Here is a 52,742-nt window from a genome sequence, read left to right as displayed (position 1 = left end):
CGGAACTTTTTCATTGCTCGTGACACGCCAACGTCACACGACTGTAAACGCGGATGCGGGTGGTAGAGAATTTCAACCCAGTTTTGTCCTATTCTGTCATTCATTATGCATAAAAGGCCACCATTTCGGATAAAGGGCCGGCGACCCGCACTTTCTTTACACAAACGTAACGAAAAATGTAACCAAATGTAACCCATTCACTGATTTTGTGACAGCATTCATGCGCGTGACAGGCCGTTTCTGAGAATGACTGACAGTTTGGTAGCTATTGTGGTGAAAAGTGCGCTCCTCCCCATTTTCCTTTGCTAATGGCCTTTTAGTTCCCATGTAAGGCCGTGCTGCTAAAAGGTTCAGTAACCCACACTTGCTTATTCGTAACTTGAATTGTTTATGTATAAAAATTAAAAGGTTCGATATTAACATTTTGTAAAGACGGCTAAACTTTAAGCACTATCCTGCAAGCTTTTGCCGTAAGCTTCGCTTCGCCTTAAAAGGTTTTCACGTAGGAATTTCAGTGTGTCATCTGCTATGCCAACTGCTAATATGTATGAGTTATTAAGTATTTTCCCGTGAAAGAGTAATATTAAATAATACGTTGATTAAATGCTGGGTAAATTAAATAACCTGTTTTTCTATGGAGTTACTTTATATTCTGCTTATAACGTATGAGTAGGAATTAAGATTAATTACTTATACCTACTTACATATTTTTTTATTGTAAAACGTAGAGACATTCGTCATATAAATTATTAAGTACTGGTTTTTATAACCATCTAGTTAAACCAGATATGGTAATAAGTTGGAAAGGTCAGTTTTTGCCAATATTACTAATACATATTACAATATCCAAGCGTTTATTTATTTATCTTGTCTGCATGCATTCTTGCTGGACCATGGACCTTAAACAGGTGGCCGGCGGTAGTGGATGGATGAGGAAGGCCGAGGACTGAGTGTTGTGGCGCTGCTTGCAAGAGGCCTATTCTATTCTATTCTCTGTGGGGGTAACAGTACCTGCACCTGGCTCTCTCGAATGGAACCTTTGTGCATATCCCCAAGGTCTAAACTGCCTTCCTAAGCTTGGACCATTTCCCACCACGCTGGTCCACTGCGGGTTGGTGGGTTCACATATCTAGATGTGCTAAATCTAGATATGCAGGTTTCCTCACGATGTTTTCCTTCACCGTAAGAGCGATGGTATACATTGTACTTAAATTCAGAAAAGAACTCATTGGTACATTTCAGCGCCGGGATTCGAACCCGCATCTCTGGCGTGAGAAGCGGGCACTTACCCGACTGAGCTACCACCGCTCATTGCGAGAGGCCTATGTCCAGCAGTTTACTACTACGGGCTGATGATGATGATGAAGATGAAGAAGATTAGCTGCCATCTGCATGCACTTTTTTTTCAGTGTTATGATAATGATAGTCCCAATGTATTAGGGGTGGACCAGACTGATCAATAGGTGAGGACCATGGCATATTTAGTGAAAAAGATAAAAGACCAAAGTCGAGTCAAGACAACAAAACACAAAATCGTTATTTTCATAATAACTGGCACATTTTTATCTGAGTTCCAAGGAGATGTGATGCCCTGCCACGTGCTTGGTCAGAAGGTCGCACTTGAGTCTCAGCCGGGTGTGGTCTGACGTCACCCGGTACCGTCTCAGCAGGTGAGCCAGTGTTGTCTTCATCGCCATTATTGCGTAGGTTTTACCTGAAATTTTCTTTTAATTTTAATATTTGTGTACCTTATAGTATTTAAGGGTGTATAAGTGAAGCTACTAGTTAAACTATCATAATTATCATCAGCCTATAGCAGTCCACTGCTGGACGTAGGGCTCTCCTAAAACATGCCACTGGATGCGATCTGCATATTAAAGTAAAATTAACAGTGCATCAGAATACTACTAACTCAATACGTAAGTAATTTGTTCAATTTCTTAATTATATTTTTGAAAAAAAATCGGTCGGATTGTGCTAGCATTATGTGAGTGGAATTTGATCATTGCTCAGCAGATCGTGTAGTTGTCTGGGGAAAAGGGATTTATGCTGACTCATTAAATTTGCTGTCCTTGTTTTTTGTAACGAAATATGGGACAAAGAGTTTTATCAAACCCTCACCAATACAGCTTCGTCGTCCCACGCCGAAGTTGGCGTACGCGGCGGGGTGTTTGGGCACCCCGTCTGGCTCCAGCCAGCGCGAGGGTCTGAACTCATGAGCGTCCGCGCCCCAGCACGGGTGCCGGTTCAGCCCCCACAGGGACAGCACGAAGCTGCTGCCGGCCGGGATTGTGTAGTTGTCTGGGGATGAGGTAAACGGAATACGTCAAAAAAATAATTAAGTATCAAATCCGGTTCATAAATGGCGGACATATCGGTGGACATATAATATACAGGATGTTGCAAAAAGGCTAAGTATGGAAAATATTATTTTATTTTCATGAATTTTCATAACTCCCTGTATAAAAAACTAAAATTGATAAATACCTGCAGACAAATCGCGAACTTCCTCCTTTTTAACCGACTTCAAAAAAGGAGGGGGTTCTCAATTCAAAAAAAAAACCGACTTCATAAAACCACTAAAATGTAAGAAATAATTTAAGGTTTACACAAATTATATGTGACAGTACAAATATACCTAAGCAGGAATTGTTCTTTTTTGAAGTTGGTGCCATATTTCTTCAGATTACTTTGTCACCGCACCAACTTCAAAAAAGAACAATTCCTGCTTAGGTATATTTGTACTGTCACATATAATTTGTGTAAATTATTGCAAATAAACTAAAAACTATAAAATAAAATAATACCTAATTTAAAAAAATTAAAAACCGACTTCAAAAAACCACTAAAATGTAAGAAATAATTTAAGGTTTACACAAATTATATGTGACAGTCATGGAAGTACAAAAAAAGAACGAAGAAGAAGTACGAAGTCTTTTTTTCTACTTCCATGGTGACAGTACAAATATACCTAAGCAGGAACTGTTCTTTTTTGAAGTTGGTGCCATATTTCTTCAGATTACTTTGTCACCGCACCAACATAAAAAAGAACAGTTCCTGCTTAGGTATATTTGTACTGTCACATATAATTTGTGTAAACCTTAAATTATTTCTTACATTTTAGTGGTTTTTTGAAGTCGGTTTTTTTTTCAGAGTCAGTTAAAAAGGCGTTAGTTTTAATAGATGTTCATCACATAGGTACCTACAAAATGATCTTCAAAACTAGCGAGCTAAATTCTTACTTAGTGGATTCTACGACTTATTTTAGTCTGTAAGACAAAGGTCTTCAACAATAATTGGAACTTCTCGCTCTCTGAGCAGATCTATTAATCCTTACCAGACCTCCGTGTTTCGACATGGTCAAGCTATTCTATTCTATTCTATTCTGGTAGGAGGTGAAGTTCCTGTACGTGACTCTCTCGAGTGGAACCTTTGTGTAATGGTCAAGCTACTTTCAACAAACAAAGCTCACCAAACGCCACATCCTGGTGTACATCCCTGGCCAGCGCGGCCCCCGCAAGCTGCAAATTTAGGCCCTAACCCTATAGTCTGTTTTATTATTATTATTATTATTATTATTTATACTTCGGCTCCAAATTTGTACCCTGCGGGCCGTTGCGGGCTGTTGTCGTTTAGAGAATGCGTTTTTCACGTTCGCTTATGTCTGTTGAGTAAAGTTGGTTTCCCTTTGCAGTCGTCAAATATCTATGGGATTTCGAATGTCCAAAACGCATTCTCTCAACGGCCATACTATAACCCTATACAAACAAATCTTACCAAACGCCACATCCTGGTGTACATCCCTGGCCAGCGCGGCGCCGGCGGGCAGCAGCCGGCCCGCCTCCTTCACCACCGCCTCCAGGTGTACCAGCGAGCCTAGGTCACACTTGCTGACGTCACGGTCTGAGCGGCCCCCACAGGGTGCGAATTTTGACCCTAACCCATTTCACTAATGTTACTAGAGTAAGTACAGTTATTGTACTTCAATGCCCTAACCTTATACTTACAAACTAAGCTTAACAAACGTCACTTCCTAAGGCGACGCCCCTGGCCATCGCGGCCAGGGTACAAATTTAGACCCTTACCCTATATATACAGGGTGTTACAAAAAGGGTATATTAAGCCGAAAGGGGGTGACTCATGGGGTCATTCTAAACAAATTTTGTTCTACGAGTTTTGGAAATTCGCAAAAAAAAGTTCTCAATGTATAGTAAAAAAGTCACGTGACCTATTGTATACCCTTTTTGCCACATCCTATATAAACAAAGCTTACCAAATACCACATCGTGGTGCACATCCCTGGCCAGCGCGGCGCCGGCGGGCAGCAGGCGGCCCGCCTCCTTCACCACCGCCTCCAGGTGTACCAGCGAGCCCAGGTCACACTTGCTGACGTCACGGTCAGAGTCGCCGAACACTCGCTGTAGTCTGCGGAAGAGGAGATGTGATAAGTCGTGCGTAGGTGAATAAAGAGCAGTGTTGGTGTAACGGATAAGACGCTTGACTTTCATTCTTGAGGCCGTGGGTTCATTTAGCCATGTACCAATGCATTCTTTAGAAATAAGTAATTTATATAAGTATGTAGTTACGGTGAAGGAAAACATCGTGAGGAAACCTGAACATCTAGATTTCTAGATGTGCAGGTACCCTAAGTTCATTTTGCTCATTCCAAAACGGCGATACGGCTTGCAAAAGCGGGTGACTCGCTTGCGAATCATTTCTGACTACCCCTTCGGGGATTACAGTCGTGAGCATGTTATGTATGCTTTGCCTAGATCAATCGGCGTAAAGCATGGAAGTAATAAATAAGCTACTTCAAAATGCATTCTCTTAAACATAGACGAGACTACCATGACCTTAGTTGCTGAGTGGTACTATGTCTGAGCCCAACTTATTGATGGAAATTAATTTCACAGTGCCTAAACATAATCAAAGAAAGTGTAAGGAAACAAAAACATTAACTCCTTCTTTCTCTCGAACCCAACTTGGTAAATTTTCCCCGATAAACCGGTTTGAAAGGTGCTACAATGAGTTAGAATCGAAATATAACTTAGATATTTATAATGACTCCCCTATTGTTTGGAAGAAGACTGCTGCAACCATAATTATCACCATTAATTTTCAAATAATAACTTATGCAACATAATTTTTCAAATTTGATTTAATTTTATTTTAGACATTCTTAATAATTATTATAAATCGATTTTATTTGTATATATTCTTAATTTATTTTTAATTCCATGTGTGATTCATTTAAGCAATTTAGGTTTGTAAATATAGTATATTATAATTCTATTGTACATGGCTTTAAATATTGTATATTATTTTAGTTTAGATTTTGCATGTTAACAATAATTTTATTTAAATTTTAAATTACTGTTTACGTTAGTCCTTTTGAATGCTGTTGCACGCCTATAATTGGTGCATAGATAGAATAACAATACCTTTAATTATGTCTTGATAATGTATGATCATATGTGCTGTTGGTGTGTCTATGTTTGTAAAATAAATAAGTACTTAACTTATTACTTCCATGGCTTTAAGTAATGAAATTGCAACCGAAGCAATGTAGCTCTTAAAATGTGGAAAATGAAGTGAGCCGTACGATTGCGATATAAGTTATAAGAAATAATAAAAGTCAAAATAATTATGTAATGAGACCATGACGTGATGTAACCTAAAACAAAAAAATCCATAAATAACCTATCTCGAATCCTAATAAATCTAGTTATGCATAATAAATCCAGTTATGCAAATAACATAATTTGGATGACTTTTATTGCGTTTTACGGGTTTTACCTGATAAGAACAATCGTTTAATTTATTTTATGTTGGTGTTAATAAAATTTATATCTTTTTTACCCACTAATTAGTAACAAAAAAGAGGAGTGTCGTGTTTTTGTAAATGAAATTGATTTTGAGGAAATAATTAACTTACTGAGGCTTAATTGATACGAGTTAATTATTGTTAAATATTTGTTTTCCGTTATAATTGATCAAATTGTTGTAAAGCCTTTAATTATGAGAAGAGTCGATTATGGGATCAATAAAAAAAATGCTCAGTATGTCGGATGCATTGACCTGCCATCAGGCAGATCTCGATAAAATTCCACCTTATCCTGATGCTATGGTATAGTCCATAACACGTCGTTCAATTTGTTCAGCATGACCCTCCGAGTCACTCCGTTTCGGCTTCCCTCAAACCTTTTACCACCCTTTAGACAGATACCTTGTTCCACCTTATACAGAATGATGCAAACGTGGTATAGTCACCCAACACGGGGTTCAACAAAATTTGTTTAGAATGTCCCCCCGAGTCACTGCCTTTCGGCTTCCCAGACCCTTTTTCAACATCCTATACAAAGACATTTGCCAACTTACTCCTCATAAACCTGCTCCTGAACCGCAGGGTAGCTGCCCAGCAGGATCAGACAGAAGTGCAGGGCCGTGGCCACGGTGTCATAGCCCGCCACAATCATGGTGTTCACCTCTTCAAGCACCTGCTGGTCTGAGAGCAGTCCTGATGAGTTGTAGTCTAGCAGGAGGTCCAGGAACGACTGCTGTCTGCTGCCTGGAAGGGTAATTTGGTTGTCATCATCATCATCAGTCTACTTATAAGTATTTATTATTAAAAGCAGAAAATATCTGTTTTACTTTTATTCACTCACATTCACGTATTGCACGTGTATGCCTTCCTCATTTATTCCATAAGTCTTTCATCCAACCAAAGGTTGCCAGGAAGAGATCGCTTTTAGCGATAAGGCCGCCTATTGAGAGGTGTCTATTCTATTATGTCCATTCTATTATAACAGGCCAACTATACTATACTCTCAACTAATACTACCCTACAACCGTATTCAGTAAGTATATAGGTATATTAACTCAAAGCTCAGTAAAATGATGAGTGTTTTACTTTCAAAAACAGATCCTAGAACTTTAGGGATTACTTACTAAAATACCTAAGTATATCACATAGATCCGATAGAAATTTAAATTGATTTCAACTCTTACCAACATTTTTAATTTCATCCTTCGGCGAATTAAACTTTGAAGCTTTCCGTTTCTGAAGTACCTGAAAATCATTAAATAAAATTAATCACTTTTCTAAAATTCACTTATAAATCGTCAAAGGGTAAAAAAACAGATATTATAGACCTTTCGTTACTGAGTTATGTTTTCAGTATTCCTCCTTCAGCTATTGCACGTAACCCTCCACAGTTGAATACTATTGAATTTATATACTTCTATATTTCTCTATTATTTCGTAGGTAAGAACTGAATAATGAATAATGAATTTGGTTTTTTACGTTTGAGAACCTAGCGTCAACTCGTCTTTTTATTGTCTCCCACGGGTTTAAAATAAACCGGTAACTAAGTTCCTACCTAAGAGCTACGTCTGTAATAAAACTGTTAAGTACACTAACAAGCAATGGAAAAGTTCCACTAAGAAAATGTAATTTAAGTAGGTAAATTAGAATATGATAAATAAATTATTAACGTTTTCAGTTAGTATGTATTATGTATGTGTCTTAGACAAGTACTGGTATATGTATATTATCATAATATATCATATTCTCATGCGCTTTTAAATGTACTTTCTGCAATATTGCAGACTTGTCCGATATTGTCACTGGAATTTCACTTCCCGTGAGTGCATAAAGTTTAAAAACAAAACCATCCTCACATCATAGGAAGCAGTCTTCAACACCTTCGCCGCCCGATCCTCCTCCCGCTTCATCGCTGACCAGCCGTACACCCACTCCCAGTGGTACCAGACCCTCTGCACGCGGTGGATCAGCAGGTTCAGCATCGTGTCAGCCGCTGACACGAACTGCTGGTCGATGATTGAGCTTCTCGTGTCTTCGGGGAGGCCCATTACTGTGTCTGGGTGGGAATAGGGGGCATGAAATTAGATGTTTGGAGCAGAGGAAGGAAGTCATGAAAATAGATAAGTTAAGATAAAATACTCTTTATTGCGCACAAGCAGTTTTTGCGCACATTCACATTATGCCTACATAGAACGGAAAATAAATAGAACAATCGGCGGCCTTATTATTAAAATTAATCTCTTCCAGTCCACCACATAGATAGAGAAAAGGAAGGTAAAATGGGTAACATGTGAAAACAAATAGTTTCTGAGTTGGAATAGGGATTATCAACGTGGTGAAAGGTTCTACCGCATTTATCGACGCGGTATCAGCATATACCGGTCAACCCTAAGTCATACATTGCTAAATAGGCTAGTCCCCTATTGAATGAGGAAAATCAATGGATGATGATGTCATTAACCTACCTACCTTGACATTATATTTTTTGGAATATCATATTTTTTGGTTATTTAATTCAGTTATCCTGATTTTCGACCGGTTCTAATTTTTTTTTCGAAACTAGACACTTATTAACAGCCTTGAAAAAAACTAAACAGGTACAATCAGAAGGAATTTGACCTTACTCTAAAATTATTAGCATTTTTGCTAATTGTGCTTTCACCATTAAGATGTAGGTATGTTGCAAAAGAGGTATAAGTATAGCAAGTAAAGTATGTAGTACATAGGTAGTTACTAATTATTTTAACCTGTGTTGTTACAAATCAATATTTTGATTTGATTTGAAGTGAATATATAACTACTGTTCTAGAGAAAAATGTTTACTATCCGTATTAAAAAAATCACCTGACCACCACAGATATAATTGAAAAGCAATAATTTTTACCAAATATTCCAAATGTCCCTAAGTTAAATATTTTTGGCTAACTATCCTTACATAACAACCTGCCCTTATTTAGCAACATGGATTAAATGACGTTACTCACTGCAAATAGTCTCCAAAGTGTACCCAGCAAGGTATGGGAACGAATCAAACTCCCCCCTCCCTACTTCCGCAGCGAGGCTACTGACCAGCCCCCGAGCCCTGGAGTTGAAGACCTGCAGGTACCCGACTAGGACGTGCTGGCTGAACGTCGGGTTCAGCAGCTTGCGGTGCGCTTTCCAGGTGTCCGCTAGAAACATGTTAAGGACGTGATTATTTATTTATTTAATTCTTTATTGCACAAATGCTATACGCGTTTCCAGATTGTCTGTCATAAAATTACACTCACGAGTAATGAAAAAGTTGCAGTTACAATAGCAGCAAATTAATCCTAAATGGAAAAGACTGGCTTCGTTAGCCGTCTGCAATATTTAAGTACATTTAACAGCGCCTCAGAATATTACGAACTAAAAACGTAAACATTTTTACCAAATTCTAAATTCGATGTTTTTTTTTAAAAATTGGGGTCGTGAGTGTATCTAAATTATAAATTACCTATTAGGGTAATAGGTAATTTATCATAATATATATTATCATTACGGCATAACAAACATACGATGTCCATTAATAATGTTACCTTTTGCAGTGAAGATCCCTTGCCCGATCCAGGATGATGCGAATTCATAGAAGTATGCCTTGTTTAAACACGCGTTCATCAGCGTCAGGGCCACATCCGGATCCGTTACCACTGGTAAATAAACACATACACATAATTATGTTCCATCATAGTCATTGGATATCTGCCTCTAGGAGCAGCCGTTGAACTTAGTAAAAAATACTCTGTCTAGGGTTAGTTGGCTGTAGGGTTGCAAGTTAAAATTGGGTAAATTAAGTGTAAAAATCTTGACGTGACAAAAGTAAAATCATTTATAATACTCCATTAGATATGAATGAATGTAGTAAATGGGAAGTGAATGTTCAACGATAGCGGAAGAATGAAAAATTAATTCTTACAGAAATGTTGTCTCCGTCCAATCCAAACTTTTATGATTCCTCCTAATTTGTTAGCTTTGTTGCTGTTATCTTCAATGAATTTCTGTAGATCTGAAAAGAATACAATATAGGCTATAGCTAGGCTATATAGGTATATATAGCTTGACATATTTTTTGTATTCTCATTCTAAACTGACTACTAGAAACATTATTTAGGAAGACCAATAATTTATTACAGGAAGTATGACCTCAAACCGCATCAAACCGCAACCTCATCGTCACGGCTACATGGCATCTTTATCTTCTACGCGCACTATACAAGTTTATCTACGTATATAAACTAGTGTTGCCCAAATGCAAGAACAAGACGAGACTTAGCCAGTCTTGGTCTTGGTCTTGCGCCAATACACCTGGTCTTGGTCTTGGTCTTGGTCTTGCGCCAATACACCTGGTCTTGGTCTTGGTCTTGGTCTTGCGCTCCCAGTCTTGGTCTTGGTCTTGGTCTTGCAGCAAGAGTCTTGCAAGTCTTGCAATTACCTATTAGTCTATTACTATTTATTAAAGTTTACTTTTTGATTTTAATAGATATTTTTTTATTCGCTATGTTTATGGTATTAGTCGTAATGCGCATAGGTCCAGTTTTTCATTTTCTTTGATACAGTTTTTTGCATCTCATAGAATTCCTAAGCGTACTTACCTATACACCGAACTGTTACACCTAACTACTCAGTGAAATAGCGCTCTGCAAGACGCAAGAGTCTTGCAGGCTATGTCTTGTTCTTGCTCAAGTCTTGCACGGTCAGTCTTGGTCTTGGTCTTGCTAAAAATACGCGGTCTTGTTCTTGGTCTTGGTCTTGCAAAAACGCAAGAACAAGACCAAGACTGCAAGACCAAGACTGAATTTGGGCAACACTAATATAAACCAACCCATGCAGCGGCGGCTGGTAAAACAGGGTATAGTTGGAACAGGTGTATTTGAATATTCACTTACTTTCACTATCACCAATCAACAAGTGAGCATGTCTGATGAACGGCAGATCTCCAGGTATGGTAGGTATTTTGGAGGTAAGTCGCTCGTACCTCCATCTCCGCACCAACAGAAGTAGATAAAAACACACGCACAGACCACACAACAGTATTGGACCTATCATACTTATGTAATTGGACTAAATGTTTATAATTAAGAGGATTGGATTATAAATGTTTATAAGTAGAGTAACACTAGAATATTGCGTTTATTTAAATATAATCTTACTTCAATTATAAATAAATTATGTAAGTAAGTATTTATTGTTTATACCTACACATTTAGGTATAATTTACAACTTTAGTTTTAAACAAAACAGCCGCCTAAAGTATGCCTAGGACTAGAACTGTTCGGAGGAAGACTGCTAACAGCCTAAACATGGTGTTAAATAAAATCGCACGTTTTTTCCTAAAACCGGATTGAGATCATCCTTTGAATACATAACACTGTTTAGTTACCTACACAGTACACACGTACTTGGTAAACATAAAAAATACACGGTATAAAAAAGTCAGTTTAGTTATGTCTTTACGCGGTGCAAGCAACATTGATACTGATTTTAACTAAATGCAGAAATGATTGTTAAAAAATTGGTAATTATGAAGGTCAGTATTCGGCTAAATATATTTTGGGTCGGTTGATTGCACTTCGTAAGGACATATAATTATGTACCTGCATACCTAACTACTTGCATAAAAAATAAAAGTAGGTATAACATGTCATATCGATTGTTTGTTAAAAAGTTAAAAATGAATAATTAATGGCCGGGGAGAACCCCTGTTCCTCATCTCTGGTTTTCCTTTACTGGTTGTCCAGAGTGAACACTGACGAGGAACGGGATCTCCCACCTCTTGCTTGCCTTCCTGGGTTGGATTGAGTTGTTTCGCTAGAACTGAAATGCTCTAAGAAAGGGTGTAATGGGAAAAAAAACGAACGGGGAATAAAATTTTCAGGGACTAAAGGTAACCCTCCACGTCCACCTATCGGTATCGTACGTATCGGACCAAACGGATTTTAATAAATTTATGGAGAAACGGTGTTGGCTATGCCGATGAATTAAAACAAATATTACTGATACCATATCTCTGTACCGATAGGTGGTAGGCGTTTGGTACCGAGGTGGACGCCTCAGTCGTTGGACACGACTTCACACGACCCTATATTGTATAACTCTTGTAGCTTCAGTCGTCAGTCCGTGACTTCACCCAAGGGTTCTAGTTGAAAACCAGCGCTATGGTGTGGTTTAGCATACCTGCCATAGCATCAAGCTGAACTAGAACCCATTTCACCGAGAAGCAACATTCATGCTTTTTATTACTTTTTTTTTTATATACTTTATAACCTTTTTCTTGTAAATGTATGTGTTGTTTCTGTGTGTGTGAGAAATAAATAAATTTTCCTTCTTCTTTCTTTCTTTCTTATTTGATCAGTTTTTTCAGGAAAGAGATTATAGGGTATATTATTATGTACAATGCACCTCTGCCTACCCCAATGCACCTCTGCCTACCCCGCAAGGGAGTACATTAGTACAAGGCGTGAGTGTGTGTGTGTGTGTGTGTTTTTTTAATGTATAATAAGTAATATTATGTGTTTTATAAATAATCTTTGGTTATTGTATGGTAATGGTGTTAGGTACTTAGTACATTTTCTGCAATTACCTAATTCCTAATGGAGTTCGTTTTCGTAAAAGTAGGTAATTGATTTGTATTTCGTTAATAAGGCTTTCAGACTGATCAAATAGAATTAAGTAAGTACTTACTTAAGTATGTAAGAGGTATACCTACCTACCTATGTAAGTACTTAATTTTATTCCAACAACTTATTTTCTTTTCGATGCGACCCAAGTACTAATTAGGTAATTTAGGTATACAATAGTATACATACTTTATTCCACGTATTATGTTGAAATTATTACAGTTTAAATACAACCATAACATACTACTAAGACATAATATATTATACCCTCTACCTACTTTAAATTGGTTTGTATAAGTACTTAAGTAGGTAAATACACTCAACCACACTACATATACTTACCCCCTTATTCATAGAAAAGTTACAATACGTTTTAACTAATAAACTGTTTTGTCCCTCTCTGTCAAAGAACAAATTGTACTTTGTCGGAGAGGGACAAAACAGTTTATTAGTTAAAACGTATTGTAACTTCTCTATGAATAAGGGGGTTAGCATCTTACTGCTGCCGCTACACGGGTTAGTTATCGACGTAGATAAACTTCACTATATCGCGATTCGCCAGAAATACGGCGCAGTGATTGGTGGAACGCGCATTAAACGAGTGTATCGATGTCGATAACGAACCATGTAGCGGACGCTGGTACCGTACCGATTCCATACATTGTAAATAAGTAAGATAAGAATTTAGTATTATAAGAAACACATCTATTATTAGATTATTAAGTACATTATTAGGTTCTAATATTTCCTGCCAACACCCATTTATTTTGTGTTCGTATGTAAGTGTAACATTATGTTTACATACTTACTAAGTAGTTTGGTACGCTCAGTGGCATAAGTAGCTATTCACTTTTGTACATTTCCAAAGTCAAAAACTATTTTATTCATTCAAACATTGTCGTTTTAAGTACTGCATGTGGTGGGTAGTTTGACAAGGTACAAAGTGTAGCTACTTATGTAGCTGACTGTACTTGTGGGTGTTCATGATTATTATGTACTAATATTTTCTGCAAACATTGATTTTGCGTTCTGCGTAGATAAGTGTAATATTATGTTTACTTGTGCGTGTTCTGGAGTGGAGACCACGAACAGGCAAACTCCTACCCGCTAGACCGACGATACTACCTACTTATCAGAAAAAAAAGAAATTGGATAAAAACTGGCCAACAGGCCAGCAGTCAGCTAGAGCTAGAATAATTTTGAAATTTGCGTTATGCGATTTACCGGGATTTGCATACCTACTGCGGTATAGAAGTACCTACATAACTAGAGCATGTCATTGTAGGTACTTAGATACGAATCGATAGGTCCAGGCATAAGGTGTAGAGAGTGTACAATCAATCCACAGACTAAGGCACAGAGTGTCCCGTTGAAATGAGGGGTCACGTCTCAAGGCACACCTCCTCTCCTCACAACTAACCTGACTAACCCCAAGCAATCAATCAGATTAACTACTCCCTCCACGAATGGATATTGCACGTAATAATGTAACATCCTATTTTCCCACAGAGCCTCCCTATTGTTTTGTTAATTGAATAATGGATCGTCGACAAACACACTCTACCCAAAAATCCGTTTAAAACGCCGAAAAGCCCAATTTACAATAATAAATCCAACATGCAGGAGTCAATTAGTCGGCGAGCTAAAAGTTTTTTTAATGTCTTTGTTGGTTAAGTTTGAAAAGTTTCGCCCATTGTGAATTTGTGGTTTAAAATTTTTGGTTCGTTATTAAATGCACTAAAGTGATTTAAAAACTGTCTGCTTGTTTTGACTGGCAAGTGTTTTCATAAAGGACTTTAGTAGCTAGTTTATTTTGCTTTTAGGTCTTTTGAGCTCCTGCGGGCTATGGTTTTATAAAACCAAAACCCTAACGATACTTCCTAAATGACTATGAAACTCATTATAACTATAGTAATGTAGTTATATTTTTTTATCTTTTCTACTACAGCGGTGGCAACTCAGTTAGAAAGGCGCCCGTTTACCTATCACGTTGGAAGTGCGGGTTCAAATCCCGACCGTGCCATATTTATGTGCCATGGCAGGTAACTACAGTCGATGTAAGTATATATTATTGTATTGCTATTCCTCTGAAGATCATGAAAAACATCGTGAGATTCCTGAAGAAAGCACACTTATAGCTAAAATCTACCTACCTATATTGTGAGTAACTACTTATGTGATCCGTATTGGATAACAATACGAATTATTGTCAAATTGATATTGAGATTGTGATTGTGACTTCGACAAACGTTACCGGGAATAAATGTACCTAAATACGCCAGTATATACCTGCTAAGTCTATGGTTAATATACTCATGGTGTGCTCATCATAGTAGGTAGATAGAATAGAATAGAATAGCATAGAAAAACTTTAATCGACACAAAAAACAACAACATGAACAGTAAAACAGGTAACCAAAATACTTAATTACTAGAAAAATAAATATTAATAAATTAGTAGGTAAGGTACACTAGGTGCTAGTTGCTGCTCAGTGTCGAAAAGGACTCCAGACTCAGCATGTGCTATTATCCCGGGGACTATAGCGTAGCGCTGGTTTTCAGCTGGAGCCTTTGCGAACGGAACGCCGTAGAGGAGGAGTGCGATCGTTTGAATGAACTAATCACAAAGCATATAACAAAAAATAAACAAACAAGTTAGTAAACAAACAAGTGTTAGTTAGTTTCTACGATAAAGATATTATGAACAGTGAAACTACAATTATACATTTTGATTTAAGAGTAGGTCTAACATTTTGTGTAGACACATAACTATTATTAGATATAGATACTATCATCAAAGACATTAGCGGAAAAAATAATATACAAAACACAACTAGTTGCAAATCATACTTTACCCAACACAAAGTCCTAACCCTACCATGTATTTATATCTATGAAATAGTCAGATTTGTAAAATTACATATCAATCTTTTCAAACAAGTTAACGAAATACATCAAATAAATACAAGAAATAAGAACAAATTAGCAGTACCACAGTCAAATATGCAGATCTTCAACAATAGCCCATATTTTAAATGTATCAAAATTTATAATAAACTACCTACCACTATTAAATGTGAGAAAAATTATAACATATTTTTCAGTAGTCTAAAAACATTTCTAATAGAAAGATGTTATTATTCAGTAAATGAATATTTATTAGATAGTTTTTAAATACATATTTTAAAATGGTTAAATGTATAAAATAGGTATATTATAAAGTTATATGTTATGTTTTATATTTTTAAGTAGTTACCTACCTACTTGTTTAGTTTTAAGAAAATGTTGCTATGCCCTGCAGGGAGCTATGTTAAGGATACTTATATGTACATAGATTTAAGAACAGTGTAACACCAACATAGTTGCAATGAATAAATGATTATGATTATGATTATGATTATGATCATTGGCGGAATCGCGATAGGTATAGTGCCACAACCTTATCTGTTCCGGTGGCGACGTCGCTGTGATTGAAGCCAGTGATGCCATCGATTAAATTTTGCCTATTATCGACCTATCTCCATCCTTCCTTTCCTCTCCAAAGTCCTTGAACGTCTTGTCCATCACCAATTAACTGGTTTTCTTATTCGAAACAACCTTATGAATCCCTTTCAGTCCGGCTTCCGCCCTGGCCACAGCACGGTCACTGCTCTTGTGAAAATCACTGATGACATTCGCCAGGGTATGGAAAATGGAAAACTGACTATCCTATCCCTTCTTGATTTCAGCAATGCTTTTAATACTGTCAATTTCGACATCTTGCTTGGAATTCTTCGTTCTCTCAACATATCTCCAACGGTAATTGACTGGTTTCATAGTTACTTGCATGGGCGCCAGCAACGCATCCGTATAGAGGATTCATACTCTAAATGGTGCAGTACCTCAGCTGGTGTACCGCAAGGTGGCGTGTTGTCCCCTCTCCTATTTGCTATCTTTATCAATAGTATCTCTGATAATCTATCTGATTATAAAATGTAACATCATATGTATGAACCACATTTGACGCAAATAAATGTCTTTGTCTTTGTCTTTGTCTTTATCTTCTTCCTACCACCTTTACGCTGATGATCTCCAAATCTATACACATGCAGTTCCTTCCGACTTACCTCAGGCAATTTCAGAGACGAACATTGATCTGAATAACATATCAGACTGGAGTAAACGATTTGGACTTCGGGTTAATCCGTCTAAAACACAGGTTATCTTAATAGGCAGCTCTAGACTGTTGTGCAATGTGGATTTTCCGAACCTTCCTTCAGTACTTTTTGAAAATATTAAGATTCCATATGCAAATACAGTAAAGAACCTGGGAGTCTTCATTGATAAATACTTGTCTTGGGGACCTCAACTAGAATCAGTCAGCCGAAAAGTGTTTGGCTCTGCTGCTTCACTTAGGAGATTGCGTAATTTCCTTCCAACATCCACTAAGATTGCGCTTTCGCAATCTCTATTATTACCAATTCTTGACTATGCCGACGCCAGCTATCTCGATCTCACCCAGGAGCAACTTAACAAGCTTGAGAGACTTCAAAACTTCTGCATACGGTTTATATTCGGTTTACGTAAATATGACCATGTCTCCGAATTTCGCTCTAAACTCAAGTGGCTTCCTATTCGCCTTCGACGGAATACGCATATACTATCACTACTTTACAACTGTTTAACCCAGCATCTCCTCCCTACTTAAAAGAGCGTTTCAAGTTTCGGCACTGTTCGCATGACCGTACACTTCGCTCTGCACAGAACTTGCGTCTGCAAGTTCCGCTGCACAAAACTGACTTTTACGGCGATTCCTTCACAGTGACGGCCGTACTGCTCTGGAATGCTCTTCCTGAAGAAATAAGACGTGCACCTTCTGTGGCTTCCTTCAAAGAAGGGGTCAAAAGGCACTACCTAAAGTCTCTGCCTTAGTTGAATATATTATTGCTGTATATCATGTATCATTCTGTGTAGGTATATGTATATAGTATTATATGGGTATATATATATATTGTATTTATTTTGTTGCTTTATTTGTTTATTTAGTATATGTAGTGTTTATGTAGTGTATTATACTCTTGCACCACAACTACCTCTAATCCTATTTTTTTAATTTATATAACTCTCTTCCATCCAAAGGTTGTCTGGTAGAGATTGCTATAAGCAATAAGGCCGCCTTTTTGTACTGTTGTTATTTTTAAGTTTTATTTTGTATTGATTCTGTTTTTTTGGTGCAAATAAAGAGGATTGTATTGTATTGTATTGTATTTCTGGTTTTAACGACAATGCATTTCCGCTATTACCTATTTTTATAATTAGGTACATTCATAAGTATAGATATGTAAATCAAAATATAGGGTCGATAGTAAATGAAAGAAGATATAATATATCAAACGACATTTGTTGTATAAAAAATTTGTCCTGATTATGTTCTGATATACTTAAGACATTAAATCTAGATTTTACAATGATATAGGTAATATATGTGGGTCGTGGGAATAACGAGATAGATAGACTTAAACAAAACTATTAAGTACTTAATTATTATTTATTTATTTATGAACACTTTATTATTTTCATTTCCTAAAGTAACAAGAAACAAGAGCATAAAATTAAAACAAATTCAGACAATGTACGTACAAAGGCTAACTGCCCAAAAATCAATTTCTTCCAGCCAACCCTTGATACTCGTAGTGGAAGAAGAAGATGATGATCATTAATCATCATTTCGTCTAAAATCAGTGCAGGTGCGAGAAATTATTCTTGGTATACTGCCTAAGGTATAGGTTAGCAGCTTCACTCACACCTGTAATCAAAGAAAAATTAAGATTATATACTTTCATCACGACCCATCCCGTCCCCACTGCTGGGGTACGGGTCTCTCGGGAAAATATTAATAAAATTACATGTGAGTATATGGGTAAAATTATTCGACATATTTGGCAACACTAACCTGTAACCGCTGCAACTCGTTCTTCCAATTTTTTAAACGGAATTAAAGGCACCTGAATACGTTATCCTTCTTGCATAAAAGCCAATATATCTAGTATTACTTTTCTTGCATCACTTTTCAGCGCTTTTGGCATTATTACACCCAGAAAATCACAAAACAAATTAAATAACGTAGCGTCAGCCTCTTCGCAGAAATTGACATCTCAAATAACGCACAGAGTATGAAAAGACGTTTGACAATGAAGTCTCGTTAGTACACATTTTGACCACCGGAACAGATAAGATTGTGGCACTATACTGATAGGTACCTCCTGTCATAGGTCTGTATTCGTCTGTCACTGTCAGTGTCAAATGTCAATGTCAAAATCATCTGCTCTGCTCTTTCTCTTTTGCGGTGCAGTGAAACCGGAAGATATTCGAGAAAAATCGTAGTTTTTCCTATCTAAATCGCGAAATACATCAAATAAAATAACAAAATGTCTTTTATTGCAAAGCAACTTGCACGTAGGGTAAGATTCATTTACGATACCCTCATTACTTTCGTTTATATCCATAGAAAAGTGTCATTTAATTTGACTATTTATCTACGTTATTGCGAATTAGATAAGTATTTGTTTTTATTTTTACAGGTATTGACCCCGTCTTTTGCGGCTCTAAAGAAGGCTAACTTGTCTACTAGTAAGTATTTCAGCCATTCCATGTTTGCTTCCTGCTTTCCAGTTACATAACCTTCATAATTTATTGATGAATTCATCAGGGTCACTTATCATTGTTTAGGGTCTTTTAAACAATGATAAAAAACCCGCTGCCACTCATATAATTGCAGGCTTACTGCAAATAAAAACTCAAAAATACCTATTCACCAAATATGTATAGCAGAAAATGAGCCCCTAACCTAACGGCTATGGTTTACCACTTAACTATAGAATTAAAATTAATAATTATCTTATCTAGTTTTAGTTTACTAGGTGTATTTATTAAGTACAGATATTAGTATTTAGTATTAGTGTGTGTTACAGCTGGTGTCGTGTAAGGCCTAGGTATAAATAATAACTAAGGATTGAGTTCTGGAACCGGTCCCAGTGCTGAATAGCAAAGAGATGGGTTCTAGAATGCAAGCTCCCTTGGAACCATATGTAGGAACTTTTAATTGGCTAGTAGCTGTTTACCTGATATTTTCATATTGTATTATAGCTGTAAGTTCTTCAAATATTATAAAATAAAATGATAATTTATGATGTCTTCAGCTAGTGCAGTCTTAGCGCCGAGAGTTCAGAAACCAGCACCAGACTTCTCCGGCACAGCTGTAGTCAACGGAGAATTCAACCAGATCAAGCTGGCTGACTTCCATGGAAAATATGTTGTGCTGTTCTTCTACCCATTGGATTTGTAAGAACACCAGATTTTATCAAATAGAATCCTCCTGTGTCAACAGTAACCCTTAAGGACTATTAGCATATTTTTGGTGATTTCTTACTATGCTGGTTCAATGCACATTGCTAGATTTTTCTCACTGTGTTTTCTTTACTCTAAAGTGTGCATTCTTTATAATGTTGGGCTAGGAGAGAGCACAGGGTCAGACCTCGAGTTCAAGTCAATGCCAGTTGTGTTTTACTAAAATAAAAAGGAGTAAAAATGTAAAAAAAAACTCAGAATGCATCATTTGACTTCCGCTAACACTGAGTAATGCTTTCTTAAACTTCCATTTCAGCACTTTTGTGTGCCCGACTGAGCTGATTGCGTTCAGTGATAAAGCCAAAGAGTTTGCCAGCATCGACTGCCAGGTCATTGGTGTGTCCACCGACTCTGAGTTCAGCCATCTAGCCTGGACTAACACTCCTAGGAAGGTAAGATAACAAATCTTTATTTATTGCAATATAAGAATATACTTACTACATTATTATGTACTTCAATACATTAATGATCAATAGCCATTGTGGACAAATCATGTTCATGTTTGTAAAGGTCTACAGTCTAACCCACCTGCCAAGCATGGAGATAATTATTTCAACAACCCTCTAATCTTTGAGGAGACCCAAATTGTTTCCAATTTGTGTGTGTTTTGTATTGAAGTGTATACTTGAAATGATGGTTTATTGTTTATTATTATTCCAGGATGGTGGTTTGGGCAAAATTGACATTCCCCTGATAGCTGACTACAAGAAGACCATCTCACAAGACTATGACGTCCTTCTAGAAGGAGGATTCGCTCTCAGAGGTACTTGAAATGGACAGGCCATTACACACTTTAGCAGGGCTAGTGTTCATGCAACAAAATACCTATCTTGAAAGTCTTGTCATAACTTCCAGAGAGCCACTAACCGAAACCGATAGTAATCCTTAATCAATCAATCCACTTCAGTATACATAGAATTCTATCAGCAAGCAAAACACCCAATCTAAAACAAACCCAACTCCCTTCACAGGTCTGTTCCTAATCGACCGGCAGGGCATCCTGCGGCACATGTCAGTGAACGACCTGCCCGTGGGCCGCTCCGTGGACGAGACACTGCGGCTGGTGCGCGCGTTCCAGTTCGCAGACAAACATGGAGAAGGTGAGCTTGTTGGATTGGCTTTGGAGGCGGTTTTGAGTATCGAATGGTAGATTTTTTGCTATGTTTACTTACCAAACCCATCGTGGTAAATTCATGGTATCAAGATTCAAACCCACGGCATCGCTTACGCTGTCACTATGTATAATATGGTGTTACGAATGCATTTACGAAGGGCCAACTGAAAACCAGCGCTGTAGTCTTAATGTCTACAGCACATGCTGAGCTGGTGCCTTTTTTGACTACTCTAGACAGCCACATTTTATGTTACTCTTTGTTTTGTACTGTACTGTGCCCAGTATTTTTTTATATAAATTGTGAGAGTGTCAAATAGTTACATTTATCAATAAATAACATTTCTATTTCAGTATGCCCCGCCAATTGGAACCCAGAATCAAACTCAGCCACCATCAAACCAAACCCTAAGGACAGCAAGGCGTACTTCGAGAAGCAAAACTAAGATAGGTATCCAATAATTTTGTATAAGCGACCACAATTTAATAATAAATAGCATTTAATTACCTTTTCTATGAAAATCTGTTTATGTGCTTTATACCATTTATACCTAATGGTGAATGGAAAGACATTGTGCAATAAATAAAAGGTTTATTCCAGTAAAAGATTTTTAAAGAAGTGTATTAATTTAACAAAATCTACATTAGGTATAATTTTTCGCTACTATTTCCAACCTCAAAACAATTCTCAATAAGTATACAAAAATAACACATGATTTTTGATAATACATAAAAAAATAATTAAACGCCAGTAACTCAAGGCGCATTATGATGAAACAGTCTTGGTTATGTGCCTTATGAGACTATTATAGTGGTAAGTACTTTGATGTGTGTAACTAATGACACCCAAGCACAACAGATATACAAACTTTATTTCTTAGACTGTTTTTAACAGCATGCAGCATGCGGATTTCATCACGCACGTGGGATGGCACGCCATTTTCCCGCGTCTCGCGTGCATATTCCACGCGTTACAATGAATACTTGTATGAACGCGTGCGGGGCAATCCCGCGTGCGTGATCAAATCCGCATGCTGTTATAAACAGCCTTAACTATTGTGTATCTGTGCCCTGAAGCCCCCTATTATTTTTAAACTTGGTCATCTCATAGATACTGCGTGGCGAGTGCTTTAGCGTAGGCCATGATGGCCTCCGCCGCTTGCCGTGTCTCCACATGGTCTTTTGCGTCTTCGTACCTGACAACAAATAAAGTATTTACAAAACTTATAGGATTTTCATAAAGTCTGTTTTTTATCTCATATACTAATTTGTTAGGTTCAGACCCCTTAGCATGAATTTTCATCGGTCATCGGTCTGAATGGTTCATCAACAGTCAATTATCCCGCCAATAGAACGATACGTTACTTAATCGCGGGACAATCGACTGTTGATGAACCGTTCAGAATCTGTCAGTTTAGTATCTGAGATTAAAAAACTGACTTTAAAAACTTTGTGACGTGCGAAGGGTCTGCGTCCGTGCCAGGGGTTTGCTTTCAACGTCTATAAATTAGTTTAATAGCGTTTCTCCAATCACAGCGTCGTATTTATGGCGAATCGCGTTAAATTGATTTTAATCTACGTCGATAATGAATAAACCATACCACGGGTTGGCGGCAGTTCTAGAAGCCCCCTTCAAAGCATCGACGTAGCGTAGGGCGTTGGGTATGTTATTTGAATTCATCCAGTATCTGTAAGACGGAAAAATATTAAATGAATTTAAATGAAACTAAAGTAATACAGTTCATTGAATACAATAGAATAACAATAACCATGTTTTAATTCCTAAGGGGTCCTTTGAAGGCCTTGAGGAAATATATAGTTACTTATAAGCCGCATCAATAAAGAAACTCATGTAAACACATTCCCTCTTACTCGCTTATATATCCAAATGTTTCGATATTTTTTACTTTTCTTATGTCATGGACATTCGTAGTGCAACCACCATTTTGAATTTCTTTCTTTATTGACACAGCTTATTTAAATAAATGAATACTATACCGCGCCCTTTGGAGCAGATCGAAGGTGTCCAAGTCACTAGGTACTGGCTCTTCTGGATTCACTTCTAGTTCACATTTAGGAATGGTATTCAACTGAAAATATACAGGGTGGTATTTTAAAAGTTACGATCCAGTTGCCAATTAAATTTAAGTATAAGGCCTAGTTTCACCATAGTCTTTTAGATCATTGACACCCCTGTTACATAGTAAGTGTCATCTCTGAAATCATGAAAAGAGTTGTTCTATACATTTTAGTTCAATAACTGCCAGTTTCAATACTCTATCGATAGCTGATAGTTTCTATTTTACTATTTTGATACATGAAAAGTTGCATTCTGTCAATATCGTATGAAAGTAACTGTTGGATGGATAGTTATTGAAACTGGCAGTAAGAGAACGAGGGCTAACTTATTATCATTTAAATACAATGAATCCGTATCTTAAGCCTTAAATAAACCCTTAATAAGCCCTTATTCGTACCTTCATAAAGAGGAACAGAGATTGCAGATAGGACATGAAGTAGACCGGCAGCGGGCCCCCCGTGGAGTCCACTAGCGCCACCCGTAGCGCTATTCGCTCCATCTAGCGGGAGAAATACACAGAATACACACTATCAACTATGTTGTTGCAAAGGGCATGCAAGAATGAGGTTCCTCGATAGAGTTGTCTATTGATTCTTAAGCATGTAAATCCGGTAAACCCTGGCCAGTCAGAGACTGGTGCTAATCTAAACGGCCAGTGGTGACAAACCCTAGCTAGGACATGAAGTGACGAGGGCCCCCCGTCGAGTCCATTAGCGCCACCCGCAGCGCCACTCGCTCCATCTAGCGGCAGAAGTATACAAACTATCAACTGTGTTGTTGCAAAGGGGATAACTGGAAGGGAAACGAGCTTCCTCTATTGAGTTGTCAGTTGTTTCTTAAGCACGTAAGTCCGGTATACCGGTATACCTTAGGCAGTCAGCGGCTGACTGAGATGAACAAAGTATAGCATAGCTCTTTATTGTTTGTCACTGATAAGCAGAATAAGTGTGGAAGAAGGTGCCTATGATAAGCGGAAAAAGGCTAAAATATCAACGATTTTAGATATTTGGGAAAAAATACAAGTAGCTACTCTTTAAAATACGAATAGCGGCCGATCGCCACACCTCTAATGTATTACAAAGTTACTGGTCTCCAACCCTCTCTCTATCATATCTCTCCCGGAGCGCCGTCTCCGTGGCGACCCCCTCGCTCCGCACGCGGGCCGGGATCGCGCCCACCACCGCCAGCATCAGCTTGTCCGCTTCGCCTTCATCATCATCATCAGCCAATAATCATCCACTGCTGGACGTATGCCTCTCCCAAGAAGCGCCACAACACTTGGTCCTCGGCCTTGCTCATCCAGCCACTACCGGCTTCTTCTTCTTCTATCGTGTAAATGCACTAAGCTAACTTCCTCCAGTGTTTTGCTACTCTTATTGCGAGATCATGCCACTACCGGCTACCGATTTTAGATATTTGGGAAAAAATATAGGTAGCTACTCTTTAAAATACGAATAGCGGCCGAACGCCACACCTCACCCCACACCTCTACAAAGTTACACACACAGGTATTACACTAAGTTACTGGTGTACAACCTACTCACTCTATCATATCTCTCTCGGAGCGCCGTCTCCGTGGCGACCCCCTCGCTCCTCACGCGGGCCGGAATCGCGCCCACCACCGCCAGCATCAGCTTGTCCGCCTCGCCTTCGCCTTCGTCTTCGCCTTCGTCTGATACTGAAACAATAGGTATGCAATGTATATATACAATAGCTTATTAAATTATTTATTGCACATAATACAAAAATATATTTAACTAGCTGTCCCCGCGCGCTTCGCTTCGCCTTAAAAAGTTTTCCCGTGGGAATTTCGGGATAAAAAGTAGCCTATGTTCTTTCCCAGGGTCTAGACCGTATGTATACCAAATTTCATTCAAATCCGTTCAGTAGTTTTGGCGTGAAAGAGTAACAGACAGACAGACACAGTTACTTTCGCATTTATAATATTAGTTAGGATAAAGGTGAAGTTAAAGTTAACAGCATTTCCCTACCAGAGACTTCTTTGGTTGTGGTGAGGAGAATGATTTAGTAATACGAAGATAATTATCTTCATCATTATGATTACCAGCAAGGAGCGGTAGAATACTTTGGCCTCGGTTGCCTCGGTATTCATCATCCAGCCCCTACTGGCTACCTGTTTAAGGTTGTCGGTGTAGTGTGTGTGTAGACCGGAGGCAGTCCAACGTTACGATAGTCTATTCGTGGTTTCCACAAATTTTCCCCACAGCAACGTGAGATACTATATGTCTGCTATAAGTATTACTAAACGCGAAAGTTTCAGTGGGTCTTTAATTGTTACTCTTTCATGTAAAACTAGGTATAAACTCACATCCAGCAGCGCTCTCAAGGTCGCTGATCTCACTGGCGACGGCGGCGCGCCGGCGCGCCTGCCTCGTGGCGGCGAGCAGCGCGGCGCCGCTGCGGTACAGGCGTCCCGAGCGTCCTGACTGCTGCGAACCTTGCAGCTTCTCTGGGGAATGGGTGTAATGTTTGTCGTTGTCAGTTTTGGGTGTTTTGGACTCTAGGGTTAGGACGACGGTTTTGTGGGCAGAATTTTGAGAATCGATTTCGTAAAGGTACCCGAAGGATTACAATTGTCAGTAGCTAAGAATCATCTGCTACTGAACATAGGCAACTCACAAAGAGCACCAGCAAACTCTGTCATTGGCCTTCCTTAACCAACCAACTAATGGACATCACTCACAAGGCACTATAAAACTCTGACCTCAGACTGACATATCCAACCACTATCTATCTATCCTATATCAGGTGCATTTCACACACGGTTGAAAGTCCTAGGGCTACTGGGCTAACGGAAATGATCCTCGATCTAAATTAACCACTAATAAAAAGATGCTTGCATGTAAGAATACGCAAACTTTCCTTAACCTAATAGGTAGGTTCGCATTACGTTAGGTCCACAGTCTACACGTTCTTGCATACACACTAGCCCAGAAAAATCTACGGAATGCTTCTTTTGCTACTACCTTTCGTGCCCTCTTCTACAACTTTGACTTTGGCGGCCATTTCGTCCAACTCCTTCTGTAGCACCTCTCTCTCCGCTTGAAGTGCCTCCTCTATCTTTTGGTTCATTTCTTCTTGCAACTGTTGGGATAAAGGATATAATCTGAGTGAAAGGAGAAGTTACATACTACATACCGGTATACTTTCTTAGCTTACTTGTCAAAGATGACAAGCTGATAGTTATACCACACAAGCGTTTTGGCTCCGCTGTGCCGTCGCAACGCAAAGATTTCAAAGCAATGAATGCTGCGTCGGCGCTGCGCTGCCTGCGCTTCGTATTTTCAACGTAGACCCACCTCGTCTTCCTAACCTCCATGCGCGTTGCGTCGTCTTACCGAGCGTTGCGTTTACATTGCACTAGACTTACCATAATCTACCTAAGTATACCTACATAAATACCTAAGTCACTTACAATTTGTTCCTGTTCCTCGACCTTCTTATCCACACACTCCTCGAAGTCTTGTTGCCGCTTCTCAAGCGTTGCCTTCAGCTCTTTGTCATGGTCCTCCTTCATTTTTTTCAGCTGAAATATTTCAGATCTTATGTAGTAGTTATGTGGTAGTTATCTAACTAACTGTTGCCGCGAGCTTCGCTTAGCTTTGGTGTTGGCAATTGTTTCTGTGACAATGTCTGCTATGCTCTGGGTTAACTGGTAGAAAATGTTTTTAGCATTAAGTCCACCCTTATTTATTTGTAATAAAGGATTAAATAGGTAAATAAATAAATCTACTTGTACTTTTACTTTACCTTAGCTGCAAAATCGGTATCAATCTCGCGCATTTTCTTTTTGACGCTGGCGTCTACTTTATTATCACGAGCCTTCTTATCCCCTGGTAGAGCTGACAAAGTAAAAAAAAACTTAAAAAATACAAAAATATTTAATAAAATAAGATAACAAGGCATACTAAGTAACAGCATACAACACAAATACCTTTACCTATCGGTTCCGTTCAAACCTGAGACCTTCAGGGCAAAACCACTGCTCAGGCAACCACTAGGCCATCAATGCCTTGTCTTCTTCTTCTTCTTCCTAGCTTTTTCCTTACATAGAGTCGGCTTTGTGCGTCATGTCACGCCATTTGACGGCTGAATCGTGTAGTAGTTAGTAACCCTGACTGCTATGCCAAAGGTCCCGGGTTCGATTTCCGGCTGGGGCAGTCAGGCAGGCAGGCAAATATTTGTACTCTGTCCGATACCCATAACACAGGTGCTGCCTAGCTTGGGGTCGGATGGCCGTGTGTGAGATGTCCCCACATATTTATTTATTTATTATTTTACCCTATCCTCTGTCATATCCTCATTCACTCCACAAGTCCACACACTCTCATATTTGCCTTGTATAACTCTGCTGGGTACACTACATAATTCCGAATTACTTTTTTACGAATATGAAAATAACGATTTTTAAAATTTCGAATTTCATAGTTCCGAATAATTTACAATCCCGAATTTTAAGTTTCCGAATAACGAAAATCACGAACAGTTTATAAACGAAATTTCAAACAACACATTTATTAAAATGACGAAAGTCAATTTTCCGCATATTATTATTTCGATGTTTCAAAAGTACGATTTTTTTTATATCGAATTTTTTAAATTACGAATCCCGAAGTTTTAATATTCCGAAAATACAAATCCCCGAATGTTTCTTAGTTAACAAGAAATGGTTATATGAATAATGCAGCATAATGCGTATAAAAACAATATTTTTTAAGCTATATTATGTGAAACGCTCCGCTCCGCTTCGCTGCGCTCCGCTTTGTTTTTCGATATCTATGTGCACCTAACACGCTCCTCCTCGCTTTGCTCGTCGTCGCACCTATCTTTAGGTTTAGGTCCTAAGGTTTTTAAGTTTAAACACCATAAAAATCCTATCAATTGTTTTGCTCTAAATTTGAAACGCTTCGCTCCGCTTCGCTGCGCTCCGCTTTGTTTTTCGATATCTATGTGCACCTAACACGCTTCTCCTCGCTTTGCTCGTCGTCGCACCTATCTTTAGGTTTAGGTCCTAAGGTTTTTAAGTTTAAACACCATAAAAATCCTAGCAATTGTTTTGCTCTATATTTGAAACGCTCCGCTCCGCTTCGCTGCGCTCCGCTTTGTTTTTCGATATCTATGTGCACCTAACACGCTCCTCCTCGCTTTGCTCGTCGTCGCACCTATCTTTTGGTTTTGGTTCTAAAGTTTTAAAGACGTTTATATTTTTTGTCAAAATCACGAATTATCATATTTCCGATCGGGATTTGACTTTTTCGTGATTATAATAAATCGGTATTTTATTTTTCGTATATTAAAGTAATCGTATTTTTTAACATTCGTATATTTAACAATCGTAATAACAATATTCGTGATTATAATATTCGAAATTATAATTTTCGTGAATATTATAATTCGGTATTTTAAAAAATCGGTATTGCAATATTTCGTAAATTACATATTTGGGGTTATCAAATTCGGAAAAAAGTTTTTCGGAATATTTGGGTGTTCCCAACTCTGCTATTACTACTAGTACCTACCTACAATTTTTATAATATCTACGTCTTTAACAACTTACATTGTAGAGCCCGATCGACTCTATCGCCCATAGATTGATTAGCCACTTGCAATTGGTCTCTTAGAGATTTCACCTGAAAATTAAATTCCAGTGCATTTAGTTGCTAAGGGTGTTTTTTTATATTCTGCAGAATTTATCACGCAAGCGGGATATCCCTACACGCATGACACCCGTAAGTGATCTTTTCATACAAGTATACCTAACTATCTATTGTGATGTGTGGAATATGCAAACGGGACGCGGGAAAATGGCGCGCAATCCGCGTGCGTAATCAAATCCGCACGACATTAAAAACACCTTAATTTGAAACATGTAGTAAATGTAGTTACGATATGAGATGATACGAGTCAGTAGATGAAAGAGGAAACTATTTCGAGAGGTAAATCGGTATTGATCAATTGTAGATAATCTGATAACACTCACATATCTAGCGGCATGATACAGCAGTAGATCCACGTTGCCATCCTTCGGTATCTGTGGCTTCGGGCTATCGTATTGAAGACCGGGGTACAGGGTCTCCACCTCGTGGACGTATGATCGCATCACTTGTTCTATCTGGATGATATATTCATTAACACTTGTAGGCTTTGCAGCGTATACAGGAGGTTAGACAAAGGAAATCATATTATTAACATGGAGGTAGACATTTTGAAATACTAACTGCTAATGTACCTTGGGTGTGTCTTTCTCAATATTTGGTAGGTAAGTGTGATCAGACTGGCCAGACTTGCTATGCCGAAGGTGCTAGGTTCGACCCCGGGGGCAGATTATTTGTACTTGTATTGGGTGTTAAATGTTTGTGTTGTGTGATATCTCCAACCCGTTTGCCAAGCATAGAGATTATAGCTATAACTCTCCAGTCTTAAAGGAGATTCTACAGTGCACTATGTACCTATTACGTGGAACGCGCAGTAAACGTGTTTATCAACGTCGATAACGAACCCATGTAACGTTTGCAGGATAATTCGTTTGATAATAAATAATATTCCCCACTCACATTCTTCCAATACTTATCCACCGCCATCGCCATCTCGTGCTCACACTCAAACTGGTTTCTCAAGCGGCTGACCTCCCGCTGGTAGTGGTCGAGCACCTTACGAGTCTCGGCCAGGTCCGGTGCAGGCGCCACCACACCGCACTCGAAGTAGCGGCACAACTCGTCTGGTAATAGAGATGTTAGCTAAAATTGTCACTTATATCTTCTTGTGTCTGATCTTTAACTTTCTGGTCAATACACAACAGAAGAGCAGAATCAAGACCAGGGCCATGTTTGTGACCATAAACTGTCGTGAACCTATAACTAACCGCTTATTCGCGGCGTCGTCTACCCCTTATTTTCGGTTCATCACCAGATAATGACGGTCAGAGATGCGGCGCTAACTATAGCTCTATCTGGTTGCACTAAAGGTATCGTTTGCATAAAACTAACGTTGTTACGTTAACGTTATCCTGCACCTAACGTCATAGATAGAATATTTTACTAACCTAGCTTAGCTGTGGCTTCGTCCGCACTGTCCATCTGTTCCTTGACCAGCGCCTCTCGCTCCTCCGCCGCCGCGTCCAGTCCATCCATGGACGATAGAGTGAACTGATCCATTGCTGCCATTACTTTCTGTCGGGATACTTTATATCTAAGTAGGTACTATATTGAATATTCATCATCATCATCAGCGAACAGTCAATTATCATCCACTGCTGGACATAGGCCTCTCCCAAGGAGCGCAACAACACTCGGTCCTCGGCCTTCCTCATCCAGCCACGACTACCCGCCTAAGGTCGATTAAATAGAATATTACAAGGCATTGATTGCGAGTCAAGTGAGGTACATCACTAGTAGCCACGTAACTAGACAATCGTAGCTTTAAGTGGCTTTGACTATGGGGCCCTATCGCAAAGTCAACACGAAATAACGTTTAGTGTCAAATTTAATACATTTTCAATCCAAAATTGGTTGTAAAGAACAGTTCGTGATAGGCACACAGCACCTTCAAGAAATCCTGAACGTGTCTTTATGCATGTTCTTCAACCTAAGGTTTTCTAATAAGTACCATACCTACCTAACTATGTCCTTTGTTATATTTGCACAAACCTTATTATAGTTAATGCAAGCATCTCGAGCGGTCAGAATGTTCTTGAGAGCCAGTTCACCGAGGGTCTTCACGCATGTTTCAATCTCGCACAGGTCCTGTGTGAGGATGGGAGGCTTCTGTACTGGAGGACATTCGTCTGAAACAATACGAGTTTTTGGAATGTGTATGAAGATTGAATTGATTTAGTAATAAATAAAATTAAAATAAATTAAATAAAATTTATTTGAACAGTAAAATAGTAACATTACAATTAAATAGTGTAACTGTTACCCGTACTAGGTCATCCCTGTATTACAGGTAACAGTGCCCCCCATAAGATAGGTAGCACAGTTTGTGAGTTTTACTAGTAGTACAATTTGGTAGACTAACCTAATATAAATTTAACATGCTTAAAATTAACATGCAGACGTAACTAATAAATTGAACCGTATATTACAAAAACTTTATCACAATAGTATCGCAAGTAATAAACATACGAGAGGAAAGAAAATGGGAAATTTAACATTAGGAGACTTTTCACTTACGTTCTGATCCCTCATTTTCAACTTCTTCTGGAGGAGATTCTGAAAATGAACGGACGGTTTAAGCAGTAGAAGTGAATAAATGTTTAAAGTCAACTCATATACATAGTAACGTAATTACTATACCTACGTAGCCAAATTTAATCTACAATCGTACGAGAGTCGCAAGATGTTGAAGTTTTTAGTATATCGCTAACAAAAAAAAACAAAAATACTCACCTAAATCCTCAACCGGTTCACTTCCATCTTCAGTCAAAGAACACTGCTTCGGCTTTTTACTATCATCCCCAAGCCTGGCCACATACTGCTTGGTGCTTTCCCAGGAGCATTCCAGAAACTCCTGGTAGGTCATATTCTCCTGGTAGGCCACAGCTATGAACTCGTCGAACCACGGCGCGTGGAGGGTCAGCCAATCACGGACTTCGGGGTTTTTTCTGGAGCGATAAAGTTACCGTTATCGTCCACCGGTGAAATTGGCCTCTCCATAGGTGCGTCATGGCACTTAGACCTCGGTTTTCCTCATCCAGCCTTTACCGGCTTCCTATCTAAGCACAGCAGCCCAGCCGGTCGAATCCTCAAACCTAAACCTCACTTGTAGGTACTTTTACAAAACTTACTTCCTTTGAGTTAGTACACTGTACTCTATTTCTAACTGTTTCAGTCCATCCATCCAAAGGTCGCCTGGAAGAGATCGCTATAAGCGATAAGACCGTCTTTTGTACCCTGATTAAGTTGTAATTCTATTTTGAATTTATTCCTTCGTGTACAAGTAAATACTTATTAATCTTTCAAATATCTAACTTACTTAGCATAAACAGCGAAGCCGCCAGCCGCTAAGACTACGCCAATAGCGCCCCATAACAGCCTTCTGTTTTTGGGCGGAGGGGGCGGCAACGGCGGGGGCGGCGGGCAGGGCGGCCGCTCGTAAGCCTTCTTATACTTGTGCCGTATAGGGAATGTAGAGGTTTGTGGTGAAAGGGTGTTTGGATACTGGAAGAGTTGATGGTTAGGTTTTAGGGATTTATGGAGTCGGGTTAGATAGGTAGATGGAACGGGGTGCATGCGATGTCTACTTAAAGTAAAAATATAAATAATAGGTAGGTAGAAACTTACCTTCACAAACCGGACTTCGTTAATTATTAAAGGTCTCACAAATCTTATGTTTAACATTTTAGGCTTTGTTTATTTTTGTATTCCAGCATCTATTTAATTTGGCTTGACACTGACTCTTCTCACACTTTTCAGATTATTCTTTCTAGCATGACACTGACAGTGGCTGACCGTCACTGACCTGGTCACTGACCGTCATGGTCATAGAGACCGCCACCAAGCACAAGCACAAGACCCGTGTTGAGAAAATAGTTTCCATCTTTCCATCACTACATCTAGGCCGGAGTCTAACAACCAGCACGGCTTGTTATTGACGTCGATAAACTCGTTTTAATGCGCGTTTCTCCAATCACAGCGTCGTATTTATGGCGAATAGCGATATAGTGACGTTTATCGACGTGGATAACGTTCCCGTGTAAGGCAGCAGTGGGCGGTCCGGGTCATGGGCTTTTCAGCTAATACAAAATGTCACTCTTATTTTTCAAGCTCTAATTTTTTGTTTGTGGGCACATCTATAGATGGCGCTGTAATGAGAATCATAATAATGATAATTGAGTCCAAATAATATCTGGCAACATTATTTTACTATTATTTATTTTTAATACTGGTAATTATTAAAACTCCGGCAATGGTACGTTTCTTTACAGTCAAAATATTACGTCAAATTCAACTGCTATAATAGTTATAAAATATTTTAGTATCTAGTCATTCACGAAAATTTAATAAAATAAAACATTACATATATATACTTAAAAGAGCGATTTCAGTTTCGGGATAGCTCGCACAACCGAACACTCCGGTCTGCCTACAATCTGAGGCTACAAGTGCCACCGCACAAGACTGACTTTTACAGCCACTCCTTCACTGTCAAAGCTGTGGTACTCTGGAACGCTCTTCCCGAGGAAATACGACGAGCACCTTCTGTTGCCTCATTCAAAGATAGGGTTAGGATACACTATTTGAATTCACTGAACAGTTGATTATAAATATAAGTTGTTAGTATTTATTTATGTATTTATGTAAACGAGTTTATGTAATATATAATATGTAAGTTTATTATAGGTAAAGATATATATATATATATATATATATATATATATATATATATATATATATATATATATTTTGTATTGTGTTGTTTTATTTATTTATATACTATGTACAGTTTAAGTAGTATACCTTGCACCTCTACTCCCATTAATTATGTTAAAATTGTCTCTTCCATCCAAAGGTTGTCTGGTAGAGATTGCTTTAAGCAATAAGGCCGCCTTTTTTGTACTATGTTATGTATATAAGTTGTGAATTGTAATGTGTTTTTAATGGTGCAAAATAAAGAGTATTCTATTCTATTCTATTCTATATATTTATATTACTAATACTGACATCAATATGTTTAAAAAATATAGAATTTGCATACTACAAAAATATTTCAGTGTGTATATGTCATTCACGCAATGTGTGCATAATACGGAACGTTATTTGTTATTACGGCCGCCATAATACAAATAACTTTTTCGGATTTTTGTGATTTTATCGACAACTCTAGCTTTTTCGTGGACTCTGATTTGCCTCCTCACCTTCTGACCTTTGCGAGTACTATAATTGACCTTGATTTGCCTTTTGATTTGGATTTTGTACTATGGCGTCGAAACATAAGTGTTTTATTCCTGGTTGTGACCAGAATGAAAAACGTAAGTACCTATATTCACTAATTAATGTTCCGACTTTGGACGAGTGTTGTGTCTACCGTAGTAAAATTAAGTTTGATGTAATCTAGCTGAAGGATTGGTGCTTAGTGGCGGCTTATCAAGCTATGTACAACTCGGTTGCCAAAAGAATGGACCTGATACCGTATTCATAGCAACTCGGCGATACCGTAATGGATCGCGTTCGTAGTTCATCGACGCTCAAGCGAAACCAAGAGTAGAAACCAGTATCCCGCGCGGCATTAAACTATGAACTCCATATCATTGGTACAGGCCAGGATTTGAACCCACAGCCTCTCGATTGAGAAGACGAGGCCTTATCCATTACGCCACCACGGCTCTCCGTCATGCTGGTTAAATATAAATGTTTTTATTGCAGGTGAAACCACCAGTAAGTACCTTACATAGGTTCCCCAATCCTGATAAAGATGCTGGAAGATTCAGAAAATGGACCAATGCTATTGGTGGAATGTTATGTGTGGAGTATTATAAAAAAAGAAATAAATGTCGAAAACCTTATCCTGATGTATTAATTTATCCCCGTTATTTTATTCACGTAGGTATTTAATAGATACAAATAGCTAGAAATAAATCAAAATACCTATGTATTACCATTAGTGCTATATATACATATATGAAATTTAGTTCCTGGGCACATCTACAGCTGGCGCTGATATCATCGTGTGACTGATAGCTCTATTCTCAGAATAATTAATGTACTCTGTGGTCCGGGTGGCCTATTGGGTATATTTGCACCGTTCGAGAAGTGAAAACGTAACTTGAATTCGTATGGTGCGGGAGAGTCGCCATCTATCGGTACAATAAGCGCTTCACTGGCGCTGCAAAATTCGAAATTTCCAAATTCACGACAATATTTTACTGCTCGAATGGTTAGTAATAAAAAATAAAAAAATAAACACTCACACCTTGTACTAATGTAGTCCCTTGCGGGGTAGGCAGAGGTGCATTGCTGCACCCACTTTTCGCCAGTGGTTCGTAATACTTCCACGAAGAGAGAGAGATAAGCCTAGCCAGTTCCAAAGAAGTTCACAAATACTTACATGTTATTTCTTGACTATATTTGGAGTTAAGTTTGGAATACACGTAATTTCGACTATATTTGGAGTTCAGAGTAACTACCTAGGAAACAAACACATAAAATAAAAAGATCATTTTATTTTAAATGATATCATTTATATTTACATAAATAACTAGAAATCAATCCAACATTTCGACCTTACTGATTGTACAGTGTAACAGTTTTAAGAACAAATAGCTTTATGCGACAGAAACTAAATATAAAACAAGATTATAATAACGTAATTTGAACATTTTAGTACTTATTTGCTTTTAAATAAAGACGAACACGCATTTTATAAAAATTATAACTATGACAATTTATTATCAGTTTTCCCCATCCACTTATGGATACAGGCCTCTCCCAAGGAGCGCCCAACACTCTGTCTTCTCCCTAAGGTGGAATTTCACCAAACGCTAAACGTATATTTAGTAGCCTTTCAAACGTTTGTCAGTTAGTACAAAATGTATTTAAAATTTGAATTAAATAAAATTTTAAATAGGTTTAGCGTTTGGTAAAAGTGACCCATACTCCCAATAATGGCTTCCTGTAGTAAATAAGAAAAAAAATTGGCCAATTTCATTGTCTATGAAAGCAATAAAAGATCGTTCTTCATTAATTTACAAGAACTAAAGTGCACTTTTCAATATTTTTATTAATTTCAGCGATTTTACAATATTTGTGTCTAAATGATGGTGTTATTACGGCAGTGGGTACTTATATATTTATTTTTGACCAATTTCTATTTTTAAGAGAAACATACCTTTTCAGTACAAGTTCATTTTTTACTACAAGTCATTTTTTTATGTTTTCCATTTTTATAATTTAATTTTGTATTCCACTAATTATATCTCGATTTATCTTGGAATTAATTAGAAATTAAGAATATTATTATTTATTTAATTAAGTTCTTTTTCTATAAAGCGCACGATTTGATAAAATTACATTAGTGTGCATTACAAATGGCGAAATCCTTCAACTAAAGCAAAGAATTGTCATACGCACCAACAAGATTTCCAAATCATAATTTTGAACCTAATCTTCATTAAATAATAATTCTCAATTTCTAACGTTCACTAACATCAATATGTTGTAAAATATAGCGTGAGCCCGAGGAAAGCTTTCAAATCCAAACTATTTTTGCCATTTGTCCGTCTTCGCTGTGAAATACATACAATTTTATTGTCATTTATCCGTCTTCAAGAGAAAACCAACCTTATTTAACTACCTGGCACTCAGATCAACTACAAATAGATTCGCAATCGCCGTGTGCACTATTCTCTTTCTCACTCAAACCATAGATGTTGCCGACAAAAAAATAAAACCTAAATATGGGGAAATTTAACTTATCATAATAACAAAAACAAAACTTGAGTATATCGTCGGTTGATAGGAAAAAGACACTAAAGGCTAATTTTTCAATAGCCAGACAAAAGTTTTGCTAGGAAATAATTTTGATGCTGTTGCGTCTCAATGTTTCTCAATGTTTGTATTACCCAGATAACATTTATCTGAATATTGAAAAATCTGCCTTATTGAGTTTTTCCTGTCAACCGACGATATAAGAAAAAAAACTTTACTCATACTTATTTGATTTCAATATAATTATTTAATATACACAAACTGAGTGGATTGTATAATTCATTGTCTTCGTCCAATCGAAACAATCCTCTTCAAAATGTGCCGAACACAATTTTTGTATGTTTCCTTGGTTCCCAATTTGTGCGACCGGTAATGTCTATCCATTTTCTTGATATTTTTTTTTCTGTCGGAAACCTATGAAAGAGATAAATGGATGAGCATGAGCATTTTAATCGTGGGCCAAATATGTGATGGGGTTTTTTTTAAAGGAAACACGTATTTCGTATCAATACAATAAACTTTATATTATACAGAAGAAATCACACATAGAAGAAAAAAACGAAACGAACGTTTCCTCACAATGAGAGGCACCTCATTTGAAACAGGAGAATGACTTCTACAAAATACAATCTTCACAAAAACCGAATTCGTGCGCCCCATTTGTAAACCCAACCCGAGTCCGTTACAATTTCTAGTATTTTCTTTGAATACTATAATATTTGTGGGTAAAATAAATTTTCAATAACTTGCAACACCATGTGATTTGTTATGATATGGTACCTCGTAATTTTTACTTAAAACTGATACTAAAAGACCTTACAGTATTAAAATTAGTATCGTTTTATATTAAAATCGAGCCAATAGATAGTACTATGATGAATGTAAGCTTGTTAAACTTGATCGTATCTACTTACATGTGAAAATATATCTCATCCATCATTCCATCGTGTTTTCGTTCAATATGCTCTAAACAACCGAACAAAATCCACCCACCCATGTCACACACTCGTTAAGTGATGATAATAGTCTAATAAACTTAATAAACACCCACAAATCACTAGCAAATCGAAAATAAATAGCATTTAGAAAATTTTGTTGTAACTGTCAGCCTTTGTTTGGCACAGATTTTTCATTTGTTTCATTGTTTGGCACAGAGAACTGACGTAAACAGGCGCCACAGCAAAAAGGACAAAAAACATTTACAGCTTAACGTTTCTTTCTTACGCTTAATGTAGCTAAGCGTCTCTTTTTCGCAATGTCAGAACTGTCACGATTATACCCCTGTGACCTGGCATAAGGATCTGTCAGTCATGTTGGTAAGTATGTCAGTTCATTTTAAGTAAAAACGAACAACATTAGCATCAATGAACCCTGCTCCCACTCTACACCACTCCAGTCTACAAGTACAGCAGTCCCGACACGGAGGCGTGCGCCATGACGGCCTCGGCCGCCTGCCTCACGGCCAGGTGTCGGCGCGCGGCGTCCGCCCAGCAGCGCGCCGCCGCCCTGGCGCCGCCCTGCAGCAGGTTCACGTAGCGCAGGGCGTCCGGCACGTTGTTGTGCTCCATGTGTGTTACAAGACGGCGGAATAATAAATTTTGAACCGTACTTCATGATGATAAATTAAAATGCTGTTTAATGGGTGTTTAAATTAGAATTTTACAGATTTATAGCGAACTGACAGCGTTTAGCATGTGTCTAAATTAAAACGTTGTTTAATGGGTGTTTGAATCAAATTTTGACAGTTTTTAAAGTGTTTAACAGCCAACTGATAGCGTTTAGCAGGTGTCTAAATTAAAACGTTGTTTAATGGGTTTTTAAATCGAAATTTAACAGATTTATAGCCAACTAACAGCGTTTAGCATGTGTCTAAGTTTTGAACGATTTTCCTTTGAAAACCGGCTAATGACAGTTAATCTATGGATTTGACAGCTGTCACACGGCTCCCACTACATTTTAGACACCTATGTAGTATAATCTACAAGTACAGCAGTCCCGACACGGAGGCGTGCGCCATGACGGCCTCGGCCGCCTGCCTCACGGCCAGGTGTCGGCGCGCGGCGTCCGCCCAGCAGCGCGCCGCCGCCCTGGCGCCGCCCTGCAGCAGGTTCACGTAGCGCAGGGCGTCTGTGACGTTGTTGTGGTCCATGTGGTATCTGTGGAGTAGGTAAATATAAGGGTGAGGCCCCATTTGTACATTGCATGGTCGCTACGTAGTTTTGCCATATATTTTTTATGACAGTCGCTTTGCAACGAAGCAAAGTAGCGCAACGCACCAATGGAGCCTCAATCTAGCTGTTACGTAGTTTTGCCATATATTTTTTATGACAGTCGCTTTGCAACGAAGCAAAGTAGCGCAACGCACCAATGGAGCCTCAATCTAGCTGTTGTATGTTCCCTATTTCAAGTGGTGACAATTTTATTGTATTGTATTGGAATGTATCAAAATTGCTCGACGCCATTCAGTATTCATTATTGAGGCCAGAACATTCGTTTATAACAGGCAAAATTGTCAAAATTTGAGGCAATGATTTATATTGTAAAAGCAAATAATAATATAATCACCTGGCCCTCTGCATGATGTCGAAGGTGTCCAACTCGGTGAAGTCGGTCGGCTTGTTCTCTAGCTCGTCCGCGGGGATATCGGCCTAGGGTAAAAAAAAAAAAGAATAATTATTATAACGCTAGCAGATAAATAAACAATATAAAAATGGCGGCTGTTACATAAGTGGGATTTTACAGGCCTACAAATAGGGCGATATATTATGACCCATCATGTTCAAAAGAGTTATACACATCAAGATTTCAGTAACAACAGTTTTAAAAGTTTCCCTTTTCTTTGTACGTAAGTCTTTTTCTTCTACATAAGTACGCAAGTAACGTAAGTAACCTAACAGTTAACGTTGCCGTTGTCTCACAAACAAAATGGCGCCTCTAGGGGAAATCATTATGAAACTTTTATTTCAGTTTTAATAAAAATACAAGTTTGCAATGCAACCTATAAAACCTAGAAAAAGGCTACCGAAGAGTTTGGAGTGCAAATTTATCAGTGCTTGTACCTTGGAGAAGAGCAGCTTGGACTGCAGCCACGACAGGAAGTAGACGGGCAGCGTCGCGCCGTCCTTGCCGACTAATGCCACTTTCTTGGCGGTTCTCTCCATCTGTTCAACAATTTTAACTTTATAACGTTAGGTAAATAAACTACAACGTAAGCCTTCACTAAATGAACTTACGTTTAGAACAACTTTTGTTTTACAACTGTTGGAAATTAGTAAAGAACATAAAATATTAAAGGCCTTACCACAAAAACTTAGACACTATTTAACAGGTGTTTACCGCTGTCAAACGCCTACAACATCTGTCAAATTTCGTTACACTTGTTAAACAGTGTTTAAAGTTTTTTGTGGTTGCACAGTAATATTTTTGTCATTGTCAAAAAAATCACTGTGTAACAAAATCAACAGAACAATCTCAAGAGTCACAAATGTTGGTGTAATATACTAATTTCGCAATAACTTGTAAAGTCCGAAAAATCTGACCCAAAGAGGGGTCAAGTTTCTTTATATGTATAAACTCATTACAGTGACATACAAACCTCTTCAAACTTGGTCCTCAATGTCTTCTCAGTGATTACTCCGTTCTTCTCCGCGTCAGGCGGGATTCCTTTCAAGATAGTCACCACTAACTCATCGTCTTTTCCTGAAACAAAAACTGGCATAAGCAGTTTTTCCCGTGATAATAGATCGATTTAGGTTGTTTTGCATTATAGTCGTCATTAGTCTTTGTATGATGATTACATTGCTCACTTCTCACGACTTTCAAAAGTGAAATTAAAATATCAATAACAATTTATATCGTGTAGCCTTACGAGGTTGCCACGAAAGAAGTATTATAATACGGTCGGCCGAGCCGTACTTCATTGGTTAAAAATCGCTACCATTATTTAAAACCAACAAAATTTTGATGCAACTGTCATACTAGACACGGTCGTGACTTGATTAATGGTTAAAGTTAACTGTGGATCAAAAAACGGGCCCTTTGAGAGTTTCCACCGCACGCCGTTACCGTCATGTCACGATCACGAGATGACGGCGCTGAAGTAGCGGTACATACATTATACTTAGCTGCGAGTCTACCGCATATCCGTCACGTCGTCGTTAAGTCATATTAAACTCGGCTTGAAATAATCTCGTTCTCGTGACGTGACAGTGACGGCGTGTGGTGGACAAACGACCTTAGAGTGATGCCGCAGACTAACCAGCCTTCCTCAGTGCGTATAGCTCCACACAATATAGTTCAATCAAGAGAACCGGTCACTCGAACCACTGAGCACGGAGGCTTCAGAGGACTCACCGTGCTTCCTCAGCGCGTCCAGCTCATTAGCCACGTCAGCTTCTTCAGTGTTCCTCTTGGTGGCGGCGAGCAGCGCCTCGGCCCCCGCAGCGACACAGAGAGCCGCGCCCCCCCTCCCCCCGCGCCCCCCACGTGCCCCCCACGCGCCCCCCGCGCGACACAACAAGCTAGCGACTCGAGGGGACAGTACGAGTGACTCGCACACGGTAGCATCGAAGTAGAAGAAAAGGCGGAAGGAAGCTCGCTAACTAAAAACTGAAGCACCGATGGCGGCGATATGAGAGTGTGTAGGTGCGATGTATTGGTTAATGACGGCGGACTGACTTATTTTGAGTGTGAAAGTATGTGTGTCGGGTTGGCGTAACAATGAAATCGAATTACTTAGGGTGCCTCTGTTTTTAGATAGCGAGCTTCCTTCTGCCTTTTTCAATGTTCAATCAAGTGAACCTTCAACTTGAACAGTAGTCTAAAGCCTCCATTTTCAGTAGAAAATGGAGGCTTTAGAGCACTCACCAGCTTTCCTCAGCGCGTCCAGCTCATTAGCCACGTCAGCCTCCTCCGTGTTCCTCTTGGTGGCGGCGAGTAGTGCTTCGGCGGCCGCCCATAGGGATTGGGAGCGTCGCGCCTCGGCCTCGTGGCCCGCGCGCTCTGTGGAGAGATAAATTAGTTGTTTAATCATGTCGGGGTCACCAGTGTTCTTCACACTTCCCAGAGAGGGACAATATTTAGTTGTTTAATCACGTTGGGTGTCACCAGCATTTTTCACACTTCCCAGAGGGACAATATTCCAAAACAGTAAATAATTATATAAAATGTCAGCTTCCCTAACACCCATCCAACGCACAGCCTAAACGTTTAGCCGTTTGTTGTGCGTTGATAAATGACAGTCATTCAGTCAGTTTCTCTTTTTATACAATTATTTAAGCAAGTGGACTACTAATAGAGAATGTTTCAATATGCAGGAATTCTTAACGATTGATTGGAGTCCATTGAGGATATTAAGCTTCACTACCATCTTTCGTTCATCCATTAGCTAGCACGACACCACAAAATCAATACCAACAACTTTACAAAAACAACAAAATTGTTGCAGAATGAACTCACGTTTCAACGTCTGCTCAATGGCCTGCAGTTTACCGGCCATGGCGGCTAATTCCTTCTTGAACGCCACTCGCTCTTCTTGCATCTTCTCTGATAATTGCTTCTGGAACTGGGCCATTATCTGTAAAAAATATAAATGTATATGAGATTGTGTGCTTCATAATACTTCATTATGTTTGTACAAGGTTACCTAATGTTGGGGTGAATGAATGAATGAGTGTATTTCTCCCCTCGCCATTTATAACGTGATGCAATCAATACCAAAGTGTGTTTTTGCTAACCGAATAGTGTAGCGTTCGAGTTTGATGCACAAAGCTTGACCATTTGTGACTTTTTCATTTATTCCATTGTGTTTACACTTCATACCTATAATGTAGCAGTGGCGAAGGGTCCAATCAAAACGATTCCTATCGGCTTCCCTTCTAGATTTACTGATTTGATATTAAATGAAACCTACACCACTGCAATTGGGTGTGAACGAAAAATCATCACAATTTTCCTCTTCATACTACTATTGACAATATTACGTCGCAATTTCGGTAAAATCGCGCAACATTGCATACCCATATCCTCGGCCAAGTCACATGATCCTCTTATCACTAACTCTCTTTATCAATATAATTTCATCATTTGGTCAAGTCGCGTGAACCTGACTGTACGTACCTCGGCCTCCTTCCTCTTGATCCGGTCCTGCATGACCTCTTGGTGCACCTCGTACTGCTTCTTGAGCGCCTCCTTCGTCTGCCGGCTGAACTCCGCCTGGGTCTTGAGTAGCTGGTGGTGAAGAAGAGAGGTTTAGAAGATATAGGGGCTTCCGTAGTATTTCTTTGCTTTAGAAAGTGGTGTCAATTTTAGGGATAAGTAGCATATTATATAGCACTGAGGGATAGTGTAGGTTTATAGTGGTGAAAAAGATTATTTCAAATCGGTTTAGTAGGTATTCTATTCTATTCTATTCTCTGTGGGGGTGTAAGTACCTGCACCTGGCTCTCTCGAGTGGAACCTTTGTGCATATCCCCAAGGTCTAAACTGCCTTCCTAAGCTTTGGACCATTTCCCACCACGCTGGTCCACTGCGGGTTGGTGGGTTCACATATCTAGATGTGCTAGATCTAGATATGCAGGTTTCCTCACGATGTTTTCCTTCACCGTAAGAGCGATGGTATACATTGTACTTAAGTTAAAAGAACTCATTGGTACATGTCAGCGCCGGGATTCGAACCCGCATCTCTTGATTGAGAAGCGGGCGCTCACCCGACTGAGCTACCACCGCTCTTTAGTAGGTACTTTTGGAGTAATAAATACGAACTAAGTTGAATACATTGTAATTAAACATGTAATTCAAAACATTTAGTGGTTCCACGATGCTATTGCTTATGGTGTGGGAGTTTTGGATCAGTAATCAGGCCTTAACCACTCATTTTGGATAGGTATAACCTTAAAACTGGACATACTTTGAAACAAGATAATAGAGAAACGCTTAATTACCGTAATTTGTTGTTCCTTGAACTTGTTCATGAGTTCTTTCTTGTACATGTCTTCGGCTTTCGCTTCGATCAACGCTTTTTCGTCGTGAGCTGAAAATAAAAAATGTTATTTAACGTCTGAAGAAAGCATAACCGATATCCGATTTGATAATGTATATGGATATTGTGGAAGAAAGAAAGGAAGCGTTTGTTGGAATACTTACCTCTATAATCTAGTTATAGGTTTCCTGTATACCTATATTACAATTTTCTATATTTTGTAATAGAACTAAGGTACTTTTTATAAAAGCTCAAAATAGGTAAATGAAACTTACTAGCCAGGGCCCTGTTTAGTTTCAGGTCTCTGATTGTCTGTAATTCCGCTAGCTCGCTTTGCAGGAAGTTGATCTGAAAACAAATATCACTTTAACATCTCTACATATTAAAAGGAATAAATAATATTATTGCTGAAAAGATATTAGACATACTTATTCGACTTATAATATTCATATACCTTAGCAATTTTCATATAGATTTTACATTTTCACCTTCGTGATTAAGCCTTGTCCCTAGTTTATGTCACTGATAAGCGTGCCCCAGACATAAATACATAACATACAGTTATTCTCCTTTCCTTTTCTAACCTAATTCGCCACCTAGCGTTATATACTACCTCTGCGCATTTCAATTCTCGTTTACTCTTCACGGCTTGGCATACTGTATTTGCCGGTCCTAATGTGTATAAATTTGCTCACATTGAATGAATATAAGTTTTTATATATACCTGTCTGAGGGTGTACATGAGCAGTAGATCAGTATCTCCCTTCAGGTCCAGGTGTCTTGCGTCCAGGTCCAGGCCAGGGTATAGCATCTGCAGCTCCGATTTGTATGCTTCTCTAGCTTGTCGGACCTGCGAATGTAGATAAATTATACAGGGTGTTTCAAAATTGGTATAGTAAGCTGAAAGGTCAGCTCGTCATTGTGAACTACTTGTGTTCCACAACTTTTGAAAATACACGATATATGTTAAAATTGTCTCTTCCATCCAAAGGTTGTCAGGTAGAGTTTGCTTTTATCAATAAGGCCGCCTTTTCGTACTACTTTATTTATAAGTTGTATTTTTGAAATATTTTCTTTAATAGTGCAAAATAATGAGTTTTTTATTCTTATCAGTCAAGTGAGTTTTTACTATTTGTAGTACATTATATTCGCGAATGGACCAGCGTGGTGGGAAATGGTCCAAGGTTAGGAATGCAGCAGTTCAGATCTTTAGGATAGATGCACAACGGTTCCCTTCGAATGAGCTAGGTGCAGGCACTAACACTCCTCTTTTTCTCTCACTCTCTCTCTCTCTCCCACTCCCCTTAGCACAGAACCTGTCAGCCACCTCCCCCTGCTCTAAATGGTGTCTAAACCCCGCCTCGGCTGCAGCCAGGTCCGCCCGGAACTGCTTCATGTGGCGCTGCGTCTGGAACACTGTCTCACTCACTCACTCTCTCTCTCTCACACTCACCTTAGCACAGAACCTGTCAGCCACCTCCCCCTGTTCCAACTGGTGTCTAAACCCCGCCTCGGCTGCAGCCAGATCCGCCCGGAACTGCTTCATGTGGCGCTGCGTCTGGAACATTGTCTCACTCACTCACTCTCTCTCTCTCTCACACTCACCTTAGCACAGAACCTGTCAGCCACCTCCCCCTGTTCCAACTGGTGTCTAAACCCCGCCTCGGCTGCAGCCAGATCCGCCCGGAACTGCTTCATGTGGCGCTGCGTCTGGAACACTGTCTCACTCACTCACTCTCTCTCTCTCACACTCACCTTAGCACAGAACCTGTCAGCCACCTCCCCCTGCTCCAACTGGTGCTTGAACCCCGCCTCGGCTGCAGCCAGGTCCGCCCGGAACTGCTTCATGTGGCGCTGCGTCTGGAACACTGTCTCCGGAGGCGCTTCGACGCCCGCTTGGATCATCCGGTCTAGTGTGTCTGGGGGTGGGAGAGAACATTGTGAGACAATGAGTAAGTACCCAGGTACTGTCTGGGGCAAAGAAATCCGAAATAAAATTGCCGATTGCCATGCTACCTGAGGCTGTTTTTAACAGCATGCGGATTTCATCACGCACGCGAGATTACATGCCATTTTCCCGCGTCTCGCGTGCATATTCCATGCGTTACAATGAATACTGGAACGGGTGTAGGGCAATCTCGCGTGCGTGATCAAATCCGCATGCTTTTAAAAACAGCCTGAGGCAGGAGTCTCGAGATTTACACCAATAAATAAAATAACAAAAACACTATTTTCGCATCGCCAAAATGGCTTCAAGCTCAGCAAATATTAGCAAGCACTAAAATTCGCGACTCAGACTTTGTTTTAAACTATGTATTCATAATGAGAAGAGTTAAACTCACCAATAGCGGTCTTGACCTTAGCGCTAGCCTCCTTGGCCACGGCCGCAGCGCTCTCCCTCGCACCGCCGGCCGACGAGAGGGACGCCAGATTCTTCTTGTCATGATGATGATTATGATGATGAACTGAATTTTAGCTCTAAACCATTGACCATAATATTGTAAGGGCGCCTTCAAATTAGTCGCTAATTGTCGCGCGGAAGCAGCGCGGCTGCAGCGCCGCAGCAGCGCTGCTTCCGCGCGACAATTAGCGACTAATTTTAAGGCGCCCTTACTCACCAATAGCGGTCTTGGCCTTAGCGCTACCCTCCTTCTAATATGAGCTCTAAACCATTTACCACAGATTAAAAACTTACCAATAGCGGTCTTGGCCTTAGCGCTGGCCTCCTTGGCCACGGCCGCAGCGCTCTCCCTCGCACCGCCGGCCGACGAGAGGGACGCCAGAGTCTTCTTGTCGGAGTCGTCCACTTTAGATTCGAGGGTCTGGAATTTAAAAACACTTTATTTGAAAGAGTTGAGCCTGTGAGCATTGCCTTTCATATAAAATGCTTCCCTGCACAAAATTGTACTTCAAAAAAAGTTTTTCATGTCAGAGACCTGCCTAAGAACCTGTGTAAATGAGTTCTTGAGTGAAGACCACAAACAGGTGGCCGGTAGTACCTGGATGGTGATGGCATAAAACAGTGTTGATCCTCGGAAGATATCTATGTCCAACAGTGGACGATTACGGGCTGATGATGATGATGATGATTCTGAGACATTATTATTAATATGTAATGTAGTTTAAAATGAATACACACCACCTTTTACTTAAAACACAGCACTAAATACCTATAGATTTATGAAATTCACACTGTATAAGCCATTAAATCTCAGCATTAACATTAAAGATAACAACATACCTTAAACAAAGCCTTATTATAAGCCTCAGCGTGCTTCGTAGCCTCCTTGTACTTGTCTATGGCTAGTTTAGTGTTCTCGTGCATGTCTTGTTCTAGCTCCACCATGTATTTAGTATTATGTATGTAACAGACAGACAGATGGACGGACAACAAAGTGATCCTAAAAGCGTTCCATTTGAGGTACAAAACCCTAAAAATTACGACAACAACATACCTTAAACAAAGCCTTATTATAAGCCTCAGCGTGCTTCGTAGCCTCCTTGTACTTGTCTATGGCTAGCTTAGTGTTCTCGTGCATGTCTTGTTCCAGCTCCACCATGTCTTTAGTGATGCGTGTGGAGGGGCGCGTGACCGGCTCGCATTCTTCCGTCTTGATTATTGTGGCTGGGAAATAAAGGAGAATTGTGTTAAAGTTAGCTTTTATAAGGTACTGGGAATACAGGGATTGGGAGTTTCAGGCTAATACATTACTGTGGCTGGTACAATCATTATCATCAGCCCATGTCTAAGCATTTAAATCAGTCTCCCTTGGTATTTCTGGGATATAAAGTAGATTGTGTCATTCATTCAATCATAAAATGGCAGTAATTGGAAGAGTTGATTATATCACATAGAAGTAAAAGATTGGATTTTTATTGCTACATTTGATTGGTTTTCCCTTTATAATGAGTATGCATAATTAAATTTGACGGTCGAATGGCGTAGTGGTAGTGGCCCTGACTGCTATGCCGAAGGTCCTGGGTTTGATTCCCGGCTGGGGCAGATATTTGTTTAAAGACAGATATTTGTACTCGGGTTTTGATATTTATATCTATCTATGTATTTGTACCATTTGTGTAGATATATCAGCTGTCCGATACCCATAACACAGGCTTTGCCTAGCTTGGCGTCAGATGGCCGTGTGTGAGATGTCCCCACATATTATTATTATAATGGTTACCTGGGGCGGTGATCGCTGGTGGTTCCACCAGCGGCGGCGGCTCGACGTATAACGGCTCCATCTTTTTGGGTGGCACTGTTATGTGAAATCGATATGTTATAGTTAGTTGTGTTAGTTTAAACAAAATGTACATTAAAAGCTGGTTTAATTAACTGAAATTTAATTCTAGCAGTTTATGGCCATTATGTTTGATGAAATTAATATAGTTTTAAAGTTAAATGAAAACTATTATTAGAGGCACACTAATTGTATTATTTATGTTACTGATATGATTTTCTCAGAAGAATATTTATCCAGTTTGTATACTTACAAACATATGGTTTAGATGTAGAGGCCTTTTCAGCCTCCTTTTCCCCACTTTTCTTAATGGCTGGAGGAATTTCAACAGGAGTACCACCATCCTTCCCAAAGATGAACCCTCCAACAAAAGCTGTGGCTTTGTTGAACTGTCGACCGACTACCTGGCCGTAGGATGAGTTCTCTTGGTACACAAATGCTATGAAGTCGTCAGCTGGAGGTGCGTTTGTTGCTAGCCAGTTACGGACTTCTGGGCTTGATCTGAAATGATATAGAGACAACATGTTATTTACAAAGTTTTTGCATACTTTTCAACATGTCAGGTGTCTGTAATACAATCTTGCATGACTGCAAACACCACATATGCACTTAGATTTAGATACCTCATTGTGATTGATATTATGATGTACTTACTATTTCCCTCATTATATTTACAGTGTAATGTGCAATTATTTCCCTAATATTACTTAGTTTTTCAGTAAAATATACAGGACTAACAATGACCACTTCCTCCCAAGAATCTGTATGTAGTGAAAAACTCCAGTATAATACTGCTATTTCCAATAACTTACTTAGCATAAACCACACCAGCACCAGTCAAGACGGTAAGCCCGATGGTGCCCCACAGCAGTTTGTGGGACTTCTTCTTTGGGGGAGCGGAGTTGGAGGCGAACCGCCGCGGGTTCTGCACATAGAGGAGCGCTGCGCATGACCCATCTCCAAATTTCTTTTGGACCTGGAATTATTGTTGTTTGTATGTAATGGTAGATGAAGGAAATATTTATGTAAGGGAGTGTCAATATCTAGTAAGGGGCCGTCCATTAATCACGTGAGGCTCAAAGGGGGGGGCGGTGGGGGTACGGAAAACCTCACGAAACATCACGAGGAGGGAGAGGGGGGTCTCGTTAGGCATCACGTGTATAATTTTTTTCTCAAAAAGGGTAGGGTCTAGGTATTTCTGAACCGAAATTTTGAACGGCGCAAAAATTTTAACGATTTGTAGTATGACCTTGATTGACTCACCCACCGTTGCTAAGCAACGACTCCCAAGCTAAATTTAATTTTCGGTATATTTTTTCTAGTCAAAAATAGCCTTTACATAGACTTCCAAAAAAATACACGTAATCCAGGTGGGGGGAGGGGGGAGGTGGCCCCAAATATCACCAGGGGGGAGGGGGGGGTCAAAAAATGAGAAAAACGACCTCACGTTATTAATGGTCAAGATGTTCGTTATTAATGGATGTTCTAAGGAGTGCAGATTTTTTCTAAATTGTGAGATTGAAAAAATATGTTTAATAATACAAATAAAAAATATTTCGTTCTGAATGCAATTCTTTTTAAACTTATAATCATTGTTTGGACTCTAATCTTGAATGCTTATACAACAGGGACACTTCAAAGCAGCAACCATTTTATTTACTTTTCAATATACACAAGCTTACCACATTTATCTGGCATATCAAACAATATCATCTAAGGTTATAAGTATTTATGACGTACAGCATAGGTGTTATGATTGTTATGTAAGGTTGCTTGGATCATAACATTAGTAGTGTAAGCAGAGATCAGACATGAAGTACAATGAGTACTGAAACTTTAATATTTCAGAGTATTATCTCACTAGAGAAAACCAGCCCATAACTTGGTCAAATCTACGTTGGGGTCAGTTTTCACATACTTCTGTGAATGGTTTGGTTATATATTTTTCTTGAGACTATACACGAGTGAATGATGCAGTGATGCTAGCTAATAATTTTCACTCACCAAAACCAAGTTTGCTTTGGATAACTGGCTAGTAAATTTATACATTTTCGATTAAATTTCGGCGAGAATTTTTACTTGATTTTTTTACCCTGACACGGCTGTGACACCTGTCAGGCTGTCAGCTGTCAGTTATGTCATGCACAGACTACTCATGTCCCATGGCTGTCAGTCAGGCAAGAACGTTATTATTCTTAGGGTTGTTTTAAAGTTAATTTTCGTTTTAGCCGATAAAGAGAGTGAAGTGCAAGTAGAACATTTTTGTATGGCTTCATGGATGGAATATGAGCCAAATATTAAATTATAATAACTTCAGTGTTTGCTGTTGAATCCCTTATTCAAAGTATCGGAGATATTACTTTTGTGCAAAAACACACAGATTAGATTATGTAATAAAAATCTGTCAAAAAATGACAAATCCCTGGAATTTGTTGTGGAATCCCATGGAATCCGAATAAATCTTCATAAAATGTTTCGGCGTGTGATTCCAGGTATTTCAACAGATTCTACAACAATATTCTTTCAATTTCAACCTATTTTATTGTTAACTCTCGCTGACCTAACCAACTTTTAAGTTATCAATTTATTCCGATTTTAGGTTAGGAGTTATATTTACCATAATTTTGGTTTATTTCCAGTCGCACGAGCTATATGGCCGATCACCAACTCATGTCTGAACACCGCCAGGATCATCAGCAATGAGATCAGAGGATACTCAACATTAAAAAGGACCATCACAGCAATTCCCAATAATGGGGTAACAACAGGGTTGCTGTCTACTAACAAACAAATCCTAGACATTAGCCAGAACCTAGCACCCGTGCCAGTGCGAACAGTAACTAAGTTCAGCTTGAAAAGAGGAAAAAGGAAGACCGTAAAAGCGGCACTAAAGAGGTTCTTCCGACTTCATTGGGGAGGCTGGATAAGACCTAAAGTAGGTCGCCACAAGAAAATATGGAAAAAATCTCCCCCTCAACAACGCAGGTTAAGGCAACACATATTGTGCAATGGAACACAGTCAGTAATGTTGGACAAAATGGTCACAAAGTTTTGGAAGAAACCGAAGTATTATGTTGAAGATCCGTATGAACCATACCACACCAGAGAGGAGTTCCATATTACCAGGAAGAAGCCACTTGTTAGACACTGAAACTCTGTAATTTAATATGTAAAATATATTGTAGTTATTATTGCTTCAAGTATTTATTTCAGCCTTTCTATTCTTTATTGGATATCTCATTTGATGAAATCAAATTAAATAGCGAGTTTAGGCTAGGTTCTATTCTCATTAGTCTAAACTTAGGATTTCTGACCTGTAAGCCCAGTGTGGAGGTCTTCCGCATTCCGTCTCCAAACCAAGATCCGCCTGTTCAACGCGTGCGTAAAGACCGTTCTCCTCTACGGTTGCGAAACTTGGAAGAAAACGGTTCAAACCACGAACAAGCTACAGGTTTTCGTAAACAGATGCTTACGCAGTATTCTAGGGATCCGTTGGTTTGACTTTGTCTCCAACGAGGAACTTTGGCGCAGAACACATCAAAAACCTGTAGCAGAAACCGTAAAAGAACGCAAATGGAGATGGATAGGACACGTTCTAAGGCGTACTGAAGACGTCCCAAAGGAAGCGCTGACATGGCACCCCGAGGGCGGTAAACGAAGACTCGGCAGACCGCGAGAGACATGGCAGCGCTCTGTGAAAAAGGAAATGGGCCAGGCGGGGATGTCTTGGGCGGATGTCTCTGAGCTGGCCCAAGATCGTAAAGAATGGCGGCGCTTCACTTCGGCCCTTTGCTCCCCAGCGGAGATTGGGAATAAGTAAGTAAAGTAAGTTATAGACTTCATCAACATGTAGATGTCGCAGCCGGATCGTATAATCCGCCGTATTACATTACGGCTGGCCGCATTACAACACAGGGCCGCTTTGTAATGCGGCGTATCAACGTTTAGCCGGATTGTCATTTCAATACGTTCTTCAATACGGCGGCCCACGTTTAGCCGCATCGTACTACTACTGAATTGTAGGGTAACCATGTCCATACTAAGCATGACATAACAGGTGAAGGAATTTTGTAATCATAATAGAGTAAATATATCATATGGACTTCCAAGTATCAAAATACTGTTCATGGGTACTACTCGGATTGTAGGATCTTCGGAATTATTATTCTTCATCATCAACATCACTTCTGGACGTAGGCCTCTCCCAAAGCACGCCACTGGATGCGACCTTCCGCAAGTCGTCACCCCATCTAGCCTGAGGGCGTCCCACACTACGTTTGCCTCGTCGCAGTCTCTTCAAGATCAAATAACCTTTGCCGGCCACATTTATATTTTTTGACCCAGTAGTATTATCTGGAAATCCGCCGACCAGCAGAATCCATGGTCACTTTAGCTGATTGATGTGCGTTATAACTTTTGAACGTTTTTCACTGTACCGCATTGATCGGAATAGAAATTATTTAATTTCACGTGAAAATTGTTCTTGAAGTACTGTTTACTAGCATATTTAACACGATTTCTTCGTTTTAATCATCATCAAATATCTGTATCCAACGCCATTATTGTTGTTATGTCAAGCAGCGCCACGAGTGTTAAAAATCAAAACTAAAATCTTCCAATGCGGCGGCTAATCTTTCGTCGTATTACATAACGGCCAGCCGTATTGAATGACGTATGATGTCGAATACAATCCGGCGCATTTTCATTCAGCCGTATTCAATACGGCTAAACGTTGATCCGCCGCATTACAAAACGGCCCTGTCTTGTAATGTGGCTAGGCGTCATGTATATATATACGGCGGGTTATACGATCCGGCTGCGACATAGACATAGTCCTATGTCCTATAGTCCTATCCCTAGGATAAAATAGGACTAAAATAATCTGAAACAATATTAAAAATGCCTTCTAACTTGCCCATCCTGGCCAAAACCGTCCTTTAAAAAAAACGCATCTTTCACATATTAACACAGGATTACACAAAACATCGATATAGGTATCTACAGTCGCAATATCTTCGAAAATATATTTTTATTACCTAAAAA

The 52,742-nt window shown here is 39.1% G+C and overlaps 5 protein-coding genes across 5 annotated transcripts; 2 read left to right on the top strand and 3 right to left on the bottom strand.

Annotated features, from left to right (window-relative positions):
• Positions 1 to 1,322: 1,322 nt before the first annotated feature.
• Positions 1,323 to 11,220, bottom strand: LOC105390198 (cytochrome P450 4c21). The gene is made up of 11 exons (XM_048630474.1): positions 10,730 to 11,220; positions 9,760 to 9,849; positions 9,383 to 9,493; positions 8,810 to 8,995; positions 7,682 to 7,881; positions 7,009 to 7,069; positions 6,379 to 6,568; positions 4,274 to 4,425; positions 3,778 to 3,942; positions 2,122 to 2,301; positions 1,323 to 1,714 (listed from the first exon to the last, which is right to left on the bottom strand). The coding sequence occupies exons 1-11, from the start codon at positions 10,887 to 10,889 to the stop codon at positions 1,563 to 1,565; spliced, it is 1,647 nt and encodes a 548-aa protein (XP_048486431.1). The 5' UTR covers positions 10,890 to 11,220; the 3' UTR covers positions 1,323 to 1,562.
• Positions 11,221 to 18,736: 7,516 nt separating this feature from the next.
• Positions 18,737 to 21,469, top strand: LOC105392837 (peroxiredoxin-2). Its single transcript, XM_038111639.2, has 7 exons — positions 18,737 to 18,900; positions 19,021 to 19,069; positions 19,639 to 19,780; positions 20,103 to 20,238; positions 20,507 to 20,609; positions 20,818 to 20,946; positions 21,312 to 21,469. The coding sequence occupies exons 1-7, from the start codon at positions 18,868 to 18,870 to the stop codon at positions 21,401 to 21,403; spliced, it is 684 nt and encodes a 227-aa protein (XP_037967567.1). The 5' UTR covers positions 18,737 to 18,867; the 3' UTR covers positions 21,404 to 21,469.
• Positions 21,470 to 22,924: 1,455 nt separating this feature from the next.
• LOC105390204 (MICOS complex subunit Mic60-like) lies at positions 22,925 to 32,760 on the bottom strand. The gene is made up of 16 exons (XM_048630473.1): positions 32,340 to 32,760; positions 32,032 to 32,216; positions 31,446 to 31,660; positions 31,230 to 31,268; positions 30,705 to 30,841; positions 30,101 to 30,227; positions 29,613 to 29,776; positions 29,039 to 29,200; positions 28,616 to 28,688; positions 26,809 to 26,900; positions 26,474 to 26,584; positions 26,025 to 26,142; positions 25,367 to 25,507; positions 24,582 to 24,715; positions 23,435 to 23,536; positions 22,925 to 23,047 (listed from the first exon to the last, which is right to left on the bottom strand). Exons 1-16 carry the CDS (start codon positions 32,394 to 32,396, stop codon positions 22,931 to 22,933), a joined length of 1,974 nt encoding a protein of 657 aa, XP_048486430.1. The 5' UTR covers positions 32,397 to 32,760; the 3' UTR covers positions 22,925 to 22,930.
• Positions 32,761 to 38,405: 5,645 nt separating this feature from the next.
• LOC105390195 (MICOS complex subunit Mic60) lies at positions 38,406 to 49,748 on the bottom strand. Its single transcript, XM_048630472.1, has 17 exons — positions 49,704 to 49,748; positions 48,512 to 48,675; positions 47,953 to 48,200; positions 47,643 to 47,717; positions 46,917 to 47,086; positions 46,157 to 46,283; positions 45,217 to 45,380; positions 44,186 to 44,311; positions 43,737 to 43,809; positions 43,424 to 43,512; positions 42,600 to 42,710; positions 41,940 to 42,057; positions 41,349 to 41,483; positions 40,078 to 40,181; positions 39,542 to 39,643; positions 39,048 to 39,130; positions 38,406 to 38,638 (listed from the first exon to the last, which is right to left on the bottom strand). The coding sequence occupies exons 1-17, from the start codon at positions 49,746 to 49,748 to the stop codon at positions 38,461 to 38,463; spliced, it is 2,112 nt and encodes a 703-aa protein (XP_048486429.1). The 3' UTR covers positions 38,406 to 38,460.
• Positions 49,749 to 50,070: 322 nt separating this feature from the next.
• Positions 50,071 to 50,894, top strand: LOC105390194 (39S ribosomal protein L35, mitochondrial). The gene is made up of 2 exons (XM_011561453.3): positions 50,071 to 50,191; positions 50,339 to 50,894. The coding sequence occupies exons 1-2, from the start codon at positions 50,170 to 50,172 to the stop codon at positions 50,848 to 50,850; spliced, it is 534 nt and encodes a 177-aa protein (XP_011559755.2). The 5' UTR covers positions 50,071 to 50,169; the 3' UTR covers positions 50,851 to 50,894.
• The last annotated feature ends 1,848 nt before the right edge of the window (positions 50,895 to 52,742 follow it).

This window comes from Plutella xylostella, chromosome 26 (genome assembly GCF_932276165.1).
Source record: "Plutella xylostella chromosome 26, ilPluXylo3.1, whole genome shotgun sequence".
Taxonomy (NCBI): domain Eukaryota; kingdom Metazoa; phylum Arthropoda; class Insecta; order Lepidoptera; family Plutellidae; genus Plutella; species Plutella xylostella.
This window is presented reverse-complemented; position numbering and strand designations above follow the sequence as displayed.

What these genes read in the sequence shown, in the direction of transcription:
- LOC105390198 (XM_048630474.1), bottom strand. Translation starts at nt 10,889, where the DNA reads ATGATAGGTCCAATACTGTTGTGTGGTCTGTGCGTGTGTTTTTATCTA. An exon ending in GTTGATTGGTGATAGTGAAA is followed by an intron (nt 9,850 to 10,729) that starts GTAAGTGAATAT and finishes TATTCTTTTCAG; the next exon opens with ATCTACAGAAATTCATTGAA. An exon ending in GCACCACGATGTGGTATTTG is followed by an intron (nt 3,943 to 4,273) that starts GTAAGCTTTGTT and finishes ATTAGTGAAATG; the next exon opens with GGTTAGGGTCAAAATTCGCA.
- LOC105392837 (XM_038111639.2), top strand. Translation starts at nt 18,868, where the DNA reads ATGTCTTTTATTGCAAAGCAACTTGCACGTAGG. An exon ending in TTCTTCTACCCATTGGATTT is followed by an intron (nt 19,781 to 20,102) that starts GTAAGAACACCA and finishes CTTCCATTTCAG; the next exon opens with CACTTTTGTGTGCCCGACTG. An exon ending in AGGAGGATTCGCTCTCAGAG is followed by an intron (nt 20,610 to 20,817) that starts GTACTTGAAATG and finishes CTCCCTTCACAG; the next exon opens with GTCTGTTCCTAATCGACCGG.
- LOC105390194 (XM_011561453.3), top strand. Translation starts at nt 50,170, where the DNA reads ATGTTTCGGCGTGTGATTCCAG. An exon ending in GTTTCGGCGTGTGATTCCAG is followed by an intron (nt 50,192 to 50,338) that starts GTATTTCAACAG and finishes GTTTATTTCCAG; the next exon opens with TCGCACGAGCTATATGGCCG.
- LOC105390204 (XM_048630473.1), bottom strand. Translation starts at nt 32,396, where the DNA reads ATGTTAAACATAAGATTTGTGAGACCTTTAATAATTAACGAAGTCCGG. An exon ending in TGAACCGGTTGAGGATTTAG is followed by an intron (nt 31,269 to 31,445) that starts GTGAGTATTTTT and finishes GTTCATTTTCAG; the next exon opens with AATCTCCTCCAGAAGAAGTT. An exon ending in TGTATCATGCCGCTAGATAT is followed by an intron (nt 28,689 to 29,038) that starts GTGAGTGTTATC and finishes TTTAATTTTCAG; the next exon opens with GTGAAATCTCTAAGAGACCA.
- LOC105390195 (XM_048630472.1), bottom strand. Translation starts at nt 49,748, where the DNA reads ATGTATAAATTTACTAGCCAGTTATCCAAAGCAAACTTGGTTTTG. An exon ending in GCTGGTGTGGTTTATGCTAA is followed by an intron (nt 48,201 to 48,511) that starts GTAAGTTATTGG and finishes ATATCATTTCAG; the next exon opens with ATCAAGCCCAGAAGTCCGTA. An exon ending in CTGACAGGTTCTGTGCTAAG is followed by an intron (nt 44,312 to 45,216) that starts GTGAGTGTGAGA and finishes CTACATTCGCAG; the next exon opens with GTCCGACAAGCTAGAGAAGC.